This window comes from Chiloscyllium plagiosum, unplaced genomic scaffold (assembly GCF_037043375.1).
Source record: "Chiloscyllium plagiosum isolate Xiang-an unplaced genomic scaffold, Cpla_swu_hap1 HiC_scaffold_12, whole genome shotgun sequence".
Taxonomy (NCBI): Eukaryota; Metazoa; Chordata; class Chondrichthyes; order Orectolobiformes; family Hemiscylliidae; genus Chiloscyllium; species Chiloscyllium plagiosum.
The window spans coordinates 4157648-4229736 of NW_028270150.1; the positions used below are offsets into that span (position 1 = coordinate 4157648).

At 52.7% G+C, this 72089-nt stretch overlaps 1 protein-coding gene across 1 annotated transcript; it reads left to right on the forward strand.

Moving 5' to 3' along the window:
* The first annotated feature begins 29035 nt into the window (after positions 1-29035).
* LOC122554865 (high affinity cGMP-specific 3',5'-cyclic phosphodiesterase 9A-like) lies at positions 29036-58086 on the forward strand. Its single transcript, XM_087993187.1, has 12 exons — positions 29036-29154; positions 32610-32680; positions 33698-33775; positions 34281-34324; positions 36039-36093; positions 36194-36264; positions 41385-41469; positions 43318-43372; positions 53950-54024; positions 56893-56979; positions 57382-57486; positions 58000-58086. Exons 1-12 carry the CDS (start codon positions 29083-29085, stop codon positions 58084-58086), a joined length of 885 nt encoding a protein of 294 aa, XP_087849313.1. The 5' UTR covers positions 29036-29082.
* The last annotated feature ends 14003 nt before the right edge of the window (positions 58087-72089 follow it).

Genomic DNA, 72089 nt, shown 5'->3' on the forward strand with positions numbered 1-72089 from the left:
ACAAACCTACCCAGGAAAGGGGATAACAAACCTACCCAGGTAAGGGGAAAACAAACCTACCCAGGTAAGGTAAACAAACCTACCCAGGTAAGGGGAAAACAAACCTACCCAGGTAAGGGAAACAAACCTACCCAGGTAAGGGGAAACAAACCTACCCAGGTAAGGGGAAAACAAACCTAAACACGTAAGGGTAAAACAAACCTACCCAGGTAAGGGAAATAACCTACCCAGGTAAGGGGAAACAAACCTACCCAGCTAAGGGGAAAACAAACCTACCCAGGTAAGTCAAAACAAACCTACCCAGGTAAGGGGAAACAAACCTACCCAGGTAAGGGGAAAACAAACCTAACCAGGTAAGGGGAAAACAAACCTACCCAGGTAAGGGAAATAGCCTACCCAGGTAAGGGGAAACAAACCTACCCAGCTAAGGGGAACACAAACCTACCCAGGTAAGGGAAAACAAACCTTCCCAGTTTAGTGGAAAACAAACCTACCCAGGTAAGGGGAAAACAAACGTACCCAGGTTGGGGAAAACAAACCTACCCAGGTAAGGGAAACAAACCTACCCAGGTAAGGGGAAACAAACCTACCCAGGTAAGGGGAAAACAAACCTACCCAGGTAAGGGAAAACAAACCTACCCAGGTAAGGGGAAAACAAACCTACCCAGGTAAGGGGAAAACCAACCTACCCAGGTAAGGGGAAAACAAACCTACCCAGGTAAGGGGAAAACAAACCTACCCAGGTAAGGGGAAACAAACCTACCCAGGTAAGGGGAAAACAAACCTACCCAGGGAAGGGAAACAAACCTACCCAGGTAAGGGGAAAACAAACCTACCCAGGTAAGGGGAAAACCAACCTACCCAGGTAAGGGGAAACAAACCTACCCAGGTAAGGGAAAACAAACCTATCCAGGTAAGGGGAAACAAACCTACCCAGGTAAGGGAAACAAACCTACCCAGGTAAGGGGAAACAAACCTACCCAGGTTAGGGAAACAAACCTACCCAGGTAAGGGGAAAACCAACCTACCCAAGTAAGGGGAAAACAAACCTACCCAGGTAAGGGGAAAACAAACCTACCCAGGTAAGGGAAAACAAACCTACCCAGGTAAGGGGAAAACAAACCTACCCAGGTAAGTGGAAACAAACCTACCCAGGTAAGGGAAACAAACCTACCCAGGTAAGGGGAAACAAACCTACCCAGGTAAGGGAAACAAACCTACCCAGGTAAGGGGAAAACCAACCTACCCAGGTAAGGGGAAAACAAACCTACCCAGGTAAGGGGAAAACCTACCTACCCAGGTAAGGGGAAAACAAACGTACCCAGGTAAGGGAAAACAAACCTACCCAGGTAAGGGAAACAAACCTACCCAGGTAAGGGGAAAACAAACCTACCCAGGTAAGGGGAAAACAAACCTACCCAGGTAAGGGGAAACAAACCTACCCAGGTAAGGGAAACAAACCTACCCAGCTAAGGTAAACAAACCTACCCAGGTAAGGGGAAACAAACCTACCCAGGTAAGGGGAAAACCAACCTACCCAGGTAAGGGGAAAACAAACCTACCCAGGTAAGGGGAAAACAAACCTACCCAGGTAAGGGAAAACAAACCTACCCAGGTAAGGGTAAAACAAACCTACCCAGGTAAGGGAAACAAGCCTACCCAGGTAAGGGGAAAACAAACCTACCCAGGTACGGGAAAAAAAACCTACCCAGGTAAGGTGAAAACAAACCTACCCAGGTAAGGGAAACAAACCTCCCAAGGTAAGGGAAAACAAACCTACCCAGGTAAGGGGAAAACAAACCAACCCAGGTAAGGGAAACAAACCTACCCAGGTAAGGGAAAACAAACCTACCCAGGTAAGGGGAAGACAAACCGACCCAGGTAAGGGAAAACAAACCTACCCAGGTAAGGGGATAACAAACCTACCCAGGTAAGGGGAAAACAAACCTCCCCAGGTAAGGGAAACAAACTTACCCAGGTAAGGGGAAAACAAACCTACCCAGGTAAGGGGAAAACAAACCTACCCATGTAGGGAAAACAAACCTACCCAGGAAAGGGGAAAACAAACCTACCCAGGTAAGGGGAAAACAAACCTACCCAGGTAGGGAAAACAAACCTACCCCGGAAAGGGGAAAACAAACCTACCCAGGGAAGGGGAAAACAAACCTACCCAGGTAAGGGAAACAAACCTACCCAGGTAAGGGGAAACAAACCTACCCAGGTAAGGGGAAAACAAACCTACCCAGGTAAGGGGAAACAAACCTACCCAGGTAAGGGGAAAACAAACCTACCCAGGTAAGGGGAAAACAAACCTACCAAGGTAAGGGAAACAAACCTACCCAGGTAGGGAAAACAAACCTACCCAGGAAAGGGGATAACAAACCTACCCAGGTAAGGGGAAAACAAACCTACCCAGGTAAGGTAAACAAACCTACCCAGGTAAGGGGAAAACAAACCTACCCAGGTAAGAGAAACAAACCTACCCAGGTAAGGGGAAACAAACCTACCCAGGTAAGGGGAAAACAAACCTAAACAGGTAAGGGGATAACAAACCTACCCAGGTAAGGGAAATAACCTACCCAGGTAAGGGGAAACAAACCTACCCAGCTAAGGGGAAAACAAACCTACCCAGGTAAGTAAAATCAAACCTACCCAGGTAAGGGGAAACAAACCTACCCAGGTAAGGGGAAAACAAACCTAACCAGGTAAGGGGAAAACAAACCTACCCAGGTAAGGGAAATAGCCTACCCAGGTAAGGGGAAACAAACCTACCCAGCTAAGGGGAACACAAACCTACCCAGGTAAGGGAAAACAAACCTTCCCAGTTTAGTGGAAAACAAACCTACCCAGGTAAGGGGAAAACAAACGTACCCAGGTTGGGGAAAACAAACCTACCCAGGTAAGGGAAACAAACCTACCCAGGTAAGGGGAAACAAACCTACCCAGGTAAGGGGAAAACAAACCTACCCAGGTAAGGGAAAACAAACCTACCCAGGTAAGGGGAAAACAAACCTACCCAGGTAAGGGGAAAACCAACCTACCCAGGTAAGGGGAAAACAAACCTACCCAGGTAAGGGGAAAACAAACCTACCCAGGTAAGGGGAAACAAACCTACCCAGGTAAGGGGAAAACAAACCTACCCAGGGAAGGGAAACAAACCTACCCAGGTAAGGGGAAAACAAACCTACCCAGGTAAGGGGAAAACCAACCTACCCAGGTAAGGGGAAACAAACCTACCCAGGTAAGGGAAAACAAACCTATCCAGGTAAGGGGAAACAAACCTACCCAGGTAAGGGAAACAAACCTACCCAGGTAAGGGGAAACAAACCTACCCAGGTTAGGGAAACAAACCTACCCAGGTAAGGGGAAAACCAACCTACCCAAGTAAGGGGAAAACAAACCTACCCAGGTAAGGGGAAAACAAACCTACCCAGGTAAGGGAAAACAAACCTACCCAGGTAAGGGGAAAACAAACCTACCCAGGTAAGTGGAAACAAACCTACCCAGGTAAGGGAAACAAACCTACCCAGGTAAGGGGAAACAAACCTACCCAGGTAAGGGAAACAAACCTACCCAGGTAAGGGGAAAACCAACCTACCCAGGTAAGGGGAAAACAAACCTACCCAGGTAAGGGAAAACAAACCTACCCAGGTAAGGGGAAAACCAACCTACCCAGGTAAGGGGAAAACAAACCTACCCAGGTAAGGGAAACAAACCTCCCAAGGTAAGGGAAAACAAACATACCCAGGTAAGGGGAAAATAAACCAACCCAGGTAAGGGAAACAAACCTACCCAGGTAAGGGAAAACAAACCTACCCAGGTAAGGGGAAGACAATCCTACCCAGGTAAGGGTAAACAAACCTAACCAGGTAGGGGATAACAAACCTACCCAGGTAAGGGGAAAACAAACCTCCCCAGGTAAGGGAAACAAACTTACCCAGGTAAGGGGAAAACAAACCTACCCAGGTAAGGGGAAAACAAACCTACCCATGTAGGGAAAACAAACCTACACAGGAAAGGGGAAAACAAACCTACCCAGGTAGGGAAAACAAACCTACCTAGGAAAGGGGAAAACAAACCTACCCAGGTAAGGGGAAAACAAACCTACCCTGGTAAGGTAAACAAACCTACCCAGGTAAGGGAAACAAACCTACCCAGGTAAGGGAAACAAACCTACCCAGGTAAGGGGAAAACTAACCTGCCCAGGTAAGGGGAAACAAACCTACCCAGGTAAGGGAAACAAACCTACCCAGGTAAGGGGAAACAAACCTACCCAGGTAAGGGAAACAAACCTACCCAGGTAAGGGGAAGACAAACCTACCCAGGTAAGGGAAAACAAACTGACCCAGGTAGGGGAAATCAAACCTACCCAGGTAAGGGGAAAACAAACCTCCCCAGGGAAGGGAAACAAACTTACCCAGGTACGGGGAAAACAAACCTACCCAGGAACGAGGAAAACAAACCGACCCAGGTAGGGAAAACAAACCTACCAAGGTAGGGAAAACAAACCTACCTAGGAAAGGGGAAAACAAACCTACCCAGGTAAGGGAAACAAACCTACCCAGGTAATGGAAACAAACCTACCCAGGTAAGGGGAAAACAAACCTACGCAGGAAAGGGGAAAACAAACCTACCCAGGTAAGGGAAACAAACCTACCCAGGTAAGGGGAAACAAACCTACCCAGGTAAGGGGTAAACCAACCTATCCAGGTAAGGGGAAACAAATCTACCCAGGTAAGGAAAACAAACCTACCCAGGTAAGGGGAAACAAACCTACCCAGGTAACGGGAAAACAAACCTACCCAGGTAAGGGAAAACAAACCTACCCAGGTAAGGGGAAAACAAACCTACCCAGGTAGGGGAAAACAAACCTACCCAGGTAAGGGGAAAACAAACCTACCCAGGTAAGGGAAACAAACCTACCCAGGTAAGGGGAAAACAAACCTACCCAGGTAAGGGGAAAACCAACCTACCCAGGTAAGGGGAAAACAAACCTACCCAGGTAAGGGAAAACAAACCTACCCAGGTTGGGGAAAACAAACCTACCCAGGTAAGGGGAAAACAAACCTACCCAGGTAAGGAAAACAAACCTACCCAGGTCGGGGAAAACAAACCTACCCAGGTGAGGGGAAACAAACCTACCCAGGTAAGGGGAACAAACCTACCCAGGTAAGGGGAAACAAACCTACCCAGGTATGGAAAACAAACTTACCCAGGTAGGGGAAACAAACCTACCCAGGTAATGGAAACAAACCTACCCAGGTAAAGGGAAAACAAACCTACCCAGGTATGGGGAAAACAAACCTACCCAGGTCGGGGAAAACAAACCTTCCCCGGTTAGGGGAAAACAAACCTACCCAGGTAAGGGGAAAACAAACCTACCCAGGTAAGGGGAAAACAAACCTACCCAGGTAAGAGAAAACAAACCTACCCAGGTAAGGGAAACAAACCTACCCAGGTAAGGGGAAAACAAACCTACCCAGGTAGGGGAAAACAAACCTACCCAGGTAAGGGGAAAACAAACCTACCCAGGTAGGGGAAAACAAACCTACCCAGGTAAGGGAAACAAACCTATCCAGGTAAGGGGAAACAAACCTACCCAGGTAAGGGGAAAACAAACCTACCCAGGTAAGGGAAAACAAACCTACCCAGGTTAGGGGAAAACAAACCTACCCAGGTAGGGGAAAACAAACCTACCCAGGTAAGGGGAAAACAAACCTACCCAGGTAGGGGAAAACAAACCTTCCCAGGTAAGGGAAACAAACCTACCCAGGTAAGGGGAAACAAACCTACCCAGGTAAGGGGAAAACAAACCTACCCAGGTAAGGGGAAAACAAACCTACCCAGGTAAGGGAAACAAACCTACCCAGGTAAGGGGAAAACCAACCTACCCAGGTAGGGGAAACAAACCTACCCAGGTAGGGAAAACAAACCTACCCAGGTAAGGGGAAAACAAACCTACCCGGGTAAGGGGAAAACAAACCTACCCAGGTCAGGTAAACAAACCTACCCAGGTAAGGGGAAACAAACCTACCCAGGTAGGGGAAACAAACCTACCCAGGTAAGGGGAAAACAAACCTACGCAGGTAAGGGGAAACAAATCTACCCAGGTAAGGAAAACAAACCTACCCAGGTAAGGGAAACAAACCTACCCAGGTAAGGGGAAACAAACCTATCCAGGTAAGCGGAAACAAACCTACCCAGGTAAGGAAAACAAACCTACCCAGGTAAGGGAAACAAACCTACCCAGGTAAGGGGAAAACAAACCTACCCAGGTAAGGGAAAACAAACCTACTCAGGTAAGGGAAACAAACCTACCCAGGTAAGGGAAACAAACCTACCCAGGTAAGGGGAAAACAAACTTACCCAGGTAGGGGAAAACAAACCTACCCAGGTAAGGGGAAAACAAACCTACCTAGGTAAGGGAAACAAACCTACCCAGGTAAGGGGAAAACAAACCTACGCAGGTAAGGGGAAAACCAACCTACCCAGGTAAGGGGAAAACAAACCTACCCAGGTAAGGGGAAAACAAACCTACCCAGGTAATGGGAAAACAAACCTACCCAGGTAAGGGAAACAAACCTACCCAGGTAAGGGGAAAACAAACCTACCCAGGTAAGGGGAAAACCTACCTACCCAGGTAAGGGGAAAACAAACGTACCCAGGTAAGGGAAAACAAATCTACCCAGGTAAGGGAAACAAACCTACCCAGGTAAGGGGAAACAAACCTACCCAGGTAAGGGAAACCAACCTACCCAGGTAAGGGGAAAACAAACCTACCCAGGTAAGGGGAAAACAAACCTACCCAGGTAAGGGGAAACAAACCTACCCAGGTAAGGGAAACAAACCTACCCAGGTAAGGGGAAACAAACCTACCCAGGTAAGGGAAACAAACCTACCCAGGTAAGGGGAAAACCAACCTACCCAGGTAAGGGGAAAACAAACCTACCCAGGTAAGGGGAAAACAAACCTACCCAGGTAAGGGAAAACAAACCTACCCAGGTAAGGGTAAAACAAACCTACCCAGGTAAGGGAAACAAACCTACCCAGGTAAGGGGAAACAAACCTACCCGGTAAGGGAAACAAACCTACCCAGGTAAGGGGAAAACCAACCTACCCAGGTAAGGGGAAAACAAACCTACCCAGGTAAGGGGAAGACAAACCGACCCAGGTAAGGGAAAACAAACCTACCCAGGTAGGGGATAACAAACCTAACCAGGTAAGGGGAAAACAAACCTCCCCAGGTAAGGGAAACAAACTTACCCAGGTAAGGGGAAAACAAACCTACCCAGGTAAGGGGAAAACAAACCTACCCATGTAGGGAAAACAAACCTACCCAGGAAAGGGGAAAACAAACCTACCCAGGCAAGGGGAAAACAAACCTACCCAGGTAGGGAAAACAAACCTACCCAGGAAAGGGGAAAACAAACCTACCCAGGTAAGGGGAAAACAAACCTACACAGGTAAGGGAAACAAACCTACCCAGGTAAGGGGAAACAAACCTACCCAGGTAAGGGGAAAACTAACCTATCCAGGTAAGGGGAAACAAATCTACCCAGGTAAGGAAAACAAACCTACCCAGGTAAGGGGAAACAAACCTACCCAGGTAAGGGGAAAACAAACCTACCCAGGTAAGGGGAAAACAAACCTACCCAGGTAAGGGAAACAAACCTACCCAGGTAGGGAAAACAAACCTACCCAGGAAAGGGGATAACAAACCTACCCAGGTAAGGGGAAAACAAACCTACCCAGGTAAGGTAAACAAACCTACCCAGGTAAGGGGAAAACAAACCTACCCAGGTAAGGGGAAACAAACCTACCCAGGTAAGGGGAAACAAACCTACCCAGGTAAGGGGAAAACAAACCTAAACAGGTAAGGGGAAAACAAACCTACCCAGGTAAGGGAAATAACTTACCCAGGTAAGGGGATACAAACCTACCCAGCTAAGGGGAAAACAAACCAACCCAGGTAAGTGAAAACAAACCTACCCAGGTAAGGGGAAACAAACCTACCCAGGTAAGGGGAAAACAAACCTACCCAGGTAGGGAAAAACAAACCTACCCAGGTAAGGGGAAAACCAACCTACCCAGGTAAGGGGAAAACAAACCTACCCAGGTAAGGGGAAAACAAACCTACCCAGGTAAGGGGAAACAAACCTACCCAGGTAAGGGGAAAACAAACCTACCCAGGGAAGGGAAACAAACCTACCCAGGTAAGGGGAAAACAAACCTACCCAGGTAAGGGGAAAACCAACCTACCCAGGTAAGGGGAAACAAACCTACCCAGGTAAGGGAAAACAAACCTATCCAGGTAAGGGGAAACAAACCTACCCAGGTAAGGGAAACAAACCTACCCAGGTAAGGGGAAACAAACCTACCCAGGTTAGGGAAACAAACCTACCCAGGTAAGGGGAAAACCAACCTACCCAAGTAAGGGGAAAACAAACCTACCCAGGTAAGGGGAAAACAAACCTACCCAGGTAAGGGAAAACAAACCTACCCAGGTAAGGGGAAAACAAACCTACCCAGGTAAGTGGAAACAAACCTACCCAGGTAAGGGAAACAAACCTACCCAGGTAAGGGGAAACAAACCTACCCAGGTAAGGGAAACAAACCTACCCAGGTAAGGGGAAAACCAACCTACCCAGGTAAGGGGAAAACAAACCTACCCAGGTAAGGGAAAACAAACCTACCCAGGTAAGGGGAAAACCAACCTACCCAGGTAAGGGGAAAACAAACCTACCCAGGTAAGGGGAAAACAAACCTACCCAGGTAAGGGAAACAAACCTCCCAAGGTAAGGGAAAACAAACATACCCAGGTAAGGGGAAAATAAACCAACCCAGGTAAGGGAAACAAACCTACCCAGGTAAGGGAAAACAAACCTACCCAGGTAAGGGGAAGACAATCCTACCCAGGTAAGGGTAAACAAACCTAACCAGGTAGGGGATAACAAACCTACCCAGGTAAGGGGAAAACAAACCTCCCCAGGTAAGGGAAACAAACTTACCCAGGTAAGGGGAAAACAAACCTACCCAGGTAAGGGGAAAACAAACCTACCCATGTAGGGAAAACAAACCTACACAGGAAAGGGGAAAACAAACCTACCCAGGTAGGGAAAACAAACCTACCTAGGAAAGGGGAAAACAAACCTACCCAGGTAAGGGGAAAACAAACCTACCCTGGTAAGGTAAACAAACCTACCCAGGTAAGGGAAACAAACCTACCCAGGTAAGGGAAACAAACCTACCCAGGTAAGGGGAAAACTAACCTGCCCAGGTAAGGGGAAACAAACCTACCCAGGTAAGGGAAACAAACCTACCCAGGTAAGGGGAAACAAACCTACCCAGGTAAGGGAAACAAACCTACCCAGGTAAGGGGAAGACAAACCTACCCAGGTAAGGGAAAACAAACTGACCCAGGTAGGGGAAATCAAACCTACCCAGGTAAGGGGAAAACAAACCTCCCCAGGGAAGGGAAACAAACTTACCCAGGTACGGGGAAAACAAACCTACCCAGGAACGAGGAAAACAAACCGACCCAGGTAGGGAAAACAAACCTACCAAGGTAGGGAAAACAAACCTACCCAGGAAAGGGGAAAACAAACCTACCCAGGTAAGGGAAACAAACCTACCCAGGTAAGGGAAACAAACCTACCCAGGTAAGGGGAAAACAAACCTACGCAGGAAAGGGGAAAACAAACCTACCCAGGTAAGGGAAACAAACCTACCCAGGTAAGGGGAAACAAACCTACCCAGGTAAGGGGTAAACCAACCTATCCAGGTAAGGGGAAACAAATCTACCCAGGTAAGGAAAACAAACCTACCCAGGTAAGGGGAAACAAACCTACCCAGGTAACGGGAAAACAAACCTACCCAGGTAAGGGAAAACAAACCTACCCAGGTAAGGGGAAAACAAACCTACCCAGGTAGGGGAAAACAAACCTACCCAGGTAAGGGGAAAACAAACCTACCCAGGTAAGGGAAACAAACCTACCCAGGTAAGGGGAAAACAAACCTACCCAGGTAAGGGGAAAACCAACCTACCCAGGTAAGGGGAAAACAAACCTACCCAGGTAAGGGAAAACAAACCTACCCAGGTTGGGGAAAACAAACCTACCCAGGTAAGGGGAAAACAAACCTACCCAGGTAAGGAAAACAAACCTACCCAGGTCGGGGAAAACAAACCTACCCAGGTGAGGGGAAACAAACCTACCCAGGTAAGGGGAACAAACCTACCCAGGTAAGGGGAAACAAACCTACCCAGGTATGGAAAACAAACTTACCCAGGTAGGGGAAACAAACCTACCCAGGTAATGGAAACAAACCTACCCAGGTAAAGGGAAAACAAACCTACCCAGGTATGGGGAAAACAAACCTACCCAGGTCGGGGAAAACAAACCTTCCCCGGTTAGGGGAAAACAAACCTACCCAGGTAAGGGGAAAACAAACCTACCCAGGTAAGGGGAAAACAAACCTACCCAGGTAAGAGAAAACAAACCTACCCAGGTAAGGGAAACAAACCTACCCAGGTAAGGGGAAAACAAACCTACCCAGGTAGGGGAAAACAAACCTACCCAGGTAAGGGGAAAACAAACCTACCCAGGTAGGGGAAAACAAACCTACCCAGGTAAGGGAAACAAACCTATCCAGGTAAGGGGAAACAAACCTACCCAGGTAAGGGGAAAACAAACCTACCCAGGTAAGGGAAAACAAACCTACCCAGGTTAGGGGAAAACAAACCTACCCAGGTAGGGGAAAACAAACCTACCCAGGTAAGGGGAAAACAAACCTACCCAGGTAGGGGAAAACAAACCTTCCCAGGTAAGGGAAACAAACCTACCCAGGTAAGGGGAAACAAACCTACCCAGGTAAGGGGAAAACAAACCTACCCAGGTAAGGGGAAAACAAACCTACCCAGGTAAGGGAAACAAACCTACCCAGGTAAGGGGAAAACCAACCTACCCAGGTAGGGGAAACAAACCTACCCAGGTAGGGAAAACAAACCTACCCAGGTAAGGGGAAAACAAACCTACCCGGGTAAGGGGAAAACAAACCTACCCAGGTCAGGTAAACAAACCTACCCAGGTAAGGGGAAACAAACCTACCCAGGTAGGGGAAACAAACCTACCCAGGTAAGGGGAAAACAAACCTACGCAGGTAAGGGGAAACAAATCTACCCAGGTAAGGAAAACAAACCTACCCAGGTAAGGGAAACAAACCTACCCAGGTAAGGGGAAACAAACCTATCCAGGTAAGCGGAAACAAACCTACCCAGGTAAGGAAAACAAACCTACCCAGGTAAGGGAAACAAACCTACCCAGGTAAGGGGAAAACAAACCTACCCAGGTAAGGGAAAACAAACCTACTCAGGTAAGGGAAACAAACCTACCCAGGTAAGGGAAACAAACCTACCCAGGTAAGGGGAAAACAAACTTACCCAGGTAGGGGAAAACAAACCTACCCAGGTAAGGGGAAAACAAACCTACCTAGGTAAGGGAAACAAACCTACCCAGGTAAGGGGAAAACCAACCTACCCAGGTAAGGGGAAAACAAACCTACCCAGGTAAGGGGAAAACAAACCTACCCAGGTAATGGGAAAACAAACCTACCCAGGTAAGGGAAACAAACCTACCCAGGTAAGGGGAAAACAAACCTACCCAGGTAAGGGGAAAACCTACCTACCCAGGTAAGGGGAAAACAAACGTACCCAGGTAAGGGAAAACAAATCTACCCAGGTAAGGGAAACAAACCTACCCAGGTAAGGGGAAACAAACCTACCCAGGTAAGGGAAACCAACCTACCCAGGTAAGGGGAAAACAAACCTACCCAGGTAAGGGGAAAACAAACCTACCCAGGTAAGGGAAACAAACCTACCCAGGTAAGGGGAAACAAACCTACCCAGGTAAGGGAAACAAACCTACCCAGGTAAGGGGAAAACCAACCTACCCAGGTAAGGGGAAAACAAACCTACCCAGGTAAGGGGAAAACAAACCTACCCAGGTAAGGGAAAACAAACCTACCCAGGTAAGGGTAAAACAAACCTACCCAGGTAAGGGAAACAAACCTACCCAGGTAAGGGGAAACAAAGCTACCCGGTAAGGGAAACAAACCTACCCAGGTAAGGGGAAAACCAACCTACCCAGGTAAGGGGAAAACAAACCTACCCAGGTAAGGGGAAGACAAACCGACCCAGGTAAGGGAAAACAAACCTACCCAGGTAGGGGATAACAAACCTAACCAGGTAAGGGGAAAACAAACCTCCCCAGGTAAGGGAAACAAACTTACCCAGGTAAGGGGAAAACAAACCTACCCAGGTAAGGGGAAAACAAACCTACCCATGTAGGGAAAACAAACCTACCCAGGAAAGGGGAAAACAAACCTACCCAGGCAAGGGGAAAACAAACCTACCCAGGTAGGGAAAACAAACCTACCCAGGAAAGGGGAAAACAAACCTACCCAGGTAAGGGGAAAACAAACCTACACAGGTAAGGGAAACAAACCTACCCAGGTAAGGGGAAACAAACCTACCCAGGTAAGGGGAAAACTAACCTATCCAGGTAAGGGGAAACAAATCTACCCAGGTAAGGAAAACAAACCTACCCAGGTAAGGGGAAACAAACCTACCCAGGTAAGGGGAAAACAAACCTACCCAGGTAAGGGGAAAACAAACCTACCCAGGTAAGGGAAACAAACCTACCCAGGTAGGGAAAACAAACCTACCCAGGAAAGGGGATAACAAACCTACCCAGGTAAGGGGAAAACAAACCTACCCAGGTAAGGTAAACAAACCTACCCAGGTAAGGGGAAAACAAACCTACCCAGGTAAGGGGAAACAAACCTACCCAGGTAAGGGGAAACAAACCTACCCAGGTAAGGGGAAAACAAACCTAAACAGGTAAGGGGAAAACAAACCTACCCAGGTAAGGGAAATAACTTACCCAGGTAAGGGGATACAAACCTACCCAGCTAAGGGGAAAACAAACCAACCCAGGTAAGTGAAAACAAACCTACCCAGGTAAGGGGAAACAAACCTACCCAGGTAAGGGGAAAACAACCTAACCAGGTAAGGGGAAAACAAACCTACCCAGGTAAGAGAAATAGCCAACCCAGGTAAGGGGAAACAAACCTACCCAGCTAAGGGGAACACAAACCTACCCAGGTAAGGGAAAACAAACCTTCCCAGTTTAGTGGAAAACAAACCTACCCAGGTAAGGGGAAAACAAACGTACCCAGGTTGGGGAAAACAAACCTACCCAGGTAAGGGAAACAAACCTACCCAGGTAAGGGGAAACAAACCTACCCAGGTAAGGGGAAAACAAACCTACCCAGGTAAGGGAAAACAAACCTACCCAGGTAAGGGGAAAACAAACCTACCCAGGTAGGGAAAAACAAACCTACCCAGGTAAGGGGAAAACCAACCTACCCAGGTAAGGGGAAAACAAACCTACCCAGGTAAGGGGAAAACAAACCTACCCAGGTAAGGGGAAACAAACCTACCCAGGTAAGGGGAAAACAAACCTACCCAGGGAAGGGAAACAAACCTACCCAGGTAAGGGGAAAACAAACCTACCCAGGTAAGGGGAAAACCAACCTACCCAGGTAAGGGGAAAACAAACCTACCCAGGTAAGGGAAAACAAACCTATCCAGGTAAGGGGAAACAAACCTACCCAGGTAAGGGAAACAAACCTACCCAGGTAAGGGGAAACAAACCTACCCAGGTTAGGGAAACAAACCTACCCAGGTAAGGGGAAAACCAACCTACCCAAGTAAGGGGAAAACAAACCTACCCAGGTAAGGGGAAAACAAACCTACCCAGGTAAGGGAAAACAAACCTACCCAGGTAAGGGGAAAACAAACCTACCCAGGTAAGTGGAAACAAACCTACCCAGGTAAGGGAAACAAACCTACCCAGGTAAGGGGAAACAAACCTACCCAGGTAAGGGAAACAAACCTACCCAGGTAAGGGGAAAACCAACCTACCCAGGTAAGGGGAAAACAAACCTACCCAGGTAAGGGAAAACAAACCTACCCAGGTAAGGGGAAAACCAACCTACCCAGGTAAGGGGAAAACAAACCTACCCAGGTAAGGGGAAAACAAACCTACCCAGGTAAGGGAAACAAACCTCCCAAGGTAAGGGAAAACAAACATACCCAGGTAAGGGGAAAATAAACCTACCCAGGTAAGGGAAACAAACCTACCCAGGTAAGGGAAAACAAACCTACCCAGGTAAGGGGAAGACAAACCTACCCAGGTAAGGGAAAACAAACCTAACCAGGTAGGGGATAACAAACCTACCCAGGTAAGGGGAAAACAAACCTCCCCAGGTAAGGGAAACAAACTTACCCAGGTAAGGGGAAAACAAACCTACCCAGGTAAGGGGAAAACAAACCTACCCATGTAGGGAAAACAAACCTACACAGGAAAGGGGAAAACAAACCTACCCAGGTAGGGGAAAACAAACCTACCCAGGTAAGGGGAAACAAACCTATCCAGGTAAGGGGAAAACAAACCTTCCCAGGTAAGGTGAAACAAACCTACACAGGTAAGGGAAACAAACCTACCCAGGTAAGGGAAACAAACCTACCCAGGTAAGGGGAAACAAACCTACCCAGGTAAGGGAAACAAACCTACCCAGGTAAGGGGAAAACCAACCTACCCAGGTAAGGGGAAAACAAACCTACCCAGGTAAGGGGAAAACAAACCTACCCAGGTAAGGGAAAACAAACCTACCCAGGTAAGGGTAAAACAAACCTACCCAGGTAAGGGAAACAAACCTACCCAGGTAAGGGGAAACAAACCTACCCAGGTAAGGGAAACAAACCTACCCAGGTAAGGGGAAAACCAACCTACCCAGGTAAGGGGAAAACAAACCTACCCAGGTAAGGGGAAGACAAACCGACCCAGGTAAGGGAAAACAAACCTACCCAGGTAGGGGATAACAAACCTAACCAGGTAAGGGGAAAACAAACCTCCCCAGGTAAGGGAAACAAACTTACCCAGGTAAGGGGAAAACAAACCTACCCAGGTAAGGGGAAAACAAACCTACCCATGTAGGGAAAACAAACCTACCCAGGAAAGGGGAAAACAAACCTACCCAGGTAAGGGGAAAACAAACCTACCCAGGTAGGGAAAACAAACCTACCCAGGAAAGGGGAAAACAAACCTACCCAGGTAAGGGGAAAACAAACCTACCCAGGTAAGGGAAACAAACCTACCCAGGTAAGGGGAAACAAACCTACCCAGGTAAGGGGAAAACTAACCTATCCAGGTAAGGGGAAACAAATCTACCCAGGTAAGGAAAACAAACCTACCCAGGTAAGGGGAAACAAACCTACCCAGGTAAGGGGAAAACAAACCTACCCAGGTAAGGGGAAAACAAACCTACCCAGGTAAGGGAAACAAACCTACCCAGGTAGGGAAAACAAACCTACCCAGGAAAGGGGATAACAAACCTACCCAGGAAAGGGGAAAACAAACCTACCCAGGTAAGGTAAACAAACCTACCCAGGTAAGGGGAAAACAAACCTACCCAGGTAAGGGGAAACAAACCTACCCAGGTAAGGGGAAACAAACCTACCCAGGTAAGGGGAAAACAAACCTAAACAGGTAAGGGGAAAACAAACCTACCCAGGTAAGGGAAATAACCTACCCAGGTAAGGGGAAACAAACCTACCCAGCTAAGGGGAAAACAAACCTACCCAGGTAAGTGAAAACAAACCTACCCAGGTAAGGGGAAACAAACCTACCCAGGTAAGGGGAAAACAAACCTAACCAGGTAAGGGGAAAACAAACCTACCCAGGTAAGGGAAATAGCCTACCCAGGTAAGGGGAAACAAACCTACCCAGCTAAGGGGAACACAAACCTACCCAGGTAAGGGAAAACAAACCTTCCCAGTTTAGTGGAAAACAAACCTACCCAGGTAAGGGGAAAACAAACGTACCCAGGTTGGGGAAAACAAACCTACCCAGGTAAGGGAAACAAACCTACCCAGGTAAGGGGAAAACCAACCTACCCAGGTAAGGGGAAAACAAACCTACCCAGGTAAGGGGAAGACAAACCGACCCAGGTAAGGGAAAACAAACCTACCCAGGTAGGGGATAACAAACCTAACCAGGTAAGGGGAAAACAAACCTCCCCAGGTAAGGGAAACAAACTTACCCAGGTAAGGGGAAAACAAACCTACCCAGGTAAGGGGAAAACAAACCTACCCATGTAGGGAAAACAAACCTACCCAGGAAAGGGGAAAACAAACCTACCCAGGTAAGGGGAAAACAAACCTACCCAGGTAGGGAAAACAAACCTACCCAGGAAAGGGGAAAACAAACCTACCCAGGTAAGGGGAAAACAAACCTACCCAGGTAAGGGAAACAAACCTACCCAGGTAAGGGGAAACAAACCTACCCAGGTAAGGGGAAAACTAACCTATCCAGGTAAGGGGAAACAAATCTACCCAGGTAAGGAAAACAAACCTGCCCAGGTAAGGGGAAACAAACCTACCCAGGTAAGGGGAAAACAAACCTACCCAGGTAAGGGGAAAACAAACCTACCCAGGTAAGGGAAACAAACCTACCCAGGTAGGGAAAACAAACCTACCCAGGAAAGGGGATAACAAACCTACCCAGGTAAGGGGAAAACAAACCTACCCAGGTAAGGTAAACAAACCTACCCAGGTAAGGGGAAAACAAACCTACCCAGGTAAGGGGAAACAAACCTACCCAGGTAAGGGGAAACAAACCTACCCAGGTAAGGGGAAAACAAACCTAAACAGGTAAGGGGAAAACAAACCTACCCAGGTAAGGGAAATAACCTACCCAGGTAAGGGGAAACAAACCTACCCAGCTAAGGGGAAAACAAACCTACCCAGGTAAGGGGAAAACAAACCTACCCAGGTAAGGGGAAACAAACCTACCCAGGTAAGGGGAAAACAAACCTAACCAGGTAAGGGGAAAACAAACCTACCCAGGTAAGGGAAATAGCCTACCCAGGTAAGGGGAAACAAACCTACCCAGCTAAGGGGAACACAAACCTACCCAGGTAAGGGAAAACAAACCTTCCCAGTTTAGTGGAAAACAAACCTACCCAGGTAAGGGGAAAACAAACGTACCCAGGTTGGGGAAAACAAACCTACCCAGGTAAGGGAAACAAACCTACCCAGGTAAGGGGAAACAAACCTACCCAGGTAAGGGGAAAACAAACCTACCCAGGTAAGGGAAAACAAACCTACCCAGGTAAGGGGAAAACAAACCTACCCAGGTAGGGAAAAACAAACCTACCCAGGTAAGGGGAAAACCAACCTACCCAGGTAAGGGGAAAACAAACCTACCCAGGTAAGGGGAAAACAAACCTACCCAGGTAAGGGGAAACAAACCTACCCAGGTAAGGGGAAAACAAACCTACCCAGGGAAGGGAAACAAACCTACCCAGGTAAGGGGAAAACAAACCTACCCAGGTAAGGGGAAAACCAACCTACCCAGGTAAGGGGAAAACAAACCTACCCAGGTAAGGGAAAACAAACCTATCCAGGTAAGAGGAAACAAACCTACCCAGGTAAGGGAAACAAACCTACCCAGGTAAGGGGAAACAAACCTACCCAGGTTAGGGAAACAAACCTACCCAGGTAAGGGGAAAACCAACCTACCCAAGTACGGGGAAAACAAACCTACCCAGGTAAGGGGAAAACAAACCTACCCAGGTAAGGGAAAACAAACCTACCCAGGTAAGGGGAAAACAAACCTACCCAGGTAAGTGGAAACAAACCTACCCAGGTAAGGGAAACAAACCTACCCAGGTAAGGGGAAACAAACCTACCCAGGTAAGGGAAACAAACCTACCCAGGTAAGGGGAAAACCAACCTACCCAGGTAAGGGGAAAACAAACCTACCCAGGTAAGGGAAAACAAACCTACCCAGGTAAGGGGAAAACCAACCTACCCAGGTAAGGGGAAAACAAACCTACCCAGGTAAGGGGAAAACAAACCTACCCAGGTAAGGGAAACAAACCTCCCAAGGTAAGGGAAAACAAACATACCCAGGTAAGGGGAAAATAAACCTACCCAGGTAAGGGAAACAAACCTACCCAGGTAAGGGAAAACAAACCTACCCAGGTAAGGGGAAGACAAACCTACCCAGGTAAGGGAAAACAAACCTAACCAGGTAGGGGATAACAAACCTACCCAGGTAAGGGGAAAACAAACCTCCCCAGGTAAGGGAAACAAACTTACCCAGGTAAGGGGAAAACAAACCTACCCAGGTAAGGGGAAAACAAACCTACCCATGTAGGGAAAACAAACCTACACAGGAAAGGGGAAAACAAACCTACCCAGGTAGGGAAAACAAACCTACCTAGGAAAGGGGAAAACAAACCTACCCAGGTAAGGGGAAAACAAACCTACCCTGGTAAGGTAAACAAACCTACCCAGGTAAGGGAAACAAACCTACCCAGGTAAGGGAAACAAACCTACCCAGGTAAGGGGAAAACTAACCTGCCCAGGTAAGGGGAAACAAACCTACCCAGGTAAGGGAAACAAACCTACCCAGGTAAGGGGAAACAAACCTACCCAGGTAAGGGAAACAAACCTACCCAGGTAAGGGGAAGACAAACCTACCCAGGTAAGGGAAAACAAACTGACCCAGGTAGGGGAAATCAAACCTACCCAGGTAAGGGGAAAACAAACCTCCCCAGGGAAGGGAAACAAACTTACCCAGGTACGGGGAAAACAAACCTACCCAGGAAAGAGGAAAACAAACCTACCCAGGTAGGGAAAACAAACCTACCAAGGTAGGGAAAACAAACCTACCCAGGAAAGGGGAAAACAAACCTACCCAGGTAAGGGAAACAAACCTACCCAGGTAAGGGAAACAAACCTACCCAGGTAAGGGGAAAACAAACCTACGCAGGAAAGGGGAAAACAAACCTACCCAGGTAAGGGAAACAAACCTACCCAGGTAAGGGGAAACAAACCTACCCAGGTAAGGGGAAAACCAACCTATCCAGGTAAGGGGAAACAAATCTACCCAGGTAAGGAAAACAAACCTACCCAGGTAAGGGGAAACAAACCTACCCAGGTAACGGGAAAACAAACCTACCCAGGTAAGGGAAAACAAACCTACCCAGGTAAGGGGAAAACAAACCTACCCAGGTAGGGGAAAACAAACCTACCCAGGTAAGGGGAAAACAAACCTACCCAGGTAAGGGAAACAAACCTACCCAGGTAAGGGGAAAACAAACCTACCCAGGTAAGGGGAAAACCAACCTACCCAGGTGAGGGGAAACAAACCTACCCAGGTAAGGGGAACAAACCTACCCAGGTAAGGGGAAACAAACCTACCCAGGTATGGAAAACAAACCTACCCAGGTAGGGGAAACAAACCTACCCAGGTAATGGAATCAAACCTACTCAGGAAAAGGGAAAACAAACCTACCCAGGTATGGGGAAAACAAACCTACCCAGGTCGGGGAAAACAAACCTTCCCCGGTTAGGGGAAAACAAACCTACCCAGGTAAGGGGAAAACAAACCTACCCAGGTAAGGGGAAAACAAACCTACCCAGGTAAGAGAAAACAAACCTACCCAGGTAAGGGAAACAAACCTACCCAGGTAAGGGGAAAACAAACCTACCCAGGTAGGGGAAAACAAACCTACCCAGGTAAGGGGAAAACAAACCTACCCAGGTAGGGGAAAACAAACCTACCCAGGTAAGGGAAACAAACCTACCCAGGTAAGGGGAAACAAACCTACCCAGGTAAGGGGAAAACAAACCTACCCAGGTAAGGGAAAACAAACCTACCCAGGTTAGGGGAAAACAAACCTACCCAGGTAGGGGAAAACAAACCTACCCAGGTAAGGGGAAAACAAACCTACCCAGGTAGGGGAAAACAAACCTTCCCAGGTAAGGGAAACAAACCTACCCAGGTAAGGGGAAACAAACCTACCCAGGTAAGGGGAAAACAAACCTACCCAGGTAAGGGAAACAAACCTACCCAGGTAAGGGGAAAACCAACCTACCCAGGTAGGGGAAACAAACCTACCCAGGTAGGGAAAACAAACCTACCCAGGTAAGGGGAAAACAAACCTACCCGGGTAAGGGGAAAACAAACCTACCCAGGTAAGGTAAACAAACCTACCCAGGTAAGGGGAAACAAACCTACCCAGGTCGGGGAAACAAACCTACCCAGGTAAGGGGAAAACAAACCTACGCAGGTAAGGGGAAACAAACCTACCCAGGTAAGGGAAACAAACCTACCCAGGTAAGGGGAAACAAACCTATCCAGGTAAGCGGAAACAAACCTACCCAGGTAAGGGGAAAACAAACCTACCCAGGTAAGGGGAAACAAACCTACCCAGGTAAGGGAAACAAACCTACCCAGGTCAGGGGAAACAAACCTACCCAGGTAAGGGAAACAAACCTACCCAGGTAAGGGAAACAAACCTACCCAGGTAAGGGGAAAACAAACCTACCCAGGTAAGGGGAAACAAACCTACCCAGGTAAGGGGAAAACAAACCTACCCAGGTAAGGGGAAACAAACCTACCCAGGTAAGGGGAAAACAAACTTACCCAGGTAGGGGAAAACAAACCTACCCAGGTAAGGGGAAAACAAACCTACCCAGGTAAGGGGAAACAAACCTACCCAGGTAAGGGGAAAACAAACCCACCCAGGTAAGAGAAACAAACTTACCCAGGTAGGGGAAAACAAACCTACCCAGGTAAGGGGAAACAAACCTACCCAGGTAAGGGGAAACAAACCTACCCAGGTAAGGGAAACAAACCTACCCAGGTAAGGGGAAACAAACCTACCCAGGTAAGGGGAAAACAAACCTACCCAGGTAAGGGGAAACAAACCTACCCAGGTAAGGGGAAAACAAACCTACCCAGGTAAGGGGAAACAAACCTACCCAGGTAAGGGGAAAACAAACCTACCCAGGTAAGGGGAAACAAATCTACCCAGGTAAGGAAAACAAACCTACCCAGGTAAGGGGAAAACAAACCTACCCAGGTAGGGGAAACAAACCTACCCAGGTAAGGGAAACAAACCTACCCAGATAAGGGGAAAACAAACCTACCCAGGTAAGGGAAACAGACCTACCCAGGTAGGGAAAACAAACCTACCCAGGTAAGGGAAACAAACCTACCCAGGTTAGGGAAAACAAACCTACCCAGGTAAGGGAAACAAACCTACCCAGGTAAGGGAAACAAACCTACCCAGGTAAGGGGAAAACAAACTTACCCAGGTAGGGGAAAACAAACCTACCCAGGTAAGGGGAAACAAACCTACCCAGGTAAGGGAAACAAATCTACCCAGGTAAGGGAAACAAACCTACCCAGGTAAGGGGAAACAAACCTACCCAGGTAATTGAAAACAAACCTACCCAGGTAAGGGGAAAACAAACCTACCCAGGTAAGGGAAACAAATGTACCCAGGTAAGGGAAACAAACCTACCCAGGTAAGGGGAAAACAAACCTACCCAGGTAGGGGAAACAAGCCTCCCCAGGTAAGGGGAAACAAACCTACCCAGGTAAGGGGAAACAAACCTACCCAGGTAAGGGGAAAACAAACCTGCCCAGGTAAGGGGAAAACAAACCTACCCAGGTAAGGGGAAAACAAACCTACCCAGGTAAGGGGAAACAAACCTACCCAGGTAAGGGAAACAAACCTACCCAGGTAAGGGGAAACAAACCTACCCAGGTAGGGGAAAACAAACCTACCCAGGTAAGGTTGTGCTCCACCAGCTTCCGGGTCCGCTCAACGCTTTTTTTAAAAAAAACTTTCAAATTTAAACCGTTAAACAAACCTCACCGAGCCTTCAAGCAGCCACTGCCAAACAGCCCTTACCTGCTCCGCTGAGAGAGTTTAATGCTACCTCAAATCTTTTCGAATTAACCAACATTGCAGCTTTATGCCTTGAAATATTTCTTTAGAATTTATCTGTTTTGTGTTTTCTGAAAGATCCTCTTCAATATCTGTCACTGTCTCTGTTGACAACTCTTTTAACTTAATTTACCTCTTCACTTTTTTTTATAGATATTTTTATTAGGAATTTAACATTTTTACAAGTTTACAAAAATAAACAAAACTCTCAAGTACAAACATTGATATATAATTAAATCTTAAATATATAATAACCAAAATTTAACAAAAGAAAAATACCGAGAAAGAAAAAAAAACAAAACTCAACTAACTACTAATCTAACCTACAACTAACCAGAGTGTATAATTAAGTCTCTTACATTATTCAAATAAGAGAAAGAAAAGTAAAAAAAAACGATGGATAACACAGAAATTGGGTCGTGAGATACATGCTCGGAATGTGTTAACATCAAATCGTAACAAAACCCGTATTCATGCGGGATTCCTCTCCCAAGGGGACCCGGACCGGCCAGGTTCGCCATCTCAATTAAATAAAAGCCCTTGTTAGGATACCGAAATATCTGTATTCATGTAATTCAAGAAGGGCTGCCATATTTTATGAAATAATTCGGTCTTTCGGTGCACCATATTTGTAAGGAGGTCAAGGGGAATACATTCCATAATTACTTTGTGCCAATTTGAAAGTCCAGGCAGGCCCTCAGCCACCCAGTTCACCAAAATATTTTTCCTTGCACAGAAAGAGAGAATAGAAAATAATCTCTTCCCGTGCACTTCAAGGGAGGGTAAGTTCGAAAAGCCCAAAAGTAGAGGTACAGGGTCCACTTTAATTTCCGTTCCTAAAATTTCTGTCAGGGTACTTGCTACTTTAGTCCAATATCTACGGATCTTATGACAGATCCATAGGCAATGTACAAGAGTGCCCACCTCTATTTTGCATTTAGGACACATTGGAGATGCTCCTGCCTTAAATTTTGCCAATCGATCCGGTGCTATATGGGCCCTATGAAGAATCTTCAGCTGGATAGCCTGAGTTCTGTTAAGGATGGTGATTCTTCTGGTGTTTTCCCAAATGTCATTCCACGTTTCTATAGAGATTCCTAGTCCCAAATCCTGATCCCATGTTTTAAGCAGATTGTCCATATCTCCCGATACTTCATCATGTAGTAAATGATAAATAGTACTGATGGAAGATACCCCCATTGGTCGTAGCACTCTACATTCTCTATCTGATTTATAAAGACTATCTAATAACGTGGTCTTCTTCTGTATCTAATCTCGAATTTGGAAATATCGATAGAGGTCTCCATTAGGTAATCCAAATTTCTGATGCAGCTGTTCAAAAGACATCAGGACCCCTTCTTTAAATAGGTCCCCTAGACATGGGATACCCCTGGATCTCCAGAGTTTAAAAGTGGCATCTGTAAGACCCAGTTGAAATCCCCATGCTCCCACTATCGGTGCATAGGGGGATGTTTTATGTGAGTTGCCCTCATTTTGCCGCATTATATTCCAAGCCTTGATTGTATTTAGTATTATAGGGTTTTTACAGTGATCTGTAATGATTTTCCTCTTGTCTCAAAATAAAAGGTTAATAAGTGGGTATTTTACTTGAGAAGCCTCGATGTCCAGCCAGATTGATTGTGGGTCAGACAAGACCCAATCAGCTATGTAACTTAATAGGGAACTTAACTGATATTTCCTAAAAGCTGGGAAGCCCAATCCTCCCCTTGCCTGTGGAAGCTGTAGCTTCTTCAGCTTAATGAGGGGCCGCCTATGATTCCAGATAAAGGAACCCCAACCAGCCATATAATTTACGTAGTGCCAGCCTCGGCAGCATCACTGGGAGCATTCTCATAGGGAATAGGAGACGGGGCAGGACATTCATTTTAATTAGTGCTATTCTACCTAGCCAGGAAATTGGAAGGTCTCCCCATCGCTGGAGGTCCTGCCTTATCCTCTCCAGTAAATGCACAAAGTTAGCCTTATACAACTGACCAAATACTGGAGTAATAAAAATGCCTAAATATAAGAAACCCTCCAGGGACCACCGAAAGGGAAAATGGGATCCGTCCACTAAGTGGGGTATCATAGCAAGGCCACCCATCGGCATAGCCTCCGATTTTGAGAAATTAATTTTGTAGCCTGAGAAAGCGCTAAATGTATTAATAACTTGGATTAAGCGAGGTACGGACATCAGAGGATTACTGAGGAATAGGAGAACATCATCTGCGTAAAGGGTAATTTTATGTTTACCTGTACCAATCCTCGTGGCCGTTATATTAGGGTCAGCCCATATAGCTTCTGCTAGTGGTTCAATTATTAGCGTAAATAACAATGGCGAGAGGGGACATCCCTGACAGCAGCCCCTACCCACACTGAAGCTATCCGAACCTAATCCATTGGTAACCACAACTGCTTTGGGATCACTATACAATGTTGAGACCCATTTGGTAAACACCTGACCAACGCCAAACCTTTCCAATGTGTAAAACAAATATGACCATTCAGCCCTATCGAATGCCTTTTCCGCGTCTAATGAGACTATAACTCCTGGTATCTTTCCCTGATGGCAGGCTTGAATCATATTCAAAACCCTTCTAATATTATTGGATGATCTACGGCCCTTAATAAACCCCGTCTGATACTCCTTTATAATATGTGGCAGTACCCTTTCTAGTCTCAGTGCTAGCGTTTTAGAAAGGATTTTAAAATCTACATTTAGCAAGGATATTGGTCTGTATGACGGGCAATCTTCTGGATCCTTTCCTTTTTTAAGGATAAGAGAGATATTCGCCTCTTTCAGCGAAGGGGGGAGACAGCCCTGACTATATGCATAGTTATACATGTCCTATTCCTGTCAATTCTTTATAGAATTCAGCTTGAAAACCATCTGGGCCCGGTGCCTTACCGCTCTGAAGTTGCCTGATTGCGTCAAGTATTTCTTGGACTGTTAGGGGAGCATTTAAGACCGATACCTGTTCCGGAGTTAGGCCCGGAAAGGTCAAATTTTTAAAAAATGATTGCATCCTCCTAGTCCTGTCTTCACAATCCTGCGATTTATATAAATCAGAATAAAATTCTCTAAAGATCGCATTAATCTTTTTATGATCATGAGTCAAAGTAACCGTACTTTCCTTGATAGACGTGATAGTTTGAGGGGCCTTTTTTTTCTTTGCAAGAAATGCTAAGTATCTACCCGGTTTGTCGCCAAATTCATATAACCTTTGTTTTGCAAATAATATTTCCCTCTTATTTGTTTGGGTAAGCGTGGTGTTTAGAGCTGTCCTAAGAGCCGTAATCCTTTGCAATTTAATAATAGAAGGTCTATCAGTGTATGCTGTTTCAGCTGCTTTTAAGCGAGCTTCGAGCAGATGCTGTTGTTCTCCCTTCAATTTTTTCTGGGTCTGAGTAGGAGATGATCAAACCTCGCCTGTAAGTTTTGATGGTCTCCCACATCATTGATGGGTTGCTAGCCGTACCTAAATTAATTTCTAAAAAAGTTTTAAATTCTTGAGAGAAGTACTTTACAAATTTACTATCTTTCATCAGGAAGGGGTCCATACGCCAATGCTGAGGGGATGTCCCATTGTTCCTCGCCTTAGTTTCCATATATACAGCAGCGTGGTCGGAAATTGCTATACTACCTATTTTACAGGATGATATGGAATTTAAAAAAATCGAGGGGGCAAAAAACATATCAATTCTGGTATGACATTTATGTGGATTGGAGTAAATAGAAAAATCTCTGCCCTGTGGATGAAGACATCTCCACACATCTACTAATCCTAATTCTTTGTTCAGATGCACCAATTGTCTAGATCTGGGAGATACTCCTGCAGTACTCTTTGGAATCCTATCTATTTCCGGATCCATATTACAATTAAAGTCTCCCCCTATAATTATATGACGGGCACCGAGAGCCATCAATTTTGAAAAGGCTTCTGTTATAAATTTAAAGGGGTGTGCCGGGGGGCAGTACAAATTTAAAATCCCATATTCCTCTCCATTTATGAGGGCTTTAATCAGAATATATCATCCAGGTTCGTCTTTTATCTGCTTTAGGATTTTGAAAAGGAAATTCTTCCAAACAAGAATAACAACTCCCCTGCTTTTTGAGCTAAAAGAAGAAAAAAAGGCCTGATCAAATCCGCCCTGTCGTAATTTCAAGTGTTCTTTATCCGACAGGTATGTCTCCTGTAGGAGAGCTATATCAACTCCTTCCTTCTTAAGATTTGATAATATTTTCTTCCTTTTGACTGGCGAATTACTCCCCTTGACATTCCAGGTGCACCACTTTAACCGACTGATCAACCATAATCATCTGGGCCAATCCGAGACCCCTCGGGAGGGGGAACCCTATCCAGAACATCCCGAGCATAGAGCATATAAAATTTACAAAAATAAAGGCTCTCTAATACACTCACAACAGTATAATAAAAAACTATTTCTAAATAAAAAAAAATGTAATTAAATGGAGATTTTCCCCCTTATTCCCAGGGGGTGTCACTTCCTTTCCAAAGGTCCATCGTATCCTCTCCCAACCAGTGACCCACCCTTCACCCAGGCGCTCCTCAATAGGATGAGGAAAATTCAAATATACTACAGAGCTAGAGTTAACAGTGAGCACCCTACCCCCACCCTCCCCCCCCCCCCCCCCCACACCAACACCTGGATATATTTGGTAATGTTAATACCATGTATAAACATATATAACTATAAAATTACAACCTCAACAAATAATAATTAAATGTAATAATACAAAATAACAAGGGAAAACAACCCCACTCTGAGAGACAGAGGTAAAATAGAATAAGGTAACCACCACCCCCCACCAACATTAATTAAACCCCCTGGCATATATATATATATATATATATAATAAAAAAACCAAGGGGGGGGAGAAAATCGTTAAGTAGAGAACAAATAAATAAATCCCTATCCCCACCCCCCAAGATAATATTAAACAGTAAGGTAAAAAACAAGGGGGGGATATAAATCGGAGTGGGGGAAAGGCAAACCAACGTCCATTATCTCTTACAATTTATCTAAGAGAGTCCAAGAATTCCTTAGCCTTTTCCGGCGATCCGAAGTTATATACGGATCCTTCATGGTTAAAGCGTAGCGTCGCTGGGTAGCGTAAGGAGTACTGAATATTTAAGTGGAGAAAGTGAGGTCTGCAGATGCTGGAGATCAGAGCTGGAAATGTGTTGCTGGAAAAGCGCAGCAGGTCAGGCAGCATCCAGGGAACAGGAGAATCAACGTTTCGGGCATAAGCCCTTCTTCAGGGATATTTAAGTCCCTTAAACACTTCTTCGCCTCGTCGAATGCCTTCCTCTTTCGGACCAGAGCTGGGGAAAAGTCCTGGAATAACATGATCTTGGATCTTTTATAGATCATAGCTCGGGGGTCTTTTCCAAGATTTGTAGAGGCTTCTAGGAGTATCTGCCTCTTCCTATAGCTCTGCAGCTGGAACAGGACCGGGCGTGGGCGCTGGTTCGAGCCGGGCCCACGTATTGCGACCCGTAGGCCCAATCCACCCTTACCTGGCCTGATCCAGCTTCCAGATTTAAAAGCTGTGGCAGCCACTGCTGGAGGAACGCTGTAAGCTGGCCTTCCTCTTCCCGGTCGGGAAGGCCCAGCAAACGAATATTATCGAGGTCGTCAATGTAATTCTCTAAGGTACGGACTCGCTGTTCGAGAGTCCGGACCTGATCCACGGCCGATTGTGCTGTAGTTTCGGAGGTCGCGGCCTTTAGCTCCGCCCCTCCGACTCGGCGCTCTATTTCCTTAATGTCTCGGTCGTGCTTCTGCAGCGCGGCCGAGAGTGAGTCCCATCGATTTCGGGATTCTTCGATGAAGGCGTCGATCTTCGCATTGAGTTTGGAGATGATTTCCACGAGGCTCGCCACCGTGAGTAAGTCCCCCGGGGCGGCTGTGGACACCTCTGCTGCAGCTGGAGAGGGTGGGGGAGGGGGTCCTGCTCGCTGAGAGCTGCGGGCTCCCTTCCCTTTGGTCATTTTTACTGAAGAATAAATTGCTTAAATTTAATACTAAGCAACTAATTAAATTAAACAGCTATTTTAAATGATTTGGTGAGTGTGGTGGGGGTGGGTGACCCACTTTGCCCAAGTCTTGGGAGGAGCACTGTAGACTCAGACTTGCTGGGTCGCCGCCATCTTGGATCCCCCTACCTCTTCACTTTAATGAGCTCTTCTTTCATGTCCTCAGAATTCCCCTGAATCTGTGGTTCATTGTTTACTGAGGTTGACAATGAGGAGATGTGTTTATAGAAATTACACAGAATCCCTACAGTGATGATAGAACCCTTAAAGTGTGGAAACAGGCCATTTGGCCCAACAAGTCCACACCAACCCTCCGAAGAGTATCCTTCCCAGACCCATTCCCCTACCCTATTAGTCTACATTTACCCCTGAATAATGCACCTAACCAACACATACTTGAACACTCTGGGTAATTTAGCATGGCCCGCACATCTTTAGAATATGGCAGTAAACCAGAGCACCCAGAGGAAACCCACACAGACACGGGGAGAATGTGCAAACTCCACACAGTCACCCAAGGTTGGAATCGATCCTGGGTCCCTGGCACCGTGAGGCAGCAGTGCTAACCACTGAGCCACTAGCCACCGTACCACCCTAAATTTTACTGCTGAAACTCTGATCAATTCTTCAAGATGACTCCCCTGTTCACCTCCATCTGTCCAACAGCCTCCATTTAAAGTGCCTCTTGAGATGTAGTCATCAGAGCATTTAATTCTGGAGGCTTCCAATTCTCTAATATGTTGCTATGGTGATTCTGAGGTACTTAGACACTGGAAAAGAGCAGAATATTGTGTAAAACAAATGGATTGTCAAGTGAGCACAGCTCAGTGTTGCAGGCGCTGTGTGTGTGTTTGTGTCTCTGTGTCTGTGCCTCTGTGTCTGTGTGTGTGTCTGTGTGTGTGTCTGTGCCTCTGTGTCTGTGCCTCTGTGTCTGTGCCTCTGTGTCTGTGTGTGTGTCTGTGCCTCTGTGTCTGTGTGTGTGTGTGGGGGTGGGGGGGGGGGGGTGGTCAGCTCAGACTGGCTCGTTCTCACCCTTGGGACTGTTGTTAAACAGTGAGAGAGCAGGTTGACTGCTGGGCTCCAGAGGATCTCAGTTTGGAATCTCCATCACACCGCGAGCTGTGTCCCTTACAGGCTCAGCAGGAGAGGAATGGGATCAGCATCATCCACACACCGCTCCAAAGCGATTTTCCTGGATATTGGTGACAACCGCACACAGAAGGTACTGTCACTCACTGACCAGACACAGCCCTTTCCACACGGCTTTCCAGACTGAAACATTCCCAGCTGGAAATCCCACTCAGTTCATCCAAATACGACAAAGGCAAGGATTGGAAAAGCTAGTATTACAGATTCCAGGAAAAAAACAGAGCTTCCTGTTCAGCTCAAAATGACCCTGAGGCACCACCTCCCAAACCAGGAGGATCTGACTTCACTTTGTGATCTTCAGATCCAGAAACTCAGGGACTGCGTTAGGGGGAGAGAGAGAGAGAGAGAGAGGATAACAGCCAGGGTTCCTGCTCCTGATCCCTGCCAAGGGATGCTTGGTTGGAATTTATGGGCATGGTGCCTCTGGATGGCGTGGTGTTTTCTGGGCTGGGCTGGGCTGGGCTGGGCCGGGATAGGCTGGGCTGAGCAAGGCTAGGCTGGGCTGGGCTGAGCTGGGATAGGCTGGGCTGAGCAGGGCTAGGCTAGGCTGGGCTGAGCTGAGCTGGGCTGGGCTGGTCTGGGCCGGGATGGGCTGGTCTGGGCCGGGATGGGCTGGGCTGGGCCGGGATGGGCTGGGCTGGGCCGGGCTAAGCTGAGCGAGGCTGGGCTGGGCTGGGGCGAGGCTGGGCCTCGCTGGGCTGGGCTGGGCTGAGCTAGGCCAGGCTAGGCTGGGCTGAGCTAGGCCGGGCTAGGCTGGGCTGAGCTTGGCTAGGCTGAGCTAGGCTGGGCTGGGCTAGGCTAGAATGGGCCGGGCTGTGCTAGGCTGGGCTGGGCTAAGCTGGGCTAGGCAGGGCTGAGCTGGGATAGGCAGGGCTGGGCTACACGAGGCTGGGCTGAGCAGGGCTACGCTGAGCTGGGCTGGGCTAAGCTGGGCTGGGCTGGGCTACGCTGGGATGGGCTACGCTGAGCTGGGCTAGGCTGGGCTAGGCTGGGCTGAGTTGGGCTGGGCTGGGCTGGGCTGAGTTGGGCTGGGCTGGGCTGGGCTGGGCTGAGCTGAGCTAGGTCGGGCTGGGTTGGGCCGGGCTGGGCCGGGACAGATTGGGCTGGGCAGGGATAGGCTGGGCTGAGCTGGGCTGGGCCGGGATGGGCTGGGATGGGCCGGGATGGGCTGGGCTGGGCCGGGCCGGGCTGGGCTGAGCTGGGCTAAGGTGAGCGAGGCCGGGCTGGGCTGGGACTCGCTGGGCCGGGCTGGGCCGAGCTAGGCCGGGCTAGGCTGGGCTAGGCTGGGCTGAGCTTGGTTAGGCTGGGCTGGGCTAGGCTAGAATGGGCCGGGCTGTGCTAGGCTGGGCTGGGCTGGGCTACACGGGGCTGGGCTGGGCTGGGCTGGGCTACACAGGGCTGGGCTGGGTTGGGCTACGCTGGGATAGGCTGGGCTGAGCTGGGCTGGGCTAGGCTGGGCTGAGCAGGGCTAGGCTGTGCTACGCTGAGCTGAGCTAGGTCGGGCTGGGCTGGGCTGGGACAGATTGGGCTGGGCAGGGATAGGCTGGGCTGAGCCGGGCTGGGCTGGTCTGGGCCGGGCTGAGCTAGGCCGGGCTGGGATGGGCTGGGCCGGGCTGGGCTGATCTAGGCCGGGCTGGGCTGGGCTACGCTAGGCTGGGCTGAGCTGGGATAGGCTGGTCTGAGCAGGGCTAGGCTGGGCTGAGCTGGGCTGGGCTGAGCTGGGCTAGGCTGGGCTGGGACTGGCTGGGTGGGGCTGAACTGGGCTAGGCTGAGCTGGGCTGGGCTGGGATAGGCTAGTCTGGGCCGGGCTGGGAGAAAGTGAGGTCTGCAGATGCTGGAGATCAGAGCTGAAAATGTGTTGCTGGAAAAGCGCAGCAGGAGAGGCAGCATCCAGGGAACAGGAGAATCGACGTTTCGGGCATAAGCCCTTCTTCAGGAATCTGAGCTGGGATAGGCTGGGCTGAGCTGGGTTGGGCTGTGCTGGGCTGGGCTTCGCTGAGCTAGGCCGGGCTGAGCTGGGCTGAGTTAGGCAGGGCTGGGCTAGGCTGGGGCTTCGCTGGGCTGGTGCTACACTGGGCTCGGCTAGGCTGGGCAGAGCTGGGCAGGGCTGGGCTAGGCTAGGCGGGGCTGGGCTAGGCGGGGCTGGGCTAGGCGGGGTTGGGCTAGGCGGGGCTGGGCTAGGCGGGGCTAGGCAGGGCTGGGCTGGGCTTGGCAGAGCTGGGCTGGGCTGGGCTGGGCTGGGGCTGGGGCTGGGGCTACACTGGGCTCGGCTATGCTGGGCTATGCTGGGCTAGGCTGGGCTGGGCTAGGCTGAGCTAGGCCGGGCTGGGACTGGCTGGGCGGGGCTGAGCTGGGCTAGGCTGAGCTGGACTGGGCTAGTCTGGGCTGAGCTGTGCTTGGTTGGGCTGAGCTGGGATAGGAGAAAGTGAGGTCTGCAGATGCTGGAGATCAGAGCTGAAAATGTGTTGCTGGAAAAGCGCAGCAGGTCAGGCAGCATCCAAGGAGCAGGAGAATCGACGTTTCGGGCATAAGACCTTCTTCAGGAATCTGAGCTGGGCTAGGCTAGGCTGGGGTGGGCTGGGCTACGCTGAGCTGGGCTGGGCCTGGCTGAGCTGAGATAGGCTAGGCTGAGCAGGGCAGGGCTGAGCTGAGCTGGGATAGGCTGAGCAGGGCAGGGCTGGGCTGGGCTGAGCTGGGATAGGCTGGGCTGGGCTGGGCTGAGCTGAGATAGGCTAGGCTGGGCTGAGCTGAGCAGGGCAGGGCTGGGCTGAGCTGGGATAGGCTGGGCTGGGCTGAGCTAGGCTAGGCTGGGGCTTCGCTGGGCTGGGGCTTCGCTGGGCTGGGGCTATGCTGGGCTATGCTGGGCTGGGCTGGGCTGGGCTGGGCTAGGATGGGGTGGGATGGGCTACGATGAGCTGGGCTGGGCTACGCTGGGCTGGGCTGGGCTGAGCTGGGATAGGTTGGGCTAGGCTGGGCTGGGTTAGTCTGGGCTGGGCTAGGCTGGGCTGGGCTGGGCTACGCTGAGCTGGGATGGACTGGGCTGGGCAGGGGCTACGCTGGGCTGGGCTGGGCTAGTCTGGTCTGAGCTGGGCTGGGGCTATGCTGGGCTTACGCTGGGCTTGGCTGGGCTAGTCTGGGCTGAGCTGGGCTGGGCTGGGCTAGGCTGGGCTGAGCTAGGCTGAGTTGTTAATTATCCTGGTGACAGTGTAATGAAGCAGGCAGTGTGCGCTGGGTGCTGATCTTGTCTCTCTCTCTCTGAGGGACACGGAATCTCACAGCTCCTAGTCTTATCTGTAACAATTTGTCTGAACTGAGCTCTGTTCCTTTTCATTGGGACCACAACCTGACCCTTGTGGCTCCCCTCTCTGCGTTTGTGGTTACTGATTCTGCCCCACCGTGCTCTCTCTCCCCTGTGTCCCCTCCTCCTGTTCCACTTGGTGCAGTAAAGGTAATGCTGAGGATTTTGGATTGTGTAACTGTGGTGATCAGCTGAGCAGCTTTTACTGTCTCTGCTTCTCTTTGACACAGGTCATTTTCAGCAAATACTGCAGCCCCAGTGATATTCGAGAGTTACTGTGCAGCACCACAGGATTGGCTCGGTAAGAACCACACTCACCAGAGTCAGACTCTCACAGGAGAGAACACACTGAAATAGAGAGTAAAAGAACATTTCAAATTCACTTTCGATATTGGCACAGGATTAGATACAGAGTAAAGCTCCCTCTACACTGTCCCCCCATCAAACACTCCCAGGGTGGGATAGCACAGGATTAGGTACAGAGTAAAGCTCCCTCTACACTGTCCCCCCATCAAACACTCCCAGGACAGGGACAGCACGGGATTAGATACAGAGTAAAGCTCCCTCTACACTGTCCCCATCAAACACTCCCAGGGTGGGATTGCACAGGATTAGATACAGAGTAAAGCTCCCTCTACACTGTCCCCATCAAACACTCCCAGGACAGGGACAGCACGGGGTTAGATACAGAGTAAAGCTCCCTCTACACTGTCCCCATCAAACACTCCCAGGATGGGATAGCACAGGATTAGACACAGAGTGAAAGTCTCTCCACACCGTCAATGAGATCATGGCAGATATGATAATCCTTAACTCCATTTGTCCTACCTTTTCCCCATAGTGCTTGATTCCTTTCCTGATTACAAATCTGTCTGTCTCAGCCTACTGCAGTAAAGAATGCTGCAGATTCACTCCCCTCAGAGAGAAGAAATTCCTCCCCATCTCTGTCTTCATAACATTACAGAGGCAGAGCAAAGTGCACAGAATGTTGTAAGAGACAGATCTGCAAATCCTGGCAGTGTTGCTCTGGGGCTATGTCATACTCCAGTGAAAACTAGACTGTAATGCCATCACAAATTGCTGGTGAGTGTTTAAAGATTCTGTAGGTTAGTCAGTGAGGAATGCTTTTATATTGATTGAGTTTGTGATCGCTGTGGGGGATGGATGTGGGGTCAAAGTTAAGTTAATATGTGTAAACTGAAGTTTTAAATTGATGACCAACTTCTTGAGAGTTCACCATCAGCTTGTGTTCCAGTTCCAGTTCAATCCCCACTAGTTGCTGAAGCTCAGGGTTCTGAGTCTTGTGACTGTATTTCAGGAGCTCTGCGATTTCTCTGCTGGATTCCGACAACGCGATCATCTCCATTGATCCAACGATGCCGCCAAATACAGCCAGGCAAGTGTATCCACCTGAGCCCTGTCTCCTGAGCTTTCGTAATTCGTCATCACTCTCTGAATCATCTCACTCTGACCTTCTTTGACCAATCAGCCTTGGTTCAGGAAGGTCAGTCTAACAGCCCCAACGCGTCTAGCAGGATTTGCCCTCCATCTGTCCACAGACGCTGAGCTTTTCCAGCAATTTCTGTTTTTGTGTCTGATTTTACAGCATCCACAGTTCTTTCAGCCTAACAGGCTGAGTGTCTGTTTGTAAATCCTCCCAATGGCAGATCCCTGCTCCAGCAGCGGGGGTGAGGGGGGGTGTGGGCGGGGGGGTGAGAACATGGGAGCATCTACAGCACCTGATCTGTCACATGACCATAGCTAGACTCCCTGAGTGATCTGGAACACACCAACACTAACCTACTCTCTGCTCAAGACAACTTCTTGCTAATGCTCCTTGTGGCATGTGAATGTGTCTCAACGGTGTCCCATTCTGAACCAACTCTGTCTCTGTGTTTCAGCTCTCCATACAGAGTTGTTGCTCTGACTGGTGCTCAGTTATCAGGTAAGATGATCAGCTTTGTACCTGCAATTCTCTCTGTAGAACAGGCCCTTAAGCAGGGAAGTTACTTCCTGATTGTTGCTGTGTATTCTGAAATGAGTGAGCATGTGTTACTCTGAGTGAGTGTGTGTTAGTCCAGCTGAGTATTTGTTAGTCTGAGTGAGTGTGCACAATCATCGAATCTCAGAATTGTTATTTTGCATTAGGAGGATATTTGGCCCATCGTGTCCACACTGGCTATCAAATGAGCATTTTCCTGCTTTCTCCCCACGTCCCTGAATATTGATTCAATTTAAAATGTCATCCAATACCCTCATGAATACCTCAGTTGAACCTGCCTCCACCGTATTGCCATTCCCTAACTACTCACTGTGTGTGAAAGGTATTTTTCTCATTATCACCTTTGCCTCTTATGCATATCACTGTAAACCTATTCCCTCTTGTTCCTGTTCCTTTACAAACAGGAACAGCTTCTCCCTATCTACCCTATCCAGCCCGTTTATGGTCTTGGAAACCTCACTCAACCTTCTTCTCTTCACCAAGAAAGTTAAAAATCACACAACACCAGGTTATAGTCCAGCAGGTTTATTTGAAAGTGCTACCTTAACAGTCCCATGTTGTTCAATCTATCTTCATCACTGAAGTTTCTCATCCCTGGAACCATTCTTGTGAATCACTTCTGCACTCTCTCCAATCCATTCATATCTTTGCTGTAATGTGGCATCCACAACATAAGCAACACTCAGCTGAGGCTTAACAAGGGTCTTGTACAATTTCAGCATCACCTCCCTGCTCTTGTACTGTACGACCCTGTGATAAAGCAGAGGTCACTGTGTGCTTTGTTAACTGCTTTCCCTGTCCTCCCACCTTCAATGATCTCTGCACATATACGCCCTGCTCCCCCTGCTTCTGCAGCCCCTTTAGAATTGTATCTTCTGTTTTATATTGTCTCTCAATGTTCTTCCTTCTGAAGTACATCACCTCATGTTTCTCTGCATTAAAATTCATATGCCACCTACCCACCTGCTCCACCAACCTGTTGTTGGCCTTTTGAGTTCCACACTCAGTTCATAATTCTTCCAATTTTTGTGTTATGTACAGATTTTGAGATTTTCCCTTGCACTCCAAGATCCAGATCACTAATATATATCAGGAAAATCAAGGGTCCCAAAGGTGACTCTAAGGGAACTCCACTACAAAACTTCCTCCAGCCAGAAAAATATCCATTGAATCTGACTCTGTTCCCTATCACTCGGTCAATGTTGGATCCATGCTGCTACTGTCCCGTTACACCATTGCGTATAACTCTTCTCAGTTTTCTCCTGTTACACGGCGCTGTATCAAAAGCTTTCTGGAAACCAGGGTACACCACATCCACAGTGTTACCCTCATCGACCCTTTCTGTTACCTCTATAAAAAATGCCAACATTAATTAACTTTGAAGTAACTCTGAATGAGTATGTGCTACTCTTTCACATTGGAAGAGTATCTTCAGGAAATAGTAATCACTGTATTTTGGGGTCACTCTGTCTAGGGGTCACTGTATTTGAGGGCTGTAGTTTTGAGGGAGGGGTAACCATGGAGATGGTTTTAGGTGGGGGTTTGGGGGGGAGTTTGGGGTGTGGTTTGGGGAGAGTGAGGATGGTGAATGTAAGTCAGTCTGGGTTGGTCACTGTCATAGCTATAGACATTCTCCATTTACAACTTCCTGTTGCAGAGAAAGACGAAGTTTTCCAGAACGTTCTAGCTCAAGTTGCAGAGCAGTTTTCCAGGTACAGTGTTTTCCAGTTTTCCAGGTAAATTTCCTGACTGTGACAGTGTTCATCACCAGGAACAAGAGATTGTCACAGAATCAATGTCTCTCTCTTTCAGGGCTTTCAAAATCAACGAACTAAAATCCGAAGTTACAAACCGCCTCAGCATTCTGGAGAAACGTGTGGAATGTACGTATTGGGAAGGGAGGAGGGGGAGAGGGAGAGGGAGGGGGAGGGAGAGGGGGAAATAAGAGAGAGGGGGTAGAGGGAGAAAGGGAGAGGGAAGAAGAGAAAGAAAAAGAGGAGGAGGAGAGCGAGAGAGGGAGAGAAAGGATGAAAGTAAAAAGAGGAGAGGGAGAGAAAGAGAGAGAGGACAGAGAGAGGGAAAGTAAGAGAGAGGGCAGGGAGGGAAGAGAGGGCAGAGAGAGAGTGAAAAAGAGAAGAGGGTAGAGAGAGAGAGAAAGGAGGAGGAAAGATAATAGGGAGAGTGACAGAGAGTGGGCGCGGAGGGGGGAGAGATAGAGAAAGGAGAGAGAAAGGGCAGAGAGGGAGAGAGAGTAAGGGCCAAGAGAAGTGGGAGAGTGAGAGAGGGGGAATAGAAAGTAAGAGATGGAAAGTGCAAGGGAGTAGAGAATTAAAGAAAGAGTGAGGGGAGAAAGAGAGTGGGAGGGGGGAGAGTGGGAGGGGGGAGAGTGGGAGGGGGGAGAGTGGGAGGGGGGAGAGTGAGAGGGGGGAGAGAGGAGAGTGGGAAACAGAAATGCATGGTAGTAGAGAGAATGAGTGGAAAGAGACACCATGAGAGAGAGAAAGAGTGAGGGAGAAGAGGGTGAGAAAGGGAGTAAAGAGGAAGAGAGAGAGTGTGCGAGAGAGCAAATGAGGGAGACAGATCGAGTGAGTAGGGAGAGAATGCAGGGGGAGCAGAGGCAGACGGCTCGGGTTCAGTCTGCAAGTAGGTGGTGCAGCCATCACTGGTTTTGGCAACCAGCGTCCAAGCAGACGTGGGGAATTGTGGATTCAAATCCCCCGCAACAGGTTAGTCAAATTTACACTCAATTACTAACACCTGGAAAGAAAATCTAATCCAAGAGTGACCATGAATCCATTGCTGATTGTTGGAAAAACCCGCCAGGGTCACGAATGTCCTTTAGGGAAGGAGGGTGCCATCCTTACCTGGTCTGGTGTACATGTGACTCCAGACCCACAGCAACGTGGTCGACTCTTAACTACCCTCTGAGCAATTAGGGATGGGCAATTAATGCTGTCCCTGTCAGTGACGCCCACATCCTGTGAATAAATTTTAAAAAGTAAAATTAAATCAGAATAAAATGAAGCAAATCCATTTTGTAAAAGGAAAATGGTTTTTGACTAATTTATTAGAGCTCTGTCTGTAAGTGACAAGTAAGGTGGAACTTGGGGAACCCGTAGATGTGGTGTACACCACGATGTAGCAGAACTGTACTCCAGCTCAATCTGTAACCTCATGGCCCACTCAATATTCCCATCAAGCCAGGGCATCGACCATGGTTCAATGGAGACTGCAGCACGGCATGTCAGGAGCAACATCAGACAAACCTGAAGATCAGGTGTCAACCTGGGAAGCCACCAACCAGGACTATTTGTCAAACGGCAGAAGCAGCAAGTGATAGCCAGAGCTAAGGGATCCCACAAGCACCGGATCAGATCGAAGCTCTGCAGTCCTGCCCCATCCAGGCGTGACTGTGGTGGACAATTAAACAGCTCACTGGAGGAGGTGGCTCCACAAATATCCCCATCCTCAATGATGGAAGAGCCCAGCAGATCAGTTTAAAAAGATAAGGCTGAAGCTTTTGCAACAATCTTCAGCCAGTGGTGCCGAGTGGATGGTCCATCCCTGCCTCCTCCAGTGGTCCCCAGCATCAGATACCAGTCTCCAGCCAATTCACATCACTCCGTGGGGTATCAAGAAATGTTTGGAGGCACTGAATACTGCAAAGGCTTTGGGCCCTGAGAAAATTCCAGCAATAGTATTGAAGACGTGTCCTGTCGCTCCCCGAGCCAAGTTGTTCCAGTACAGTTACAACACTGGCAGCTACCCAACAATGTGGAAAATTGCCCAGGTATGTCCTGTATATAAAAACCAGGACAAATCCAACCTGGCCAATTACCACCCCATCAGATTCACAAAGTGTGGCGCAGGAAAAGCACAGCAGGCCAGCAGCATCTGAGGACTCTGATCGTCAGCATCTGCAGTCCCCACTCTCTCCCCACTCTCCCTATCAATCTACTCTCGATCATCAGTAAAATGATTAGATTAGATTACATTACAGTGTGGAAACAGGCCCTTCGGCCCAACAAGTCCATACCGACCCGCCGAAGTGCAACCCACCCATACCCCAACATTTACCACTTACCTAACACTACGGGCAATTTAGCATGGCCAATTCACCTGACCTGCACATCTTTGGACGGTGGGAGGAAACCGGAGCACCCGGAGGAAACCCACGCAGACACGGGGAGAATGTGCAAACTCCACACAGACAGTCGCCTGAGGCGGGAATTGAACCCGGGTCTCTGGCGCTGTGAGGCAGCAGTGCTAACCACTGTGCCACCGTGCCACCCACACGGTGATGGAAGGTGTCACCAACAGGGCTATCAAGCAGCACCTACTCAGTGATGCCCAGTTTGGGTTCCCCCAGGGCCACTCAGCTCCTGACCTCATTACAGCCTTGGGTCAAACATGGACAAAAGGGCTGAATTCCAGAGGGGAGGGGTGAGGGACAGCCCTTGACATGAAGGCTGCATTCAACCACGTGCGGTGTCAAGCAGCCCTGGCAAAACTGGAATTAATGGGTATCAAGGTGGCAAACTCTCCGGTGATTAAAGTCATACCTGACACACAGGAAGATGGTCATGGCTACAACAGCAGGTCAGAGGCTAGGAATACTGCAGTGAGTAACTCACCTCCTGACTCCCCAAAGCCTGTCCACCATCTACAAGGCACGAGTCAGGAGGGTGATGGAATCCTCCCCACTTGCCCTGGTTGGGGGCAGCTCCAACAACACTCAAGAAGCTTGACATCGTCCAGGACAAAGCAGCCACTTGATTATTACTGCATCCACAAAGATCCACTCCCTCCATCACCAATGCACCTCCGGAGTGCCTAACTTGATAAAGTTAAAAATCACACAACACCAGGTTATAGTCCAACAGGTTTATTGTGTATCTTGTGTGATTTTTAAGTTTGTCCACTCCAGTCAAATACCAGGAGCTCCAAGTCATAACTTGATAAATTCAGAGACTTGCTGGGAGTCAAGGTGGTGGTTAATGTAAACACAGTTGTGTATGTGAACATACAAATGCTAACTATGTGGAGAAAAAGCTTGGGGGACAGTTGCTGTAAAAGCTCATGGTTCAATATTTAATGTTGGAGAGTGCACCAAACCTCATCCAATGAGATGGTGTGATAGTGTTAGGTTAGGAAAGGATCCTGATGGAGATTGATATGTCATCACAGACTCCTGACAATCTTGACTGTGAAACACTATTCCCAGCCCAGACTGGATTAGAAATGGCCATGTCCAAACCAACATTGGAATCAGGCTCTGGACTACATCACTCAGCCCGTTGAGCTCACTCTGCCATTCTGTAAGATCAAAACTGATCTGAGTGTAACCACAAATTCACATTCCTGTCTATCGCTGATAACCTTTCACCTCTTTGCTTTGACAAGAAGTTATCCACCTTGGCCTTAGAAATATTCCAGACTTCACCTTTTCCAGGAAGAGAGCTCCAAGGACACTCGATCCTCAGAGAAAGACCACATCTCTCATCTCTGTTTGAAATGGGTGACTCCTTTATTTTTAAACAGTGATCTCTCCTTCCAGATTCTTCCACAAGAGGAAACATTTTCTCAACAGCCTCTCGGTCACGTCCCCACTGTCTTTTAAATTGGCCTTTTGTTACATCAGTCTGCCCTGTGCACAGACTCGATGGGCTGAATGGCCTCTTTCTGCTTGGCAGTGAGTCGATGATGTTTTCAAAGCTGCAGCCTCAGCCTCAGCTCCATTGAAATCATTGACTTGGTTCCTGTCACCTTGGGGAGCAGTCGCCATGGTGATGATAAAACAAAAACAAATTGCGGGAAAAGCTCAGCAGGACTGACAGTGTCTGTGGAGAGAAACTATTGTTAATGTTCGAGGTCGAGTGACCCTTCCTCAGAATCTCTGAGCTTCTCCAGTGCCTTCTGCATTTGTTTCTGATTTACAGCATCTGCAGTTCTCTCAGTTTTTATGAGAGTAATGACACTTGTGAATGAACCGCACACATTCTGAATTTCTGTGTTTCCTATTCTGATCCTCTGAGTCAGTATTTTAAACAGCTGCCCCCTAGCATTAGCAGAAGTTTGTAATTGAAGTCACAGAGCTCCCAGAGGATCCTTATTCCATGACCATTCTTCATGGAAGCATCCTGTAGGTGGGACTGCTGCTCCAAGGGGCTCACATTGGCCTTCCCACACTCCCGGCCAGCTCAGAACGGAGCATTTTAACCGGAACACCACATCTCTCCAAACTTTCTGCTCACTGCAAATCTGTTCCCTATCTCTGTAACCCCTACACCCCTCCCTCTCTCTGTAACCCGCTACACCCTTTCCCTATCTCTGTAACCCGCTACACCCCCTCCCTATCTCTGTAACCCCCTTACAGCCCCTACACCCCCTCCCTATCTCTGTAACCCCCTTACAGCCCCTACACCCCCTCCCTATCTCTGTTACCCCCTTACAGCCCCTACACCCCCTCCCTATCTCTGTAACCCCCTTACAGCCCCTACACCCCCTCCCTATCTCTGTAACCCCCTTACAGCCCCGACACCCCCTCCCTATCTCTGTAACCCCCTTACAGCCCCGACACCCCCTCCCTATCTCTGTAACCCCCTTACAGCCCCTACACCCCCTCCCTATCTCTGTTACCCCCTTACAGCCCCTACACCCCCTCCCTATCTCTGTTACCCCATTACAGCCCCTACACCCCCTCCCTATCTCTGTAACTCCCTTACAGCCCCGACACCCCCTCCCTATCTCTGTTACCCCATTACAGCCCCTACACCCCCTCCCTATCTCTGTAACTCCCTTACAGCCCCTACACCCCCTCCCTATCTCTGTTACCCCCTTACAGCCCCTACACCCCCTCCCTATCTCTGTTACCCCATTACAGCCCCGACACCCCCTCCCTATCTCTGTCAGCTTGTGATGTGAACAGAGTGGTGAGGTGTGTGGATTGGAACATTGGCACGTGGAGAGAGAGGTTTAATATGCTGTGTGTGTGTTTTGGCAGTGGAGGGGCTGAAGGTGGTCGAAATCGAGAAGTGTCGGAATGACATCCAAACGCTGCGTGATATAATCGAGGAACGGAGTAGCAGGTGAGAGTAGGCCAGAGGCTGTCACACTCGGAGTGTGGGAGCCTGACTAACCCCAGAAAGCACCACCCTGCTACCTATCCCCTCCCTGATAATCCTCCGAGTGCACTTGTCCCCTCCCCCCGTACACCCTGACCCACCTCACTGAGTGAACCTGCACCCACCCCCACACCCTGACCTCCCCCCATTGAGTGAACCTGCCCCCTCCCCCACACCCCACACCCTGATCCCCCCTCACTGAGTGAACCTGCCCCCTCCCCCACACCCTCCCTACACCCTGACCCCCCCCTCACTGAGTGAACCTGCCCCCACCCCCACACCCTGCCACCCCCCCCTCACGGAGTGAACCTGCCCTCACCCACACACCCCACACCCTGACCCCCTTCTCACGGAGTGAACCTGCCCCTCCCCCTCCCCTACATCGTGACCCCCCCCCCCCCTCACTGAGTGAACTTGGATCTGTGGTGGGGCGGTGGTTGGGGTGTGGATGTGGGAGGGGGGTGTGGGGTTGATGAGGTGTGTGGGGGGGTGGGGCAGTGATGGAGGGGCTTGGGTGGGGGTTCAGGGGTGTGTGGGAGTGTGGGGTGATGGTGGGGCTGGGTGGGGGAGGCGGGATGTGTGGGGGTAGGGGGGCGATGGGGCTGTGGTGGGGGTGCAGGGGTGTGTGGGGGGTGGGGGTTGATGGGGCTGGGGTGGGGGTACAGGGGTGCCTGGAGGTGGGGTGGTGATGGAGCTGGGGTGGGGTACAGGGGTATGTGGGGTGGGGTTGGTGATGGAGGGGCTGGGGTGAGGGGGCAGGGGTGTGTGTGAGTGGGGGGGTGATGGAGGGGCTGGGGTGGGGGCAGGGGTGTGTGGGAGTGGGGATGGGGATGGAGGGACTGGGGTGGGGTTGCAGGGGTGTGTGGGGGTGGGGCGGTGATGGAGGGGCTGGGGTGGGGGCTGCAGGGGTGTATGGGGGTGGGGGTGGGGTGGGTGATGGAGGGGCTGGGGTGGAGGGTGCAGGGGTGTGTGGGGGTGGGGGTGGGGTGGGTGATGGAGGGGCTGGGGTGGAGGGTGCAGGGGTGTGTGGGGGTGGGGGTGGGGTGGTGATGGAGGGACTGGGTTGGGGGGGCAGGGGTGTGTGGGGGTGGGGGTGGTGATGGAGGGGCTGGGTGGGGGGTGCAGGGGTGTGTGGGGGTGGGGCAGTGATGGAGGGGTTGGGGTAGGGGTGCAGAGGTGTGTGGGAGTGGGGCGGTGATGGAGGGGCTGGGTTGGGGGGGCTGGGTTGGGGGGGCAGGGGTGTGTGGGGGTGGGGTTGGTGATGGAGGGGCTGGGTGGGGGGTGCAGGGGGGTGTGGGGGTGGGGCAGTGATGGAGGGGTTGGGTAGGGGTGCAGAGGTGTGTGGGAGTGGGGCGGTGATGGAGGGGCTGGGTTGGGGGGGCTGGGTTGGGGGGGCAGGGGTGTGTGGGAGTGGGGCGGTGATGGAGGGGCTGGGGTGGGGGGTGCAGGGGTGTGTGGGGGTGGGGTGGTGATGGAGGGACTAGGATAGGGTTGCAGGGGTGTGTGGGGGTGGGGGTGGGGTGGTGATGGAGGGACTGGGTTGGGGGGCAGGGGTTTGTGGGGGTGGGGCAGTGATGGAGGGGTTGGGGTAGGGGTGCAGAGGTGTGTGGGGGTGGGGCAGTGATGGAGGGGCTGGGTTGGGGGGGCAGGGGTGTGTGGGGGTGGGGCAGTGATGGAGGGGCTGGGTGGGGGGTGCAGAGGTGTGTGGGAGTGGGGCGGTGATGGAGAGGCTGGATTGGGTTGGGTGGGGGCAGGAATCTGTCCTCCTGTAGCCGTACTCTGAGCGACTCCCCCCGTTCTGTTGGTTTGTAGTTTCCTCGATGAGAGGATGCTGATTCCTCGCCGGGACGTCCCATCATACCCCAAGGTAATGGCATTACTCACTCCCCTCCCAGTTAGCGCACCGTAACCAGGTAACTAGCTGTGCTTGCTCACTGTAACTAGTTGTGTTTGTTCGCTGTAACCTGCTCACTGGGAAGGCAATGGCCTAGTCATATTATCACAAGATTGCTAAATTCCTGAGTCCCAGTTAAATTCCTGAGGACCCGGGTTTGATTCCTGCTGAGGCAGATGGTGGAATTTGAATTCAATAAAAATCTGGCATTAAGAATCTAACGATGACCATGAAACCAATGCCGATTGTTTGAAAAACCCATCGGGTTCATTAGTGTCCCTGAGGAAAGGAAACTGCCATCCATACCTGGTCCGGCCTACATGTGACTCCAGACCCACAGCAATGTGGTCAACCCCTAACTGCCCTCTGGGCAATAAATGCTGACCCAGCCAGTGACACCCACATGTTGTGAATTAATTTTTTTATATAGATATTTTTATTGAAAATTTAACATATCTTTACAAGTTTACAAATAAAAAAAACAAGTATAAACATTGATATACAATTAAATCTTAAATAAATAATAACCAAAATTTATCAAACAAAAAAAAGATACTGAGAGAAAAAAAACAAGACTCAACTAACTACTAATCTAACCAACAACTAACCAGAGTGTATAATTAAGTCTCTTACATTATTCAAATAAGAGAAAGAAAAGAAAAAAAAAACGATGGATAACACAGAAATTGGGTCGTGAGAGACATGCTCAGAATGTGTTAACATCAAATGTAACAAAACCCGTATTCGTGCGGGATTCCTCTCCCAAGGGGCCCTGGACCGGCCACGTTCGCCATCTCAATTAAATAAAAGCCCTTGTTAGGATAGCCGAAATATCTGTATTTATATAATTCAAGAAGGGCTGCCATATTTATGGAATAAAGCGGTCTTTCGGTGCACCATATTTGTAAGGAGGTCAAGGGGAATACATTCCATAATTACTTTGTGCCAATTTGAAAGTCCAGGGGGGCCCTCAGCCACCCAGTTCACCAAAATATTTTTCCTTGCACAGAAAGAGAGAATAGAAAATAATCTCTTCCCGTGCACTTCAAGGGAGGGTAAGTTCGAAAAGCCCAAAAGGGTCCACTTTAATTTCCGTTCCTAAAATTTCTGTCAGGGTACTTGCTACTTTAGTCCAATATCTACGGATCTTATGACAGGTCCATAAGCAATGTACAAGAGTGCCCACCTCTATTTTACATTTGGGACACATTGGAGATGCTCCTGCCTTAAATTTTGCCAATCGATCCGGTGCTATATGGGCGCTATGAAGTATCCTCAGCTGGATAGCCTGGGTTCTGTTACAGATGGTGATTCTTCTAGCGTTTTCCCAAATGTCATTCCACGTTTCTATAGAGATTTCTAGTCCCAATTCCTGATCCCATGTTTTAAGCAGATTGTCCATATCTCCCAATACTTCATCATGTAGTAAATGATAAATATTACTGACGGAAGATACCCCCATTGGTCGTAGCACTCTATATTCTTTATCGGATTTATAAAGACTACCTAATAACGTAGTCTTCTTCTGTATATAATCTCGAATTTGGAAATATCGATAGAGGTCTCCATTAGGTAATCCGAATTTCTGACGCAGCTGTTCAAAAGACATCAGGACCCCTTTTTTAAATAGGTCCCCTAAACATGAGATACCCCTAGATCTCCAGAGTTTAAAAGTGGCATCTGTAAGCCCCGGTTGGAATCCCCATGCTCCCACTATCGGTGCATAGGGGGATGTTTTATGTGAGTTGCCCTCATTTTGCCGCATTATATTCTAAGCCTTAATTGTGTTTAGTATTATAGGGTTTTTACAGTGATCCGTAATGATTTTCCTCTTGTCTGAAAATAAAAGGTTAATAAGTGGGCATTTTACTTGAGAAGCCTCGAGGTCCAGCCAGATTGATTGTGGGTCAGACAAGACCCAATCAGCTATGTAACTTAATAGGGAACTTAACTGATATTTCCTAAAATCTGGGAAGCCCAATCCTCCCCTTGCCTGTGGAAGCTGTAGCTTCTTCAGCTTAATGAGGGGCTGCCTATGATTCCAGATAAAGGATTCTGGATCAGTGGTGCTGGAAGAGCACAGCAGTTCAGGCAGCATCCAAGCAGCTACTGTCTGAATTGCTGTGCTCTTCCAGCACCACTGATCCAGAATCTGGTTTCCAGCATCTGCAGTCATTGTTTTTACCTTCCAGATAAAGGAACCCAGCCAGCCATATAATTTACATAGTGCCAGCCTCGGCAGCATCACCGGAAGCATTCTCATAGGGAATAGGAGACGGGGCAGGACATTCATTTTAATCAGTGCTATTCTACCCAGCCAGGAAATTGGAAGGTCTCCCCATCGCTGGAGGTCCTGCCTTATCCTTTCCAGTAAATGCACAAAGTTAGCCTTGTATATCTGACCAAATACTGGGGCAATAAAAATGCCTAAATATAAGAAACCCTCCAGGGACCACCGAAAGGGAAAGTGGGATCCGTCCACTAAGTGGGGTATCATAGCAAGGCCACCCATTGGCATAGCCTCCGATTTTGAGAAATTAATTTTGTAGCCTGAAAATGCGCTAAATGTATTAATAACTTGGATTAAGCGAGGTACAGACCTCAGAGGATTACTGAGGAATAGGAGAACATCATCTGCATAAAGGGTAATTTTATGTTTACCTGTACCAATCCTCGTGGCCGTTATATTAGGATCAGCTCGTATAGCTTCTGCTAGTGGTTCAATTATTAGCGTAAATAACAATGGCGAGAGGGGACATCCCTGATGGCAGCCCCTACCCACACTGAAGCTATCCGAACCTAATCCATTGGTAACCACAACTGCTTTGGGATCATTATACAATGTTGAGACCCATTTGGTAAACACCTGTCCAACGCCAAACCTTTCCAATGTGTAAAACAAATATGACCATTCAGCCCTATCGAATGTCTTTTCCGCGTCTAATGAGACTATAACTCCTGGTATCCTTCCCTGATGGCAGGCTTGAATCATATTCAAAACCCTTCTAATATTATTGGATGATCTATGGCCCTTAATAAACCCCGTCTGATCCTCCTTTATAATATGTGGCAGTACCCTTTCTAGCTTCAATGCTAACGTTTTAGAGAGTCCGGACCCGACCCACGGCCGATTCTGCTGTGGTCTCGGAGATCGCGGCCTTTAGCTCCGCCCCTCCGACTCGGTGCTCGATTTCCTCGATGTCTCAGCCGTGCTTTTGTAGCTCGGCCGAGAGTGAGTCCCATCGGCTCCGGGACTCTTCGATGAAGGCGTCGATCTTCGCATTGAGTTTGGAGATGATTTCCACGAGGCTCGCCACCGTGAGTAAGTCCCCCGGGGCGGCTGTGGACACCTCTGCTGCAGCTGGAGAGGGTGGGGGAGGGGTTCCTGCTCGCTGAGAGCTGCAAGCTCCCTTCCCTTTAGTCATTTTCACTGAAGAATAAATTGTTTAAATGCAGTACTAAAAAACTAATTACATGAAGTAAAAACTATTTTGAATGATTTGGTGAGTGTGGTGGGGGCGGGTCACCCACTTTGTCCAAGTCTTGGGGGGAGCACTGTAGACTCAGACTTGCTGGGTCGCCGCCATCTTGGATCCTGTGAATGAATTTTAAAAAAAAATAACTAACATAATTTGCTGTCAGTAACCAGCTGAGTTCCTCACTGTAACTAGGTAACTAGCACAGTTTTCTCTCAGCATTTCTATTTGTTCTTTGTAACTAGGTAACTAACACTGTTTGATTACAATTACCAGATAACAAACTGAGTTTGTTCACAGTAAAGAGCTAACTAGCTCCAGGGATGGCCAGTGCAGGGAGTGAGGGGGAAAGTGAGATTAGACTGGGTGGGAAATTAAAGGGAGCGGGGAGTGAGGGGGAGAGTGGGATTTGATTGGGTGGGATATTAAAGGGAGCGGGGAGTGAGGGTGGAGAGTGGGATTAGAGTGGGTGGGATATTAAAGGGAGCGGGGAGTGAGGGGGGAGAGTGGGATTAGAGTGGGTGGGATATTAAAGGGAGTGGGGAGTGAGGGGGAAAGTGAGATTAGACTGGGTGGGATATTAAAGGGAGTGGGGAGTGAGGGGGGAGAGTGGGATTAGACTGGGTGGGATATTAAAGGGAGCGGGGAGTGAGGGTGGAGAGTGGGATTAGACTGGGTGGGATACTAAAGGGAGCGGGGAGTGAGGGGGGAGAGTGGGATTAGAGTGGGTGGGATATTAAAGGGAGCGGGGAGTGAGGGGGGAGAGTGAGATTAGACTGGGTGGGATATTAAAGGGAGTGGGGAGTGAGAGGGGAGAGAGTGGGATTAGACTGGGTGGGATATTAAAGGGAGCGGGGAGTGAGGGGGAAGAGTGGGATTAGACTGGGTGGGATATTAAAGGGAGCGGGGAGTGAGAGGGGAGAGTGGGATTAGACTGGGTGGGATATTAAAGGGAGCGGGGAGTGAGGGGGGAGAGTGGGATTAGACTGGGTGGGATATTAAAGGGAGCGGGGAGTGAGGGGGGAGAGTGGGATTAGACTGGGTGGGATATTAAAGGGAGCGGGGAGTGAAGGGGGAGAGTGGGATTAGAGTGGGTGGGATATTAAAGGGAGCGGGGAGTGAGAGGGGAGAGTGGGATTAGAGTGGGTGGGATATTAAAGGGAGCGGGGAGTGAGAGGGGAGAGTGGGATTAGAGTGGGTGGGATATTAAAGGGAGTGGGGAGTGAGAGGGGAGAGTGGGATTAGAGTGGGTGGGATATTAAAGGGAGCGGGGAGTGAGGAGGAGAGTGGGAATAGAGTGGGTGGGATATTAAAGGGAGCGGGGAGTGAGGGGGAGAGTGGGATTAGACTGGGTGGGATATTAAAGGGAGCGGGGAGTGAGGGTGGAGAGTGGGATTAGAGTGGGTGGGATATTAAAGGGAGCAGGGAGTGAGGGGGAGAGTGGGATTAGAGTGGGTGGGATATTAAAGGGAGCGGGGAGTGAGGGGGAGAGTGGGAATAGAGTGGGTGGGATATTAAAGGGAGCGGGGAGTGAGGGGGAGAGTGTGATTAGAGTGGGTGGGATATTAAAGAGAGCAGGGAGTGAGAGGGGAGAGTGGGATTAGAGTGGGTGGGATATTAAAGGGAGCGGGGAGTGAGGGTGGAGAGTGGGATTAGACTGGGTGGGATATTAAAGGGAGCGGGGAGTGAGGGGGGAGAGTGGGATTAGACTTGGTGGGATATTAAAGGGGGCGGGGAGTGAGAGGGGAGAGTGGGATTAGACTGGGTGGGATATTAAAGGGAGCGGGGAGTGAGGGGGGAGTGTGGGATTAGACTGGATGGGATATTAAAGGGAGCGGGGAGTGAGGGGGGAGAGTGGGATTAGACTGGGTGGGATATTAAAGGGAGCGGGAAGTGAGAGGGGAGAGTGGGATTAGAGTGGGTGGGATATTAAAGGGAGCGGGGAGTGAGAGGGGAGAGTGGGATTAGAGTGGGTGGGATATTAAAGGGAGCGGGGAGTGAGGGGGGATAGTGGGATTAGATTGGGTGGGATATTAAAGGGAGCGGGGAGTGAGAGGGGAGAGTGGGATTAGACTGAGTGGGATATTAAAGGGAGCGGGGAGTGAGGGGGGAGAGTGGGATTAGATTGAGTGGGATATTAAAGGGAGCGGAGAGTGAGGGGGAAGAGTGGGATTAGACTGGGTGGGATATTAAAGGGAGCGGGGAGTGAGAGCAGAGAGTGGGATTAGACTGGGTGGGATATTAAAGGGAGCGGGGAGTGAGGGGGGAGAGTGGGATTAGACTGGATGGGATATTAAAGGGAGCGGGGAGTGAGGGGGAAGAGTGGGATTAGACTGGATGGGATATTAAAGGGAGCGGGGAGTGAGAGTGGGATTAGACTGGGTGGGCTATTAAAGGGAGTGGGGAGTGAGGGGGGAGAGTGGGATTAGATTGGGTGGGATATTAAAGGGAGCGGGGAGTGAGGGTGGAGAATGGGATTAGAGTGGGTGGGATATTAAAGGGAGCGGGGAGTGAGGGGGAGAGTGGGATTAGAGTGGGTGGGATATTAAAGGGAGCGGGGAGTGAGGGGGAGAGTGGGAATAGAGTGGGTGGGATATTAAAGGGAGCGGGGAGTGAGGGGGAGAGTGGGATTAGAGTGGGTGGGATATTAAAGAGAGCAGGGAGTGAGAGGGGAGAGTGGGATTAGAGTGGGTGGGATATTAAAGAGAGCGGGGAGTGAGAGGGAAGAGTGGGATTAGATTGGGTGGGATATTAAAGGGAGTGGGGAGTGAGGGTGGAGAGTGGGATTAGAGTGGGTGGGATATTAAAGGGAGTGGGGAGTGAGGGGGAGAGAGGGATTAGAGTGGGTGGGATATTAAAGGGAGCGGGGAGTGAGGGGGGAGAGTGGGATTAGAGTGGGTGGGATATTAAAGGGAGCGGGGAGCGAGGGTGGAGAGTGGGATTAGAGTGGGTGGGATATTAAAGGGAGTGGGGAGTGACGGGGAGAGTGGGATTAGAGTGGGTGGGATATTAAAGGGAGCGGGGAGTGAGGATGGAGAGTGGGATTAGAGTGGGTGGGATATTAAAGGGAGCGGGGAGTGAGGGTGAGAGTGGGATTAGAGTGGGTGGGATATTAAAGGGAGCGGGGAGTGAGGATGGAGAGTGGGATTAGACTGGGTGGGATATTAAAGGGAGCGGGGAGTGAGGGGGAGAGTGGGAGTAGAGTGGGTGGGATATTAAAGGGAGCGGGGAGTGAGGGGGGAGAGTGGGATTAGAGTGGGTGGGATATTAAAGGGAGCGGGGAGTGAGGAGGAGAGTGGGAATAGAGTGGGTGGGATATTAAAGGGAGCGGGGAGTGAGGGGGAGAGTGGGATTAGACTGGGTGGGATATTAAAGGGAGCGGGGAGTGAGGGTGGAGAGTGGGATTAGAGTGGGTGGGATATTAAAGGGAGCGGGGAGTGAGGGGGAGAGTGGGATTAGAGTGGGTGGGATATTAAAGGGAGCGGGGAGTGAGGGGGAGAGTGGGAATAGAGTGGGTGGGATATTAAAGGGAGCGGGGAGTGAGGGGGAGAGTGTGATTAGAGTGGGTGGGATATTAAAGAGAGCAGGGAGTGAGAGGGGAGAGTGGGATTAGAGTGGGTGGGATATTAAAGGGAGCGGGGAGTGAGAGTGGAGAGTGGGATTAGACTGGGTGGGATATTAAAGGGAGCGGGGAGTGAGGGGGGAGAGTGGGATTAGACTTGGTGGGATATTAAAGGGGGCGGGGAGTGAGAGGGGAGAGTGGGATTAGACTGGGTGGGATATTAAAGGGAGCGGGGAGTGAGGGGGGAGAGTGGGATTAGAGTGGGTGGGATATTAAAGGGAGCGGGGAGTGAGGGGGAGAGTGGGATTAGACTGGGTGGGATATTAAAGGGAGCGGGGAGTGAGGGGGGATAGTGGGATTAGATTGGGTGGGATATTAAAGGGAGCGGGGAGTGAGAGGGGAGAGTGGGATTAGACTGAGTGGGATATTAAAGGGAGCGGGGAGTGAGGGGGGAGAGTGGGATTAATTGGGTGGGATATTAAAGGGAGCGGGGAGTGAGGGGGAAAAGTGGGATTAGACTGGGTGGGATATTAAAGGGAGCGGGGAGTGAGAGCAGAGAGTGGGATTAGACTGGGTGGGATATTAAAGGGAGCGGGGAGTGAGGGGGGAGAGTGGGATTAGACTGGATGGGATATTAAAGGGAGCGGGGAGTGAGGGGGAAGAGTGGGATTAGACTGGATGGGATATTAAAGGGAGCGGGGAGTGAGAGTGGGATTAGACTGGGTGGGATATTAAAGGGAGTGGGGAGTGAGGGTGGAGAGTGGGATTAGAGTGGGTGGGATATTAAAGGGAGTGGGGAGTGAGGGTGGAGAGTGGGATTAGACTGGATGGGATATTAAAGGGAGCGGGGAGTGAGGGGGAAGAGTGGGATTAGACTGGATGGGATATTAAAGGGAGCGGGGAGTGAGAGTGGGATTAGACTGGGTGGGATATTAAAGGGAGTGGGGAGTGAGGGTGGAGAGTGGGATTAGAGTGGGTGGGATATTAAAGGGAGTGGGGAGTGAGGGTGGAGAGTGGGATTAGAGTGGGTGGGATATTAAAGGGAGCGGGGAGTGAGGGGGAGAGTGGGATTAGAGTGGGTGGGATATTAAAGGGAGCGGGGAGTGAGGGGGAGAGTGGGATTAGACTGGGTGGGATATTAAAGGGAGCAGGGAGTGAGGGGGAGAGTGGGAATAGAGTGGGTGGGATATTAAAGGGAGCGGGGAGTGAGGGGGAGAATGGGATTAGAGTGGGTGGGATATTAAAGAGAGCAGGGAGTGAGAGGGGAGAGTGGGATTAGAGTGGGTGGGATATTAAAGAGAGCGGGGAGTGAGAGGGAAGAGTGGGATTAGAGTGGGTGGGATATTAAAGGGAGCGGGGAGCGAGGGTGGAGAGTGGGATTAGAGTGGGTGGGATATTAAATGGAGTGGGGAGTGAGGGGGAGAGTGGGATTAGAGTGGGTGGGATATTAAATGGAGTGGGGAGTGAGGGGGAGAGTGGGATTAGAGTGGGTGGGATATTAAAGGGAGCGGGGAGCGAGGGTGGAGAGTGGGATTAGAGTGGGTGGGATATTAAAGGGAGTGGGGAGTGACGGGGAGAGTGGGATTAGAGTGGGTGGGATATTAAAGGGAGCGGGGAGTGAGGATGGAGAGTGGGATTAGAGTGGGTGGGATATTAAAGGGAGCGGGGAGTGAGGGTGAGAGTGGGATTAGAGTGGGTGGGATATTAAAGGGAGCGGGGAGTGAGGATGGAGAGTGGGATTAGACTGGGTGGGATATTAAAGGGAGCGGGGAGTGAGGGGGAGAATGGGATTAGAGTGGGTGGGATATTAAAGGGGGCGGGGAGTGAGAGGGGAGAGTGGGATTAGACTGGGTGGGATATTAAAGGGAGCGGGGAGTGAGGGGGGAGAGTGGGATTAGAGTGGGTGGGATATTAAAGGGAGCGGGGAGTGAGGGGGAGAGTGGGATTAGACTGGGTGGGATATTAAAGGGAGCGGGGAGTGAGGGGGGATAGTGGGATTAGATTGGGTGGGATATTAAAGGGAGCGGGGAGTGAGAGGGGAGAGTGGGATTAGACTGAGTGGGATATTAAAGGGAGCGGGGAGTGAGGGGGGAGAGTGGGATTAATTGGGTGGGATATTAAAGGGAGCGGGGAGTGAGGGGGAAAAGTGGGATTAGACTGGGTGGGATATTAAAGGGAGCGGGGAGTGAGAGCAGAGAGTGGGATTAGACTGGGTGGGATATTAAAGGGAGCGGGGAGTGAGGGGGGAGAGTGGGATTAGACTGGATGGGATATTAAAGGGAGCGGGGAGTGAGGGGGAAGAGTGGGATTAGACTGGATGGGATATTAAAGGGAGCGGGGAGTGAGAGTGGGATTAGACTGGGTGGGATATTAAAGGGAGTGGGGAGTGAGGGTGGAGAGTGGGATTAGAGTGGGTGGGATATTAAAGGGAGTGGGGAGTGAGGGTGGAGAGTGGGATTAGAGTGGGTGGGATATTAAAGGGAGCGGGGAGTGAGGGGGAGAGTGGGATTAGAGTGGGTGGGATATTAAAGGGAGCGGGGAGTGAGGGGGAGAGTGGGATTAGACTGGGTGGGATATTAAAGGGAGCAGGGAGTGAGGGGGAGAGTGGGAATAGAGTGGGTGGGATATTAAAGGGAGCGGGGAGTGAGGGGGAGAATGGGATTAGAGTGGGTGGGATATTAAAGAGAGCAGGGAGTGAGAGGGGAGAGTGGGATTAGAGTGGGTGGGATATTAAAGAGAGCGGGGAGTGAGAGGGAAGAGTGGGATTAGAGTGGGTGGGATATTAAAGGGAGCGGGGAGCGAGGGTGGAGAGTGGGATTAGAGTGGGTGGGATATTAAATGGAGTGGGGAGTGAGGGGGAGAGTGGGATTAGAGTGGGTGGGATATTAAATGGAGTGGGGAGTGAGGGGGAGAGTGGGATTAGAGTGGGTGGGATATTAAAGGGAGCGGGGAGCGAGGGTGGAGAGTGGGATTAGAGTGGGTGGGATATTAAAGGGAGTGGGGAGTGACGGGGAGAGTGGGATTAGAGTGGGTGGGATATTAAAGGGAGCGGGGAGTGAGGATGGAGAGTGGGATTAGAGTGGGTGGGATATTAAAGGGAGCGGGGAGTGAGGGTGAGAGTGGGATTAGAGTGGGTGGGATATTAAAGGGAGCGGGGAGTGAGGATGGAGAGTGGGATTAGACTGGGTGGGATATTAAAGGGAGCGGGGAGTGAGGGGGAGAGTGGGATTAGAGTGGGTGGGATATTAAAGGGAGCGGGGAGTGGGGGGGAGAGTGGGATTAGAGTGGGTGGGATATTAAAGGGAGCGGGGAGTGAGGGGGAAGAGTGGGATTAGTGTGGGTGGGATATTAAAGGGAGCGGGGAGTGAGGATGGAGAGTGGGATTAGAGTGGGTGGGATATTAAAGGGAGCGGGGGAAGTGAGGTTCTGGAGTTGTCCATGGTGGTTGTGATGTATAAGGGGCTGCTACTGTGATTGGGAGTTGAGTGAAGGTGGTGCTGTTTGATTTTCAGTACACACTTTCTGAGGAGACCATTACATCTCTGAAACAACCAACATTTGACGTCTGGCTTTGGGAGGCCAATGAGGTCAGTGTGACCCTTTTACATCCTAAACCCTCCACCTCCAAATGTCCATTCTAACCCACCTCTCTGTGCCTCTCTTCAGCCCCACCTCCCTCCATCTTGGCCCCTTACACTCTGTCCCTGTTGATTGCCCTTCCTCCACACCCCCTTCCCCCCCCCATCTATCTCCAAACCCTCATTTGAGGTTTAACATGTGGTAATTCTGCTGGATGGCAGCAAGGGGGCGCTCACAGCTCTTTCTCCATCCCTCGGTTTAAAGTGGGAGCAGGAGGGTGGTGCCGGAGGGTAGAGGGGGTAGATGGAGTGGGGAGTTGGGTCGGAGGGCGGTGGGTGGGATGCAAGTTTGTGAATATCTGGCCAACCCAGTCCTGCTCTTGATGCCATTCCCCATTCTGATTCTCCCCCTGATCCTGGTACCAATTCTAACCTCGGTCCTAGTCCCAGTCCCTGCCCTGACCTTGTTCCTATTTCTGATCCTGATTTTGAACCTGATCCTACTCCTGGTCCTGGATATTGGAATCAGGCTCAGAGTAGGTCACTCAGCCCGTTGAGCTCACTCTGCCATTCTGTAAGATCAAAACTGATCTGAGTGTAACCACAAATTCGCATTCCTGTCTATCCCTGATAACCTTTCACCCCTTTGCTTTGACAAGAAGCTAGCCACCTCGGCCTTGGAAATATTCTGGACTCTGCTTCCTTCACCTTTTTCAGGAAGAGAGCTCCAAGGACACTCGATCCTCAGAGAAAGACCACATCTCTCTGTTTGAAATGGGTGACTCGTTTATTTTTAAACAGTGATATCTCCTTCCAGATTCTTCCACAAGAGGAAACATTTTCTCAACAGCCTCTCGGTCATGTCCCCTCAGAACTCCAGGATCTGATTCAATTCATTCACCTCTGACTGCTCAAACCTCCCGGATACCAGCTGATCCAGCCTGGCATTCCCTCAGGAGACCATTTGCCAATTCCAGGGATTCTTTGAACTGCCTTTCACACATTTACAAATGGCTTCCATTTCTGTTTAATTTCAATTTCAAATATCCTCCCTTCCCATCACCCAATTCCCTACCAGCCCCTCACCTCTCTCTTCCATTCCTCTCATCAACCAGCCAGGTTGCAGCCTCCACATGTAATCATCCATCCCACCCCAGATGTTAAGCTTTACTGCTCTATAATTCCCAGGTTTTTCTCTGCATCCCTTCTTGAATAAGGGCACACTATTCACTACCCACCAGTCTTCCAGGACTCACCCGTGGCTAATGATGATGCAAAAATATCAGCCAGGGCCCCTACAGTTTCTTCTCTGGCCTCTTGCAGTGTTCTTGGATCTATCCGGTCAGGATCTGGAAATTTATCCACCTTCATACATTCTAATACATCCAACACCTTCTCTGCTGTGATATGGACTGTCCCCAAGATATCACCACTAACTTCCCCAAGTTCCAAGTCTTCATGTCTTTCTCTGTGGTAGACACAGAGGAGAAATACTCAATGAGAACCTGGTCCATCTCCTGTGGTTTTACACATACATGTCCATTTGAGGGGTCCTATTCTCTCTCTAGTTATTCTTTTTCCTTTAATATACTTAAAGAACCTTTTTGGATTCTCCCTAATCTCTCAGCCAGGGCTATCCCGTGCCCCCCTTTCGCCCTCCTTCAGTAAATGTCCTCCTTCAGTGAATCCCTGTATTCCCAGTATATCTCCAGGGATTCCCTTGATCCCAGCTGCCTGTACCTGAGCCATTCCTCCTTATTTCTGGCCAAACCTTCAATATCTCTTGTCATCCAGGGTTCCCTATTCCTATCAAGCCTTGCCCTTCCCCCTCACAGGAACATAGTGACCTTGAACTCTACTATCTCACTTTTAAAGGCCTCCCACTTGCCGGAGATCCCTTTGCCTGCAAACAAACTATTCCAATCAACCCCTGCACGCTCCTGTCTAATTCCATGAAAATTTACCTTGCCCCAATTTAGAACTTGAATCTGTGGACCAGTTTTGTCCCTTCCATAATTATTTTAAAATTGATAGAACTATGGTTACTGGTCCCAAAGTGCTCCCTCTCTGTCACCTCAGTCACCTGTCCTGCCCTATTTCCCAAGAGGAGGTTGTGTTTAGCCCCTTCCTGTGTAGGACCCTCTGTATATTGCTTGGGGAAACCTTCCTGAACACACTTAACAAATTCCACTCCATCTAAGTCCTGAATGCTCTGGCAGTGCCTGTCTATGTTAGGAAAATTAAAATCCCGTACTATGAGAACCGTATTGCTCCTGCAAGACACCCCAATCTCTCTGCATATTGGAGCTGGTAGATTTTTCTCAACACCCGCTCAGACCCCAGGGGAACTTGGTGAAAATATTTCATGTCTGCCTTGTTTTTAGTTCAGAACCTGACACTCAGTCTGGGTTTTCTTGGTTGTTATTCAGGAGGTGATTACTTTGAGAAAAATGAACTAATCTGAAGCAGAAAGGTCCCATTCAGTCCATGATGTCTGTGCTGAAATTTGTACAATTTCTCAAAAACAAAAATGATTTTAAGTCTGGATTAACATGAACAGACTTCAGTCATCTAAAGCATTCCAAACATATTCAAAGTACCACACACACTCACACACACACACACACACACACACACACTCACACACACACACTCTAACACACACACACACTCACACACACACTCTAACACACACACTTGCACTCTGACACATACACTCACTCTCTCACACTCTCTTCCACACACACACACACTCGCTGTCGCACTCACACACACACCCTCTCTCTCACTCTCTCCACACACACAGCCCTCCACACTCTCTGTCTCTCAGCGTCTCTGTAACAGAATGAACCCAATGACATTCTCTTTGCTCTGCAGATGCTCAGTTGTTTGGAACACATGTACCACAGCCTGGGGTTGGTCAAAGATTTCAACATCAACCCTGTCACTCTGAAGAGGTGGCTGGTAAGAATGGATTGAGGGTCAGTACTGACAGAGGGCCACACTATTGGACGGTCAGTTTCGGGTCAATGGTAACCAGCAGGAAGTTGAAACCTGGGGATTCAGTGATGGTTAATGCCATAGAATGTGAAGGGGCAATGGTTAGATTCTCTGTTCTCTCTCTGCCATCAGAACATTAGCTGGAGGCTGTGAATTAGTCCAATAATAATATCCAATACTGCAACACTTCCCAATAAATACAGCGGGGTGGGGGCAAGGGGGGGGGGGGCAGGGTACAGGGGTCAATGTCAGGTAAAGGGAGGTATGGTGGAGGGGTGGGGGGGAGGTTACAGGGGGGTGTTTGGGGGAGGGTACATGGGTCTGCGATGTGTCTCTGACTGGGTTGTAACTTTTTTTTCCCTAAAGCTCCGTGTTGAGGGGAGTTACCGAAACAATCCGTTCCATAACTTCAGGCACTGTTTCTGTGTCACTCAGATGATGTACAGTATTATCTCCATCTGTAACCTGCAGGTTGGGAATTACACCCCCATCCGGGGCGGCGGGGGGGGGGGGGGGGGGGGGGGGGGAGGGGGAGTCCTGTGGGGTGTGGAGGGAAGGGGGGTGCTGTGGGGATGTGGGGAGTGGGGGAAGGGGGGTCCTCTGGGGATGTTTGGGGCAGGGGGGAAGGGGGGTCCTGTGGGAATGTGAGGTGGGGAAGGGGGGTCTGGTGGGGTATGGGAGGAAGGGGGGGCTCTTGTGGGGGTGTGGGGGAAGGGGGGCTCCTGTGGCTCCTGTGGGGGGAGGGGGTCCTGTGGGGGATGTAGAGTGGGGATTGGGTGGGTTCTGTGGGATGTGGGGACAAGGGGGTGCTGGTGCCTCCGAGGGTGGCAGTGCTGTGTTCCTGGGGGCAGGGGTGTCCTGCAGACGACCAGGGCTAGTTTCCCCAGGGGCGTTGGTGGGCAGTGTTGGGAGGGGGAGGTAATCCCAGGGCGGTGAGGGGGTGGGGTGGGGGTCAGGCTCTGAGCGACTCTGTCTCTGTTTCAGGAGAAGTTCTCACAGGTCGACATCCTGACCCTGATCAGTGCCGCTGTCTGTCATGACCTCGACCACCCGGGGTACAACAACAGGTGAGGCAGCCTGACCCCAACACCCTGACACCCACCCCCCCCAACCCCGACACACACCCCAACACCCCGACACACCCCCCAACACCAGCAACACCCCCCAACACCCCGACACACCCCCCAACACCCCGACACACCCCAACACCCCGACACACCCCCCAACACCCCGACACACCCCAACACCCCGACACACCCCAACACCCCGACACACCCCCCAACACCAGCAACACCCCCCAACACCCCGACACACCCCCCAACACCCCGATACACCCCAACACCCCGACACACCCCAACACCCCGACACACCCCCCAACACCCTGACACACCCCAACACCCCGACACACCCCAACACCCCGACACACCCCCCAACACCCCGACACACCCCAACACCCCGACACACCCCAACACCCCGACACACCCCAACACCCCGACACACACCCCAACACCCCGACACACCCCCAACACCAGCAACACCCCCAACACCCTGACACACCCCAACACCCCGACACACCCCAACACCCCGACACACCCCCCAACACCCCGACACACCCCCCAACACCCCGACACACCCCAACACCCCGACACACCCCAACACCCCGACACACCCCCCAACACCCCGACACACACCCCAACACCCCGACACACCCCCCAACACCCCGACACACACCCCAACACCCCGACACACCCCCCAACACCAGCAACACCCCCCAACACCCCGACACACCCCAACACCCCGACACACCCCCCAACACCCCGACACACCCCAACACCCCGACACACACCCCAACACCCACCAACACCCGCAACACCCTGACACACACCCCAACACCCGCAGCTCACCACCCTGACACACACCCCAACACCCGCAGCTCCCCCAACACCCTGACACACACCCCAACACCCGCAGCTCCCCCAACACCCTGACACACACCCCAACACCCTCCAACACCCTGACACACCCCCAACACCCTCCAACACCCACAACACCCCTAACACCCAGACACAGATCCCAACACACTGACACACACACCAACACCTGCAACACCCCCAACACCCTGACAGACACCACAACACCCGCAATACCCCCAACACCCCGACACACACACCAACACCCCCTAACACCCTGACACACCCCCAACACCCGCAACACCCTCCAACACCCTGACACACACCGCAACACCCGCAACACCCTCCAAAACCCGTCCCACACCCCAACACCCACAACATCCCCCAACACCCAGACACACACCCCAACACCCGCAATAACCCAAAACCCGACCCACATCCCAACACCCACAACACCTCCAACACGCTGACATACACAACACCCGCAACACCCCCAACACGCTGACACACACCCCAACACCGCAACATCCCCGACACACCCCAACACCCCAACACCCTGACACACCCCAACACCCTGACACACACACCAACACCTGCAACACCCTCCAAAACCCTGACTCAGACCCCCCAACACCTGCAACACCCCCAACACCTGACAGACATCACAACACCCGCAACACCCTGACACACACCCCAACACCCTGACACACACCCCAACACCCTGATACAGACGCCAACACTCTGACACACACCCCAACACCCGCAACACCCCCCAACACCCTGGCACACAAGCCAACACCCTGAAACACACCCCAACACCCGCAACAACCCACAACACCCCCAACACACTGACACACACACCAACACCTGCAACACGCCCAACACCTGACAGACACCACAACACCCGCAACACCCTGACACACACCCCAACACCCTGACACACACCCCAACACCCTGACACACACCCCAACACCCGCAACACCCCACACCACCCTGAGACACAACCCAACACCCACAACACCCCCCAACACCCTGACACACACCCCAACACCCGCAACACCCCACACCACGCTGACACACACCCCAACACCCGCAACACCCCCCAACACACTGACACACACCCCAACACCCGCAACACCCCCAACACCCTGACACACACCCCAACACCCGCAACACCCAGACACACACCCCAACACCGGCAACACCCCCAACACCCTGACACACACCCCAACACCCAGACACACACCCCAACACCCACCACACCCCCAACACCCTGGTACTCACCCCAAAACCCACAACACCCCCCAACACCCTGACACACACCCCAACACCCTGACACACACCCCAACACCCTGACTCACACCCCAACACCCCGACACACACCCCAACACCCCGACACACCCCAACACCCCGACACACACCCCATGACACACCACAGCACCCGCAACACGCCCCAACACCCTGACACACCCCCAACACTCTCCGACACCCTGTCACACCCCAAAACCCGCAACACCCCCCAACACCCCGACACACACCCCAACACTGACACAAACCCCAGCACCAGCAACATCCCACAACACCCTGACCCACACCACAGCACCCGCAACACACCCCACCACCCGACACACACCCCAACACCCGCAACACCCCAACACCCTGACACACCCCCAACGCCCGCAATACCCCCAACACCCGCAACAACCCTCAACACCCTGTGACGCACCCAACACCTGCAACATCCACAAACACCCTGACACACACCCAACACCCATAACACCCTGACACACACCCAACACCCATAACACCCTGACACACCCCAACACCCTCAACCCCCTGACACACACCCAACACATCCAACACCCTGACACACACCCCAACATCCCGACAAATACCCAAACACCCCGACACACCCCAACACCCCGACACACCCCCAACACCCCGACACACCCCAACACCCGACACACACCCCCAACACCCCGACACACCCCCCAACACCCCGACACATCCCCAACACCCTGACACACACCAACACCCGCAACACCCCCAACACCCTGACACACACACCAACACCCGCCAACACCCCGACACACCCCCAATACCACGACACACACCCCAACACCCTGACACACCCCCAACACCCCGACACACACCCCAACACCCCGACACACCCAACACCCCGACACACCCCCCAACACCCCGACACACCCCCCAACACCCCGACACCCCCCCAACACCCCGCGACACACCCCAACACCCCGACACACCCCAACACCCCGACACACACCCCAACACCCCGACACACCCCAACACCCCGACACACACCCCAACACCCCGACACACACCCCAACACCCCGACACACACCCCAACACCCCGACACACCCCAACACCCCGACACACACCCCAACACCCCGACACACCCCAACACCCCGACACACCCCAACACCCCGACACACCCCAACACCCCGACACACCCCAACACCCCGACACACCCCAACACCCCGACACACCCCCCAATACCACGACACACACCCCAACACCCCGACACACCCCAACACCCCGACACCCCCCCAACACCCCGACACACACCCCAACACCCCGACACACCCCAACACCCCGACACACCCCAACACCCTGACACACCCCCAACACCCCGACACACACCCCAACACCCCGACACACCCCAACACCCCGACACACCCCCCAACACCCCGACACACCCCCCCGAACACCCCGACACCCCCCCAACACCCCGCGACACACCCCAACACCCCGACACACCCCAACACCCCGACACACACCCCAACACCCCGACACACCCCAACACCCCGACACACCCCAACACCCCGACACACACCCCAACACCCCGACACACCCCAACACCCCGACACACCCCAACACCCCGACACACCCCAACACCCCGACACACACCAACACCCCGACACACCCCCCAACACCCCGACACACCCCCCCAACACCCCGACACACCCCAACACCCCGACACACCCCAACACCCCGACACACACCAACACCCCGACACACCCCAACACCCCGACACACACCCCAACACCCCGACACACACCCCAACACCCCGACACACACCCCAACACCCCGACACACACCAACACCCCGCACACACCCCAACACCCCGACACACCCCCCAACACCCCGACACACCCCCCAACACCCCGACACACCCCCCAACACCCCGACACACACCAACACCCCGACACACCCCCCCCAACACCCCGACACACCCCCCAACACCCCGACACACCCCCCAACACCCCGACACACCCCCCAACACCCCGACCACCCCCCAACACCCGACACACACCAACACCCCGACACACCCCCCCAACACCCCGACACACCCCCCAACACCCCGACACACCCCCCAACACCCCGACACACCCCCCAACACCCCGACACCCCCCCCAACACCCCGACACCCCCCAACACCCCGACACACCCCCCAACACCCCGACACACCCCCCAACACCCCGACACACCCCCCAACACCCCGGACACACCCCCCAACACCCCGACACCCCCCCCAACACCCCGACACCAACCCGCCCCAACACCCCGACACACACCAACACCCCGACACACCCCCCCAACACCCCGACACACCCCCCCAACACCCCGACACACACCCCCAACACCCCGACACACCCCCCAACACCCCGACACACCCACCCCAACACCCCGACACACCCGCCCCAACACCCCGACACACCCCAACACCCCGACACACACCCCAACACCCCGACACACCCCCCAACACCCCCGACACACCCCCCCAACACCCCGACACACCCCCCAACACCCCGACACACCCCCCAACACACCCGACACACCCCAACACCCCGACACACACCCCCAACACCCCGACACACACCAACACCCCGACACACACCAACACCCCGACACACCCCCCAACACCCCGACACACACCAACACCCGACACACCCCAACACCCCGACACACACCAACACCCCGACACACCCCAACACCCCGACACACACCCCAACACCCCGACACACACCAACACCCGACACACCCCAACACCCGACACACCCCAACACCCCGACACACACCAACACCCCGACACACCCCAACACCCCGACACACCCCAACACCCCGACACACACCCCAACACCCCGACACACACCAACACCCGACACACCCCCCAACACCCCGACACACACCCCAACACCCCGACACACACCAACACCCGACACACCCCAACACCCCGACACACCCCAACACCCCGACACACACCCCAACACCCCGACACACACCAACACCCCGACACACCCCCCAACACCCCGACACACACCCCAACACCCCGACACACACCAACACCCCGACACACACCCCAACACCCCGACACACCCCCCAACACCCCGACACACCCCCCAACACCCCGACACACCCCCCAACACCCCGACACACACCAACACCCCGACACACCCCAACACCCCGACACACCCCCAACACCCCGACACACCCCAACACCCCGACACACCCCCCAACACCCCGACACACACCAACACCCCGACACACCCCAACACCCCGACACACCCCCCAACACCCGACACACCCCCCAACACCCCGACACACCCCCCCAACACCCCGACACACCCCCCAACACCCCGACACACCCCCCAACACCCCGACACACACCAACACCCCGACACACCCCAACACCCCGACACACCCCAACACCCCGACACACCCCAACACCCCGACACACCCCAACACCCCGACACACCCCCCAACACCCCGACACACACCAACACCCCGACACACCCCAACACACCCGACACACCCCCCAACACCCCGACACACCCCCCAACACCCCGACACACCCCCAACACCCCGACACACCCCAACACCCCGACACACACCCCAACACCCCGACACACCCCAACACCCCGACACACCCCAACACCCGACACACACCCCAACACCCCGACACACCCCCCAACACCCCGACACACCCCCCAACACCCCGACACACCCCCCAACACCCCGACACACACCAACACCCCGACACACCCCAACACCCCGACACACCCCAACACCCCGACACACCCCAACACCCCGACACACCCCAACACCCCGACACACCCCCCAACACCCCGACACACACCAACACCCCGACACACCCCAACACCCCGACACACCCCCCAACACCCCGACACACCCCCCAACACCCGACACACCCCAACACCCCGACACACCCCAACACCCCGACACACACCCCAACACCCCGACACACCCCCCAACACCCCGACACACACCCCAACACCCCGACACACCCCAACACCCCGACACACACCCCAACACCCCGACACACACCCCAACACCCCGACACACACCCCAACACCCCGACACACCCCAACACCCCGACACACACCCCAACACCCCGACACACACCCCAACACCCCGACACACCCCCCAACACCCCGACACACCCCCCAACACCCCGACACACCCCCAACACCCCGACACCCCCCAACACCCCGACACACACCCCAACACCCCGACACACCCCCCAACACCCCGACACACACCCCAACACCCCGACACACCCCAACACCCCGACACACCCCAACACCCCGACACACCACCCCAACACCCCGACACACCCCAACACCCCGACACACCCCAACACCCCGACACACCCCCACGAACACCCCGACACACCCCAACACCCCGACACACACCCCAACACCCCGACACACCCCAACACCCCGACACACCCCCCAACACACCGACACACCCCCCAACACCCCGACACACCACCCCAACACCCCGACACACACACCAACACCCCGACACACACACCAACACCCCGACACACACCCCAACACCCCGACACACCCCAACACCCCGACACACACACCAACACCCCGACACACACCAACACCCCGACACACACCCCAACACCCCGACACACACCAACACCCCGACACACCCCCCAACACCCCGACACACCCCCCAACACCCCGACACACCCCACAACACCCCGACACACCCCAACACCCCGACACACACCCCAACACCCCGACACACCCCCCAACACCCCGACACACACCCCAACACCCCGACACACCCCACAACACCCCGACACACCCCAACACCCCGACACACACCCCAACACCCCGACACACACCCCAACACCCCGACACACACCCCAACACCCCGACACACCCCCCAACACCCCGACACACACCCCAACACCCCGACACACCCCCCAACACCCCGACACACCCCAACACCCCGACACACCCCAACACCCCGACACACCCCAACACCCCGACACACACCCCCAACACCCCGACACACCCCCCAACACCCCGACACACCCCAACACCCCGACACACCCCCCAACACCCCGACACACCCCAACACCCCGACACACACCAACACCCCGACACACCCCCCAACACCCCGACACACCCCAACACCCCGACACACACCAACACCCCGACACACACCCCAACACCCCGACACACCCCCCAACACCCCGACACACCCCCCAACACCCCGACACACACCAACACCCCGACACACACCCCAACACCCCGACACACCCCCCAACACCCCGACACACACCAACACCCCGACACACACCCCAACACCCCCGACACACCCCAACACCCCGACACACACCCCCAACACCCCGACACACCCCAACACCCCGACACACCAACCCGCCCAACACCCCGACACACCCCAACACCCCGACACACCCCAACACCCCGACACACACCCCGAACACCCCGACACGACACACCCAACACCCCGACACACACCCCCAACACCCGACACACACCCCAACACCCCGACACACCCCCCAACACCCCGACACACCCCCCAACACCCCGACACACACCCCAACACCCCGACACACCCCAACACCCCGACACACCCCAACACCCCGACACACCCCAACACCCCGACACACCCCAACACCCCGACACACCCCCCAACACCCCGACACACCCCCCAACACCCCGACACACCCCCCAACACCCCGAACACCCACGACACCAACACCCCGACACACACCCCAACACCCCGACACACACCCCAACACCCGACACACACCAACACCCCGACACACACCCCAACACCCCGACACACACCAACACCCCGACACACCCCCCAACACCCCGACACAACACCGCACCCAACACCCCGACACACCCCACAACACCCCGACACACCCCAACACCCCGACACACACCCCAACACCCCGACACACCCCCCAACACCCCGACACACACCCCAACACCCCGACACACCCCCAACACCCCGACACACCCCAACACCCCGACACACACCCCAACACCCCGACACACACCCCAACACCCCGACACACCCCCCAACACCCCGACACACCCCCCAACACCCCGACACACCCCAACACCCCGACACACCCCCAACACCCCGACACACCCCAACACCCCGACACACACCCCAACACCCCGACACACACCAACACCCCGACACACCCCAACACCCCGACACACACCAACACCCCGACACACACCCCAACACCCCGACACACCCCCCAACACCCCGACACACACCCCAACACCCCGACACACCCCCCCAACACCCCGACACACCCCAACACCCCGACACACCCCAACACCCCGACACACCCCAACACCCCGACACACCCCCAACACCCCGACACACCCCAACACCCCGACACACCCCCCAACACCCCGACACACCCCAACACCCCGACACACACCAACACCCCGACACACACCAACACCCCGACACACACACCCGAACACCCCGACACACCCCCAACACCCCGACACACCCCAACACCCCGACACACCCCCAACACCCCGACACACCCCAACACCCCGACACACCCCAACACCCCGACACACACCCCAACACCCCGACACACACCCCAACACCCCGACACACCCCCCAACACCCCGACACACACCCCAACACCCCGACACACCCCCCAACACCCCGACACACCCCCAACACCCCGACACACACCCCAACACCCCGACACACCCCAACACCCCGACACACACCCAACACCCCCGACACACCCCAACACCCCGACACACCCCAACACCCCGACACACCCCAACACCCCGACACACACCCCAACACCCCGACACACCCCAACACCCCGACACACCCCAACACCCCGACACACCCCCCAACACCCCGACACACACCCCAACACCCCGACACACCCCAACACCCCGACACACCCCAACACCCCGACACACCCCAACACCCCGACACACCCCAACACCCCGACACACCCCAACACCCCGACACACACGCCCAACACCCCGACACACACCCCAACACCCCGACACACACCAACACCCCGACACACACCCCAACACCCCGACACACACCCCAACACCCCGACACACACCCCAACACCCCGACACACCCCCAACACCCCGACACACACCAACACCCCGACACACCCCAACACCCCGACACACCCCCCAACACCCCGACACACACCAACACCCCGACACACACCAACACCCCGACACACCCCAACACCCCGACACACCCCAACACCCCGACACACCCCCCAACACCCCGAACACACCCCAACACCCCGACACACCCCCCAACACCCCGACACACACCAACACCCCGACACACCCCCCAACACCCCGACACACCCCCCAACACCCCGACACACACCCAACACCCCGACACACACCCCCAACACCCCGACACACCCCCCAACACCCCGACACACCCCCAACACCCCGACACACCCCCCAACACCCCGACACACACCCAACACCCCGACACACCCCCCAACACCCCGACACACCCCAACACCCCGACACACACCAACACCCCGACACACACCAACACCCCGACACACCCCAACACCCCGACACACACCAACACCCCGACACACACCCAACACCCCGACACACACCCAACACCCCGACACACACCCCAACACCCCGACACACACCCCAACACCCCGACACACACCCAACACCCCGACACACCCCAACACCCCGACACACACCAACACCCCGACACACCCCCCAACACCCCGACACACACCAACACCCCGACACACACCAACACCCCGACACACACCCCAACACCCCGACACACCCCCCAACACCCCGACACACACCCCAACACCCCGACACACCCCCAACACCCCGACACACACCCCAACACCCCGACACACCCCAACACCCGAACACCACCCAACACCCCGACACACACCCCAACACCCCGACACACCCCAACACCCCGACACACCCCAACACCCCGACACACACCCCAACACCCCGACACACACCAACACCCCGACACACCACCCCAACACCCCGACACACACCCAACACCCCGACACACACCAACACCCCGACACACCCCACACCCCGACACACACCCCAACACCCCGACACACACCAACACCCCGACACACCCCCCAACACCCGACACACACCCAACACCCCGACACACCCCAACACCCCGACACACACCCCAACACCCCGACACACACCCCAACACCCCGACACACACCAACACCCCGACACACCCCAACACCCCGACACACACCAACACCCCGACACACCCCCCAACCACGACACACCCCAACACCCCGACACACACCCAACACCCCGACACACCCCCCAACACCCCGACACACCCCAACACCCCGACACACACCAACACCCCGACACACACCAACACCCGACACACACCCCAACACCCCGACACACCCCCCAACACCCACGACACACCCCAACACCCCGACACACCCCAACACCCCGACACACGACCCCAACACCCCGACACACCCCAACACCCCGACACACACCCCAACACCCCGACACACCCCCAACACCCCGACACACACCCAACACCCCGACACACCCCCAACACCCGACACACACCCCAACACCCCGACACACACCCCAACACCCCGACACACCCCAACACCCGACACACCCCAACACCCCGACACACCCCCAACACCCCGACACACACCCAACACCCCGACACACCCCCCAACACCCCGACACACACCCCAACACCCCGACACACCCCCAACACCCCGACACACACCCCAACACCCCGACACCACCCCAACACCCCGACACACACCCAACACCCCGACACACCCCCCAACACCCCGACACACACCCCAACACCCCGACACACCCCCAACACCCCGACACACACCCAACACCCCGACACACCCCAACACCCGACACACCGACCCCAACACCCCGACACACCCCCAACACCCCGACACACACCCCAACACCCCGACACACCCCCCAACACCCCGACACACCCCAACACCCCGACACACCCCCAACACCCCGACACACCCCCCAACACCCCGACACACACCCCAACACCCCGACACACCACCAACACCCCGACACACCCCCAACACCCCGACACACCCCCCAACACCCCGACACACACCCCAACACCCCGACACACACCCCAACACCCCGACACACACCCCAACACCCCGACACACCCCCAACACCCCGACACACACCAACACCCCGACACACCCCCCAACACCCCGACACACACCCCAACACCCCGACACACACCCCAACACCCCGACACACACCCCAACACCCCGACACACCCCCAACACCCCGACACACCACCCCAACACCCCGACACACACCCAACACCCCGACACACCCCCCAACACCCCGACACACACCCAACACCCCGACACACCCCAACACCCCGACACACACCAACACCCCGACACACACCCCAACACCCCGACACACCCCCAACACCCCGACACACACCCAACACCCCGACACACCCCCCAACACCCCGACACACCCCCAACACCCCGACACACCCCCAACACCCCGACACACACCCCAACACCCCGACACACCCCCCAACACCCCGACACACCCCAACACCCGACACACCCCCCAACACCCCGACACACACCCCAACACCCCGACACACACCAACACCCCGACACACCCCCCAACACCCCGACACACACCCCCAACACCCCGACACACACCCCAACACCCCGACACACCCCCCAACACCCCGACACACCCCCAACACCCCGACACACCCCCCAACACCCCGACACACACCCAACACCCCGACACACCCCCCAACACCCGACACACACCCCCAACACCCCGACACACACCCCAACACCCGACACACCCCCCAACACCCCGACACACCCCCAACACCCCGACACACCCCCCAACACCCCGACACACCCCCCAACACCCCGACACACCCCCAACACCCCGACACACCCCCAACACCCCGACACACACCCCAACACCCCGACACACACCCCAACACCCCGACACACCCCCCAACACCCCGACACACACCCCAACACCCCGACACACACCCCCAACACCCCGACACACCCCCCAACACCCCGACACACACCCCAACACCCCGACACACACCCCAACACCCCGACACACACCCCCAACACCCCGACACACACCCCAACACCCCGACACACACCCCAACACCCCGACACACACCCCAACACCCCGACACACACCCCAACACCCCGACACACCCCCAACACCCCGACACACCCCAACACCCCGACACACCCCAACACCCCGACACACCCCCAACACCCCGACACACCCCCAACACCCCGACACACCCCCAACACCCCGACACACCCCCAACACCCCGACACACACCCAACACCCCGACACACACCCCAACACCCCGACACACCCCCAACACCCCGACACACACCCCAACACCCCGACACACCCCCAACACCCCGACACACACCCAACACCCCGACACACCACCCCAACACCCCGACACACACCCAACACCCCGACACACACCCCAACACCCCGACACACCCCCAACACCCCGACACACACCAACACCCCGACACACCCCAACACCCCGACACACCCCCCAACACCCCGACACACCACCAACACCCCGACACACACCCCAACACCCCGACACACCCCCAACACCCCGACACACCCCAACACCCCGACACACCACCCAACACCCCGACACACACCCCAACACCCCGACACACCCCCCAACACCCCGACACACACCCCAACACCCCGACACACCCCCCAACACCCCGACACACCCCCAACACCCCGACACACCCCCCAACACCCCGACACACACACCAACACCCCGACACACACCGCCAACACCCCGACACACCCCCCAACACCCCGACACACCCCCCAACACCCCGACACACCCACACCGACACCCCCAACACCCCGACACACCCCCCAACACCCCGACACACACCCAACACCCCGACACACACCCCAACACCCCGACACACACCCCAACACCCCGACACACACCCCAACACCCCGACACACACCCCAACACCCCGACACACCCACCAACACCCCGACACACCCACCCAACACCCCGACACACACCCCAACACCCGACACACACCCAACACCCCGACACACCCCAAACACCCCGACACACACCCCAACACCCCGACACACCCCCCAACACCCCGACACACCCCCAACACCCCGACACACACACCAACACCCCGACACACACCAACACCCCGACACACACCCCAACACCCCGACACACACCAACACCCCGACACACCCCCAACACCCCGACACACACCCAACACCCCGACACACCCCCAACACCCCGACACACCCCAACACCCCGACACACACCCCAACACCCCGACACACCCCCCAACACCCCGACACACCACCCAACACCCCGACACACACCCCAACACCCCGACACACCCCCAACACCCCGACACACCCCAACACCCCGACACACACCCCAACACCCCGACACACACCCCAACACCCCGACACACCACCCCAACACCCCGACACACCCCCCAACACCCCGACACACACCCCAACACCCCGACACACCCCCCAACACCCCGACACACCCCAACACCCCGACACACCCCAACACCCCGACACACACCCCAACACCCCGACACACACCCCAACACCCCGACACACCCCCAACACCCGACACACCCCAACACCCCGACACACCCCCAACACCCCACGACACACCCCAACACCCCGACACACACCCAACACCCCGACACACCC

What these genes read in the sequence shown, in the direction of transcription:
- LOC122554865 (XM_087993187.1), top strand. Translation starts at nt 29,083, where the DNA reads ATGGGATCAGCATCATCCACACACCGCTCCAAAGCGATTTTCCTGGAT. An exon ending in GACTGGTGCTCAGTTATCAG is followed by an intron (nt 34,325 to 36,038) that starts GTAAGATGATCA and finishes TTCCTGTTGCAG; the next exon opens with AGAAAGACGAAGTTTTCCAG. An exon ending in ACGTCCCATCATACCCCAAG is followed by an intron (nt 43,373 to 53,949) that starts GTAATGGCATTA and finishes TTTGATTTTCAG; the next exon opens with TACACACTTTCTGAGGAGAC.